Raw genomic sequence first — 72,089 nt, 5'->3', positions numbered from 1 at the left:
GAACTATGTGAAGTTCGTTCGTATGTTTCTTGAATTCGTCAGCAATGATCTCCATTTTCAGCTATAGTTTTACCATCGTTGTCTTTGAAGGGACTCTCAAGATCAGTAACCTTTTTCTTGCTCCTGTAATTTCTGCCAATTAGTTCTTCAAAGATAGACTTTCATTGTGCTTGATGTAGACCCGGTTCATTCTGAGTCCTTTATAATACAGCAGAGTGATATACTCTTTAATTGTGGACACCACATCTTCTGGATTGAATATGACACATAGTCACCTTGTAGACTGTCCTCTGTATTTTTATCTCTTGTATTACAACCCCTTTGTCCATTAATGCAGATTATTCATGTTTAACAAATACATTTTTGGTGGATCAACACCTCTTTTAAATGATGCAAGTGATGAAAATAAAAGAAAACAAAAATGAAAAGAGTTAGTGAGGTGAAAATAACAAAAAATAATCATAAAAAAAATAAAAGTCCTACCCCACATGATATTTTACCCCATATGCTTCGTATTCCTACCCAGACATGATCTCTATCCCGAATGCTAATTTCAAATAAATCCTAACCGCATATTTGTCTAGTTCGTATGCTTTGAACAGAAAGTAAAGCAGGAAATAAAATCAAAGCAGCCTAGGGTTTGCAATGAGATTTTGGGGTGGGTTCTAATTCCCTATACTCTCCCGGTTTAGGTTCTAAAAGGGTACCCTAGTTCTCCTTGCTGGTGCCCCCTTGGGTTTGCCAGACCCTTAGTCCTAAGCTTATTACAAGCTTATGTGGACTAAGTTAAACTCGAGAGGATACATTCCCTTATGCCTATGTGGTGAATAAATTCACACGAATACATAAGATATATGAATCACAAATGCTACTTGCTAGGTCTGTGCGGTGAATAAATTCACACGAAGGCGTCGCTTTCACCCCCACTTAAATAGGGTTCAGAGCTCAGGTATAGAGCTAGAGATGAAAATTTTGAAAATCTGAAATCATTGAAAAAACGTTAGTACAACTATTTATTTGAAAAAATAATCAAAGGTAAATAATTGGAATTGAATAAATAAATTTAAATTTAAATTGACTATTTTCGCATAAAAGACAACCAACTAATTAATTCTGGCCTGACTCACTTACCTGTCCCCAGTGGAGTCGCCAAGCTGTCGGAACCGTCTTTCGGTTGGGCCCCGAAATTGGGCTTCGACTTGGATTAATGTGGTTAGAGTCGCCACCGACTATTTTAAAATGATATTTAGGTAGACCGGACACCATCTTACCTGATCTACGTTGTACTAAAAACGTGTCAGGTTCGGGAGTCGGTTACGGTCAAGGAATGATTAGCACCCTTGAACTGCCCTTTTGGTACCAATTAATTTTTGGGTTATCTTTAATTACGAAAATTGAAAATTTAAATTGAAATTTAAAAATTCAGTTCGAATTCCTTACCTTTGATCGATTGAAATTACTACTGAGAATGAAGGAAAAAATGTTAGATTGAATAAATAATAATAAAAAATAAAATAAAATGGAAATGAATATAGAAAAGAAAAGAGAAAATGTTAGTGTAATAATAATAAAATTAAAGAAAAATGGATAAAGATGAATAATAATAATAAATATTAAAAAATAAAAAAAAATAAGAAATCAAAAGGAAAAAATGAAGAAAGGGTTAAATTTTAAAAGCAATAAAACAATATGGAGAAAAATGATGATAAAATAAAATAAAATAGAGAATTAAATTGAAACGAATGGGGAAAAATGGATTGTAAAAGAAAAAATAAAAGTTAGGGGGTTAATTCACAAAATATAAAAATATAAGTAGGGATCGAATTGATTAACTTGGAAATTCAGGGGCCAAATTACAACTGGTGACTATATTGAAAAGTGATTCAAACCATTAGGGACGGCAGAGAGAATTTTACAATCCCCTAATTGCACATTAGTCCTCGGTATATAAGTACCAAAAACTCTCTATTCCCCCTCATACTTACCATTTTCACTCAAAAACTCACCTTAAATGAGAGAGAGAACTCTCTCCCTTTCCCATTGGCCAACCACTAGCTGGTGGCTTCTCCGCCGTGCCGCCGTCGCGCGGCGGCATGTGAAACCTAACTCCTCTGAAAGCTTCTTCCCGCCACCCCGAAGCCGAATCTGTCCTCAAAACAATGAAAAAACCGCTAGATCGGAGTACATCTAGCCAACCAAGTCTCGGTCCTTACCCTTTTTTGGGCAAAAACTCTTCGCCTTCCCGGTGGCTCTTTGGTTCTGACGAGTCTCCTTCTTTGCTTTGATTTTTACTTGCTTGGATTTACTGTTGTGGGGCTTTCGGCCTTTGGTTTATATGCTTATTGGCTTACTGTTCTCTCTCTGTTTGTTAGTTTCACTGGTTCTCCTCTGCTGGTTGATTATGTTTTGTGGTTTTGCTCGAAGGTTGCTTTTTTATTCTGTTGGTACTGTGGTTTCTGTTTTGTGTTGGTCGTGGCTGTGTCTCACCGTTGATGGTTCTGTGTATGATATCCCCCCATGGCAATGCTCTCACTGGGAACTTTTATAGCACCGATGTGGTTGTTGTTGGCCCCGAAATGAGGGGGTTTTTCCGATGATAATGGGGTCGTTCACCTCAACGTTCATGTAGCCGAGATTCTCGGGATAGTGCAGTCCCGGTTTTCCCGACCGGTCGGTGCGCCGTTTGACCGCCTGGTTTTCTTGGCTTGTGCGGCGCTATTGATGAAACCATCTTAGGGTTCCAAAACCCTAAATTTTAACGGGCTAGATCAGACCCACTCTGAATTTTTTGGAGTGAACCCTGGGACAAAACGAAAAAAGAAGAAAGAAAAAAAAGTAATAAACAAAATAAATAAAATAAATAATAATAAAAAGGTAAATAATAATAATAAATATAATAAAAACATTTTTTAAACTATATAACATATATGTTTAAAAAATAATTTTCAAAACTATATAATATATATTTTCAAAAATTATTTTAAAAACTTATATATTATATACTTTTTCAAAAACGTTTTAAAAATTATATAATGTATATATGTTTTTAAAATGTTTTAAAAACTATATAATATATATATGTTTTCAAATTGTTTTAAAAACTATATAATAATTCAAAAATGTTTTTAAAAAACTATATATTATACATAATTTTTAAAATGTTTTAAAAACTATATATTAGGCATATTTTCAAAATGTTTTAAAAACTATATAATATATATGTTTTGAATAATGTTTTAAAAACTATATATTATATTTATTTTCAAAAACGTTTTAAAAACTATATAATATATAAATGTTTTCAAACATATTTTCAAAACTATATATTATATATATGTTTTAAAAATGTTTTTAAACCATATAAATATATATATATATATATATATATATATAAATGGAACGAAAATGAGTGTCTACAACCCTATTTTCCCAATTTACTCGTTTGTCCTATTGCGCCAAAAAACCAATTTTTTTCAAGTTCAATCATATTTGTAAATGGTTAATCCAATTCCATTTATAGTCCATCTAATTATTCTATTTTTAAAAATAATTAGCATTTTATATAATTTCTGTTTTATTAAATTTATTTATGTTTTACTCTTTTATACATGGATATTTTAACATCTTTTAAACTTATATTATAACATTATATATTACAAATTTAATTTTTGTATAAAAACGACATACTAAAATAAATTATAAACTTATAAAATTGACTAGGCTTTGACTTTGAATAATCCAACTTTTATTTTACGGTAAATTACGTGTTTTTAAACTATTAATTTTGGTATGTTTTAGTACCTAATTTTTTTTAAAAAAAAAATCAAAATCATATCTATCATTTAATTTTTGTTTCATTTTAATATCCCATCATTAAAAACTTAACGCGTTTAGTACCTAAACTATCAGTTTTAGTTCATTTTAGTACCAAAGCTTTTTTAATTTTTTTTAAAACTTAACGTTAAGTTTTTAACTAGGGTACTAAAATGAAATAAAAAATAAATGTTAGATATAATTTTTAAAAATTAAGTACTAAAACAAATCAAAACTGATAATTTAAGTATTAAATATGTAGTTTACCTTTGTTTTAAATTGATGTAAACTTTTTGTCGGAGCCCATTGTTCAAAAATAATATTTGTTTGTCCAAACCCTTCTAAATATATAATAGATAACTCGGTCCTTAGAGATATCTATTTGAAAAAAAGTAAAATTACTAAAATTATTAATCTTATTTGATTAATTATTTTCACTAAGTTAATTTAGAATAAACTTATAGAATAGAAATTGAAATAGTATTAGATAAAATGAATTTTTATTTAGGTGTATAAAATTTAGAAGTATGGGGCATCATTAAACTAAATATAAAAGTAAATATCTGAAAATAAAATATAATAATAAAGATAAAAAATATTTTTTATTTTATATTTTATACGTATCAATAATTATATTTAGAATAAACCGTTATTAACTTAAAAAGAAAATTAATTAACATAAGTAGCCCCAGCATGCATGAAATGCTTATAAAAGGATTGGTATTTTTCTGAACCAATTATTATCTTATTTAGTTAATACAAATACTTTTGAAGGACCTACATAAACAGATCATAAATTAAAATTCAACAATTTAATCAAATACAATCGTATAAAAAATTAAAATTATTCGAACAAAATCCATATTTTCTAAGAGTTTAAATTAGAATAAAAATATAAAAATACCGCATGGATTAAAGGATTAAAAGGTGACAAATAGAATTGAAGTAATATTTATACGAGGGGATTGTCTAAGAAAAGACATACTATTACAAGGTTAAAAACTAACGTAACTTAAAATTTGAAAATATCCTTAATAAAATCGGTTTAGTGCGACTAGAAATGTTGACTTTATATGTTAAATATTGGGTTGTAAATATTTTAAATTAACTTAAAATTGTGTAACCGATAAAATGATCTTAGAGGTTAAAGAGAAGTACAAAATTATATAACATGGAACCGAAAAATTATCAATGTAGTAATTACACTTAAAATGTTATAAACGGTAAAAAAAAAGTTATAAACAATAAATATTGTGAATATTATTAACATTTTAGGTTGTGCCTAAAATGTTATCAGGTTTTAAGCTAATGGGGTATAGACATTCACACGATAACAAAATAAGTTAAAGGCAAAAAATGTTGCAAATATCTATAAGAAATCCAATTACGCCAAAAAATGTCATGGTTCACTAAGAAAGTAGGTTGCGGTATGTAATGTTAATTTTCTTTGTAATAAAATAGGTTGTGATATGGAATGCTAATATTTTTATTATAAAAAATTCAAAAGTATTGGTACTTTTCTACAAGTATCGATACCTTTGAATTAAAAAAAAACATAAAAAATGAAAAATGAGAAGACTGCAAAGTATCGAACTTTTCCACTAATATCAAAGCGTAAGTATTGATATAAATGAAAAAGTGTTGAACATCATAATATATGTATTGATATTTTAACTATAGATCATCTTCATCAAATTTTTCAATATATAAAAGTATAGGTCATCATCTCATAAAATATCGATATTTTAAATTTCGATTTATTTATCAATTTTTTCAATATTTAAAAGTATCGATCATTACCGCATAAGAATCGATATTTAAAATTATCAATCATCATATATTAAGTATCGTCACTTAAATTTTAGAACTACTTTTTTAATTTTTTGTCTCGATTCACTTTGAATAGATATCGATACTTCTTCACCAATAACATTCTTGGTGCAACAGGATTTATTATAGATATTCATAACATTTTTAGTTTTTAAAATGTTTTGTTCAAAGCTAAAGTAAGGGGTTGTTTGTTTACTTCAGAATGATTAAGCGCTGAATGATTCAGAGGCTCTGTATGAATTAACTCTGAATGTGCCATGCTGTTTGATAATGGCTATGAATCATTCAGAATGTACTTCTGTGTTGAATCATTCAGCACTATTTTGTTGAATCAGTCAGCACTGAATCATTCAGAGGTGCGAAACAAATGCGCTGAATGCTGAACGGTTCAACATTCAGTTCTGAATGGTTCCATTAAGAGGCAAACAAATAGCCCCTAACATTTTAGGTTCAACACATTTTATTAATAAAAATATTAACATTCCAGATCGCGACCAAATTATTTAGTGTATCATAAAATTCTTGTGTTCAATCGTATTTTTTATAGATACTATTAACATTTTTAGCCTTTATCTTATTTATTATCGTGAGAAAATTAAGGGTCTATCAACTTAAACTCTGATAACATTTTAGACGCAACCCATTTTATTAATAAAAAATATTAACATTCCAGATCAGAACCTACTTTCTTAGTAAACCATAACATTTTTTGACGCAACCGTATTTATCATAGCTATATATAACATTTTCAGCTTTTAATTTTTTTTTATTATTACGGGAAAATCTAAGGCTCTATCAGTGTAAACTCTGGTAATATTTTAGGTGCAACCAATTTTATTAATAAAAATATTAATATTCCAGATGACACCTAATTTCTTAGTGAACTATGACATTATTGGGCACAACCGTATTTATTATAAATATTCATAACATTTTTAGCTTTTAACTTATTTTCTTATCGTGAAAATGTCTAAGGCCACATCAGTTTAAACTTTTGTAACTTTTTAGGTGCAACTTAAAATGTTAATAATATTCATAACATTTACCGCTTATAACTCATTTTCTTACCATATATAACGTTTTAGTGCAATCTATTATGTTACTCCAACTGATAATTTTTTATGTTCTAAATTATAACATTGCGTTACGCTTTTAACTTATTATTTTTTTACCTATCACACTATTTATTAATCTTATTTTAATCACCTCACAACAGAACTCTCCTCATGTGAGTTAAGTTATAATTCACCCATATATTGATGACATTTATTGTGGTCGTCGCTAATTATTACTACAATTAATCAAGGAACAATCGGACAAGCATATTTTTTTCATCAATAATTTTGAACTGGTTTGATGCAATTCATAAATTAGTTATCATTTAGTAATAAACAATTATTTAAATATAAATGATAAAATTTGTTAAACTTTTTAATGTATGATTCACATCATTCAAAATAATAAATTTATAGGTTAGTGTTTTTTCCACTCATTAGATATAATAAAGTAAAACATCTAAAAATTAATAATGCTAGAACCACACAATTTTATTAATGTAAAAAGGTATTAATTGAACAATAAATGAATAATTTATTAATTTAAAGAGATTCAACGAACCTATATTATTCCTCATGAATAAAACATATATATTATATTGACTTATTGAATTTTATGTCCATGTACAATGTGACTAATTAAATTGTAATACCCTAAAATTTTGACAAGTGACTAAAATGTAAATTTTGAAAGTTTCGTGGCTAACGTAGAAACTTGGGAAAAGTTCATGGACCAAAGTGGTAATTTTTCCAAAAATAAATTTTATTCCAAAAATAAATAATTCATCTTTAAGAATGGATTCTTTATAGAATTCAAATTTTGATCCGGAATTTGTGTAAAGAGCTATTATGTAATATAAAATTCGGTAAAGTATTCGAATAATCAGATCAAATCAAAAGTTTATAAAAGTTTGAAGGATTATAGGATGAGTTTATTAATATTATATTTATATTTATATTTTTAATCAATATAATTTAACACGGATCGGTACATTTAAGTGGATTTTCCATGTTAAAAGTTGAATTTAAGTGACTATATTGAAATTTTGAAAATTTAAAAAGAGAAAATATGAAAATCAATAAATATGATTTTTCATATTTATTTAATGTTATGAAAGTGGTGATGAAAGGATGGCTTGGAGATAAATATCAAAATTCATTAAGGGTAGATTTGACTTTTGGGACTAAACTTAATTTTAAATTCATTTTAATTATAATTTAAGCCATGTGTACATAGATATTTTTGTAGAAAACTCAAGAAAGTTTCTTCTTCTCCATATATATGTCGTGCACCATAGATGAAAAGAAGCAAGGTATGTTTTCTTCCTTTTCTTTATTTTTAGTCATTTTTCTTTGATTTTTGGATTAAGGTGTGAAATAGAAAATTTATCTACATAAAATTTCTTTCATTTGACATACATATTACATGCTTTTCGTACTTGAATAAATGGTTTTTTTATTAGATGATGAACAAGTTGGAAAGCTATTAAGATAAATTTAGATTATGATGTTAAGTATGTAGTTGAGTTATAAACAAGCATGAAAATCAATTGAAGATTCTTAGAAATACTCATTGAATCATTCGACCATTAGGGGTATTTATGATAAAAATGTTACATTTGATTAGTTTCGATGTGGAATTGATTAAGAATGGATGGAAATGATAGGTTGATGATGAATTCATTCTTGAATCAAGTTGAAAATCAAGCTTAAGACACTTTAATCAATTTTACCTAAGGGAAGAAAATAGAGAATTGCGGGAAATTTTACAAGGTTTTGAAATGATGTATGAGTTATTCTACATGCTTTGAATGTGATTTGGACCAATTTGGAAATTTGTGAAAGTATAGGGACCTATTCACATAATTTGAGAAAAATAAAGATTTATGTGAAATTTTTAATAGTTGATGTATTATGTTAAAATTTAATGTTGGAATGATGAATTTTATATTAGAATGTTGATTTGGATCAAATTGAAAATTTATGAAAGTAATAGGATTAATTCGTATACTTTGTGAAATATAAGGATTAAAATGTAATTATTTAATAGTTGAAGTACTATAACTATACTGGAATTTAGATGTTAGAATGTTTAATTCGATGTTAAAATGTGAAATTGGACTAATTTGGAAAGTTGATAAAGTTTGAGGTTGAATTTGAGATTAAATGGCAAAAAGAACTATATTGAATTAAATGAAAAAGTTGAGATGAAATTCTAAAAGAATTAATCCTATGACTAAAATCATGGATTTGAAATCGAATTTGGAAGGTTATAAGAGTATAAGGACTAAACTGTAAAAATGGAAAAGGTTGAGAACTTAAACGACAATTGTGTAGTTATTTAAAAAATTTAAGTACTATACTGGAATCGAATATTAAAATATTGAATTAATGTTGGAATGCTGATTTTGGGCTAGTTTGTAAGTTTGTTAAAGTTTGGGAACCAAAATGTAAAGTGCATAAATGGTGAGTTTAAAAGTTATTGAATAAATATGAATATTAAAATGCTTGAGCAGTAAATAATAGAATGCTGATTATGAAGTTAAAATATTAAATTGGGACTGATTTGAAAATATGTATAAGCTAAAAAGTTAAACTGTAAACTGTAAATGTAAAGAAATTATGGGTTAAAATAAAATTTGAGTATAAGATAATTAATATAAATTTAAAGTGAATATCAAGGGACTATTTAGAATATTTTCAAAATATTAAGTTATATTTGAAAGAAAAGTTTATTGATGGTTAAATGTGAAATGTTGAAAAGTTAAGTGAAATATTGTGAGAAATAATTATTTAAGGGATTAAGAAGGTTAATTTGATAAAGTTAGTTTTCGATTCAGTGAAAGAAATTAATATTGAATATACATTAATGACATTTTTCAAATATTTATACAAATATGAGTAAAGTTACATGAATTTTAAAATTTTCTTATAAATATTTTTATATGAAAAAGGATATAAGATTTAAATAAAAGACAAGTGTATAAGACTTGAGAGACAATGATACGCAAAGTGGAGTGATTATTGATACTGACACTATATGTGCATTATGGGCTCACGATGTTTCGATGTTGTGAGATATCATAACTGATTATTGGTACAGTGACGATGTGTTCTACTGTACATGTACTTTCACTAGTACTGGAACTAAAAAGTGCAATCTAATATAGAGATTTTTACTGGCAGTTTGTACTGCATACTAGGCACTAAATGTGCAATATTGATTTTGGCAATTTATACTGCATACAGGACACTAAATGTGTCATACTACTACTTACAATTTATTTTGTATAATGGGCACTAAATGTGTCATACCATTACTGACAGCTATGTTGCATACAGGGCATTAATGTGTCATACAATTACAGGCAATTATACTGTATAATGTACTGAACACCCGTGACTGTCTCGAGTACTATATATTCTCATGATTATACATTGGGTTGTAGAATGAAACTAAAAGAAATAGTATGATAAAAGTAAAAATACAATAAAAGATACAGCGCATCAAAGGATGCAATACAGTAAATAAAACAGTACTGTAAAAGAAATAATACAATGAAAAAAATAATACAGAAAGAAAAGACAATATTGGTTTGATTATTATATTTTATAGTAAAGTTTTATATAAAGTTCGATTTAACACTGAACGATTATAGATGAAAAGTTGAATTATAAATTATTCATATATGAAATGATTTAGATAAATCTTATTTAATTGATTAAATGGTTTTATATTATGTTTTCATACGATGCTTGGCACTAAAATATATGTGTTACATAATATTGGTATGTGATTTGAAAGATATGAGTTAAATAGGTTAAATATGAAAGTAGATTTATGATTATCAGCGGTTTCTTTAATATATGTTTGAGTGGAACAAAGAAGATCTAATAAATGTATTATGGGATGAGGATGGTGAGAATGTTAATCGTATGGTACCTTGTCAAGGGAACTGTCGTAGTAAGATAAATTTTAATTGATTATTCTCATAGCTATATAATGATTAGTTAATCTAAATTGTGGATTAAATTAAGGGCAAACCATATGTACTTAAAAAAAATCAATGTGCATAATGAGAAACTATAATAATAGTTATTGTTAGTGGGTGATTGTGTGGTGGTAGATAACGTGAAACGCATTGAATCCCAGGTTAGTAGTTCGAGTTAACCTGAGACCTATAATTTGAGCCCAAATGACCTATTAGAATAGATTGGATCAAGTTTAGTAGCAATTGGGCTTGAGTTGGGTCCATGAGAATTTTTTAAGGTTGTTGGGTCATTTATGAAATGAAAAATAGAGGGACTAAAGATGTAATTTTCCTATATTTGGTTTGAAAGTTGAAAACCCCTTTCTTTTTATATGTTTTACATGAACTACTCCCCCATTAGCTCACCAAACCTTCTTCTTCTTCTTCTTCTTCTTCCTTTCATCTTTGTCTTTTCCTCTTCCTTTCCAAAGAGAAGCTATAAAGCATTTCAAGTTTGGTGTGATTAAATCAAGGTGAGAAAAGTAATCTCATCCTTCTAGCTTCAATTTAAGCTCCATTTCTCAAGTTTTTAGTCATGGAAACTAAAATGAGTTTTTGAGAGGTTTATGAGAATTTATGGATTCTAGGTCATTTTGGGTAGTTTGAGTTATAGAGAGTGTATTTAAATTGTATACAACACCTAGTTGAGTTGGTAATCTTTTTTTCTACCTTGTTTAGTGAAAGTGGTAGGAGAGAGTTCCAATGCAAAAGGGGGAAAAATGACTCCTAGTTGATTTGGGAGAGGCTTTAGCATTAAGGGAAATCAGATAACACACTCACAACTCCTTCATACCTTTAGTGAGTCATTAAAAATGCAAGATAGCATATGAATTGAGTTTAAAGCTTGATTAGCATTTCCATGGTAGAATTCATGATTTATGTTTTTACTATGTGTCAAAGCCTTATTTATGACCCTTATCGATCACATAAGACACTAATAACAATTGGGAACCTCAAAGTAGTGACGTGGGTTAATTTGAGTGCCTAAATAGGGTCATCTCGAGCGAGGGTATTGGTACTGAAAGAACAATACTGATATTGTTCTTCAAACCAGCATGAAATTGTTCAAGTTTCAAAAGTTGTATCGATACTCAGGGTCCAGTATTGGTACTTCAAGGGTAAGTATTGATACTAGAGTATTTTTGAAAACATCGAAGCCAAATTTGGTATCAGTACTCATGGGAGTATCGATACCCATGGTATAAGTATCAATACATTGGGAGTATCGATATTGGGCATATTTTCAAAACATCGACCTAAAATTTGTATTGATACCCAAGGGGAGGTATCGATACTAAAGGACCAATACTGATATCGAATGACCAGTATCGGTACCAGCGTACATTTTCAGGCATTATTTTTTAAGAAATTTTAAGAGGACTATGAGGTTTCCCAAGAACTCTATAATTAATTTCAAATAAGATTTCAAGCGGAAACATTAAAAATGATTAATCACACTTAGAAACGAGATCAATTAGGGTGACATAAAACTAGCCTTGATTGATGCTCTGGTAACTATCATGACACCCGAGTTCTTTTAGCAAAAATAGCGGTATCGAAGTATAGAATCAGTCCGAATATCCTTAGGTAGTGCACAAGGCACTTTAAACCGACTAACTAGGGCTCAAGGTCCAACACTCGTAAGGGGTGGGTTAGTCGAGGGTATTGTGTCTGGTGTAGAGATTTCGGACCCCAACCTCGATAGACTAGAGGGGTGTGTGAACTCCAAGATGTAGAATCCCTCAGTCAAACCATGATGTCTACCATAGAGTAGAGAGTGGGTATACGAGCTTACTCACTATTGCATTTTTATCAGTTAGCTTGAGCATGAAATAAACACTGTTAGTATTGTTTAGTTATTAGTGTGGTAATAGGCTAGTTAGCTCAGCATTTGGAAATTGTTTCCTTACACGGATTCATAGGCGGAGTTGTTGAGGAGCTTTTGTTCAGATAGATCCAGATCGAGATTTCAAAGCAGAGTACGCCTCGATTTCTTCTTTAGAGGGCATGAATATTTGTATACCTCATTTGTATTTTCAAGTCGTAACTTGTTTTAAACGACAATATGTATGAATTGATTTTTTATGTTTTTGAAAGCTCCTGTTGTAAATTGTTTTATATAAATATTGTCATTTTATTTCCTTACGAGTATTTTCAAATGTTTGTTATAATTGAGCAAGTAAAGAAAAATTTTGGTTAGCCAATCCGGTGGTTCCGTGTGGCATTCTAAACGGCCGACCGTGTGTCGTACTAGTTTAGGGTGTTACACAACAACTACAACGAATGTGTTTTAAATAAATTTAAGTGTATATATATAACAATTTTTTCCATGATGTTATAAAAAGGATATTATAAGAGTTGTGATAAAATGTGCAATAACATAGTATGAGAAAATGTAATAAAGAGAGATGAAAATATGATAAGTTGTTAAATAGTTATGTATGAATGTATTATGCTATAAAGACTAATCAATTGATTTTTAATTTAGGCAGTTTTTATTGTGATGTGAAATAGTACTAAACTACCTAGTTTTTGCCTAAAAATGTATGTGAATTAGAAATTTAAATATTTCATTATTATTTTTTGTGATTAAGTAGTTTTATAGTAACACTAAATTAGAATTTAATAGGAAACATAAATATTTATCAATTTTTGAACAATAAATGTTATACAGAAATAATGTGACATCCTTAACTTATATTTGTGTATGAATGTGGGTTAAGGGTGTTACATAAATACAATACATGCCCCTAAAACATTCATTGTAGTATGTAGTATTAGTTAAAATTTAATGCAAGTTCATGTATGGTAAGGAAATCAACCACTACATAAACAACATCAAACATTTGTAATTTTAGAGATGAATTACAACTAAATGCAAATTTTAAGAAGAAGCAAACAATAATAGAATCATATTTTACTAAGTTGTACTAGTTATATTTGTAATTTTATAAAATTATTAATTTATAATATTGAAAGGGGCATAAATTTATATAAGGGTATTTTGAAAAATTATTATCTTAATATTTTGTATAAATTATTAATTTAGAGCTTGGGCCCAAGTAGGGATTGAGAAAACTTATTAATTTAAATATATTATTAATTTATAGAGGTTCTATTATACAAAATAACAATCTGAGACTAAATCAGACTTAAGAAAATAAAACAAAAAAAGTTATACTTCTTAAAAATAAAATAAAATATTTTTTATTGATCTAGCGATCGGAAATGAGGCTTATTTATATGTAGTTTCCTTAAGAAAGATTTTCGGCCACTCATTTGGTGCTAAAGATCTTTTGGTCGTCTGTCTCCCATGATACAATAACTAGATGAGCATCTAGTGTAGCACAATAGTAGAGATCACGAACTATCCTTGATTTCGTTTATCACCGAAAAAGTAATGGAGAAATTTTTCTTCTTCTGAACTTGTCAAAAAACTTGTGAAACTTACTTAAACTTATTCCAACTTGTTCTAAATTGTGAATAACCTAGAAGGTTAACACAATATTTATAGGGGATTCTCAAAGGAAAAATAATCCTTATGGAACTATAATATTGTATTCCAATCGAATATAAATTCGTAATAATATATTCACATTTGAATTGAATATAAATTCATAAATAATATATTTTTATTTAATAAAATATAAATTTATAAATAATATATTCATATTTCAATTGAATATAAATTTGTAATAATATATTTACATTTTAATTTAATATAAATTAGGGATGGGCACAAGGTGGGGCAAGCCAATTTTTTTGCCACCCCGATCCGACCTGAAAATATATACTTGAAACTCGACCCCACCACATCTCAATGAATTTTAGGTTTTTTCCCGCCCCAGACCCGCCCCAATTTTTAGACTAAAACCTCGATCCTGACCCGATCTGATTCGAACATATTATATTTTAAAATAATTATAATAATATATTTATAATTTTTATTATATTTTAAATATATTGTATAATTTTATATTTTTAATAATTAAATAATATATTTTAATAATATAAAAATAAAAATTCTTAAATTCTTAAATATGTATAAATAAAAATTAATCAGGTTGGGTCGAGTCAGTGATTTTTCACCTTAAACCTAACCCTGTCCCGCCCTAAAATTTTATACCTTATAAGCCACCCTGCTCCGCTCTGCCCCAAGCCCCAAGCCCTGAAATTAAAAAAAAAATCGTCCATATAGGGTCAGGTCAGGTCAAAACCTTCGAGTTCAGAAATTTTGACCATTCCTAATATAAATCCCTTAAATATTAATGTATTAATATTCAAATTTTAAAGAATCCACACAGTGCCGTTTTAATTCTAAATATCCAAATAGATATGTAATATTTAAGGAAAATTCAATTATCAAATTCATCAATAAATTCACCATATTTTCTAACAATCCCCCACGTGAATTAAATTGATGATTTTATCAAAAATATTTTGACATGTTGCGGTGATAGACTCTATGATTGATAGTTGTATAGAATATGTAGTTGTCCTCCTTTGAACCTTCCATTGTGATCATATATTTACTTTACTAGCTAAACAGTAGACAATGTCCTTGAACTATTTTGTTATTTGTGTAAATGATGATATACTTCACACAACTACCCTTATGACAAGAATTTTAGTTCTCATGGGTATATCCTTTAAGCCATGAACATTGCTTGGTTCTACAAGTGTTTGAAAGATCTATATCAAGTACTCTCCTTGAAGCAGCCCCACTTCACTGTCACATATGTGACTTATGTTGTTCGGCTCACTGAAGCACATAATGATCATTAAAAGATTTGCTTAGCTTATAACACTTTGATTATTGTTTATATCATAAGAACATACATGGGATAAGAAACACCCATAGTGGTCGTACACAGTTTATACAATTATCTTGTCCCTTTGAACCTAGATCTTGAGATCTCTAGTCAACAAGGTAGGATTTTCCTTCATATAATGCCTTCAAATTTCAGGGGCTTTAGTCCAATTCCTTTAAATGTTTTCTCAACTTAATCTCGATTTTAACCCTTTAGTTAGCGAATCTGCAATGTTATCATTTGATCTTATAAAATCAACAGAGATAACTCCATTTGAGATCAGGTGTCTATGATATTATATTGATGATGCATATGTTTCGACTTACCATTATATTTGAAATTGTAACACCCTAATCCAGTATGACTAGAAGATATATGGATTACAATGTTACACAGGACAACCGAAATAGTGACCCTAAAATTTTCTTTAAAAATGTATTATAAAACAACTGATAATAGTTCATCCATAGAAATTAAAATAAAACATGATAATAATCTGAGTTTATAAAATATGGTGAGCTCCCAAAATATATCCAAAATAATACAATACTGAGTACATATCAAAGTTATGACTGAATACACATAAGGGTCCATAAATAATACATGCCCTTTAAGAATGACTCAAGACGTACTCTAAAAGTCTCAGTTGATCTGATCTACTGCATTGGAATGTATGTGACAATAACTCTCAGTGAACGGCCTCCTAAGAACTTATGCACAAAAATATATTCTAAACGCTGAGCTTACGAGCTCAGTGCCTCACAAATAACTGCACTATACTGCATGCATTCACTAAATGAACTGGCTAGCGATACAGGTCTGAAATATGATAAATATTAATCTACTAAGTTGTGGCTGGCATCATGGTGCGGATGAGGGTTATGAATCTCAGAGCTCACACACCCCTCTAGCATGTTAGAATACCCTCGGGTACTCTGGGGTGAGATACATAACCCTCATAATGGTAATTTACTCCATCGAGTCTTGGGGCATATGCACCCAGTCGACTGCTGAAGTGCCTTGACACTAACTTGGATATCCACTAACTGTTGTATTCTGCTAAAGAAGAACTCGGGTGTCCTGGCTATTTCCCGAGCGTCAAACAAGGATAGTTTTATGTAAACTTATTATTTTCACTTGAAGTCTTATTTAATGTTATTCTGGTGTATTGGGGTACCTCGAGTCTGATCCTTTAATCATTGGATTAATTATCCAAAATTATTCATGGGTACCGATACTGACCCTTCAGTGTCGATACTAAACTTTTGGTATCGATACCCATCTGTTGGTATCAATAACCCTTGACTGATATAGGCTGATTGGGTAAGGTAGTACCGATACTCTATAATGAGTATCAATACTCTGGTGTTGGGGTATCGATATTTGCTTGAGTATCGATACCAAAATTAGGTTTGATGTTTTGAAAATTTCCTCAGTATCGATACCTATACCTTGGTATCACTACTCTATGTGATTATCGATACCAAACTTGTATTCTGGAATGTTTCTCTCGATACCAACATGGTCGGTATCGAAATTGGGGCCCTAGTATCGATACTCCTTGGATGAGTATCGATAATGTCATTTAGAAATTGCCTAATTTTTGCCTAATTGAAGAACATAATCGATATTGTTCCAACAATATCGATACCCCTGCTACAAGGTACCATGTTTTGGCATGAAAAATCCTATATTTATATCCCAAAAGCCTCATTGAGGTCCCCAACTATTATTTAAGTGTTTTATCTGATATTGGGGGTCATAAAGAATCCATAAATATGCTGAAAACACCTAAACAATGCAATATACCACGAACATGCATCAAGCTTAAGCAATATACAAAAACTCACCTAATGAGCTACATGTAGTAGAGTTGATTTAGAAGTGAGTTACCTGATGATTCTAGGCTGATGAAAGTGTCCAAGGCTCAACCAAGAACAAGCTTTTCCTCCCCTAGCTTTGGAGTTTTCTCTCACTTATCTCACTAGACAAGAATCAAATGCAATGGCTACTAACTAAATTTATAGGTTTAGAAGGATTTAGAGACACTTCCTAAGGCCTAAATTTTTTGAAAAAAGAATCAAAATGTCCAAGTACTTAAACACCCACAAAACACATTTTTGGCTACTTGGTGTAAATTAGGGATTGTGAGCTTAATTTGAAGAATAAATGATGAGGATTACGAATCTTACCTTAAAATTCTTGGACAAGGCTTAATAAACACAAAGTTTCCACCTTTCTTCTTGCAAAAAAAGAGAAGAGTTAGAATAGAAGAAAAGAAGACAAGTGATGTTATGAAAAAGAGGGATCTTGGATTCACACATGAGACCAACCAAATTAATGGGTATTCAACCTTTCAAATTAAAATTGGTCTAATTACTCCCTTAGTCCTCTTAATTTTGGCTATAAACTAAAAAATACCACTTTTATCCATTATTGGGCTCAATCTAAGCCCAAATTCACTAAATCTTGGGTCAAAGCTTCTTACTAGACAAGGAATCATCCAAATCCCATCTCGGGTTAGCCCAAACTCCTAACCCAAGATTCGCGGCATTATAAAAATTCTTTTCTATCCACAATATTTTGAGTCATTCAATAATATCCTCTAAGAAATTTCAAAGCCATTCAACTTATTCTCTACTCTTATCTAGAGCTACAAACTCAGTCTATTATGAATCTGGTTATAACCATTTTCTTGAGGATTTTCATGACACGACTTCTCCCAATGTGAAACATATTCACTTATGTCGTTGATATCTTGAATATTAAATTCTAACTAGCATCGATCTATCCTTCTAAGATAGTAGGGTAGTTAAAGAAAATGTAATTCATCGTTTAGGTCCTATTTTTATTTGTTTTGGTAATATGACCATTACTTTCTCAAGACACCTCATATTTTCAAGTGCCTGTATGACATATTTTCGACCTTTTTATAACTTATATGGTGTTTGATCCTTTTTTTCTTTCCCATGAACCTTATTTAAAAGGTAGTTAGTTTATATAACTTCTCCTCTCCGCCCATATGTTCCGTGACAACTCAAAACTTCATGTTGTGAATAATATCATGTTGTGAATAATATTCATCAAATTGTTCTATGTATTCAGTACCACTATTACTTCTTACCATTTCAACTTCATGTTTATAGAAAATAAATTTCTATAACTTCGCTTTTGATCTTTTAGCAAATACACATAGCAATACTTTTGCTATCATCAATGGAGGTAATAAAATATTTATTCTCATTCGTCTGTGTCATTATTACGATTTTTTTAAGAACTTAACCACTAAAATTTTCTCAGTGTCAACATCTTTCGTTTCATATTTATGGTCCAATGTCATCCATAATTCTTTTATCCATCTTATGGATACTATATACAATGTATCCAACAATCCATTCAGGATGTAGTTTCAGTAAAGGAAGTTAGAATACTCCAAAACCTTAACAACAATGAATATGATAACAACATTTACCTCATCCATTCTAATAATAGGAGGATTATCCGATATTTGGTCAAATTCAACATGACCAAATAGAGCAACATCTTATGTTGTCACATCTTGAATTTCTATCCATAAAATTTTACAAGTTTCTCATTATGACTCATGACCACCAACAATCATGATTTCGTTTAACACACGCAATTAAAATTAATAATAATTCTAACAATAAATCGAAAATAATTTCGGTTTATTCTACCAACAAAATTTAGTTAGAAACTAAATTAATAACAAAGTAGTTACTTTCAAACGATTCCTATTATAAATAATAATCAAATAATTTTTTTAAGCGACAAAATTAAAATTCCAATAAAAAAAAATTAAGTCTTGTTTATATTCGATTTTGTTATCGGACAAAATCAATATTCTAAAACAAAATCAGTAACCAATGTTACTTCAATGACAATTTCTGTTAAACATATTTGTCCACTTTGAGATTTTAGCAAACCCATTAAGACAATTGGATAAATCCTAAAACAAATTTATTTTCTATCTTGGTTTTCTCATAATTTTTTAATCATCCCAGATTAAAGAAAGCTGGAAGAATGATATAGTCTGTCTTAAGATGATTACACAAAATAACAATCTTAAACGAAATCGAACCTGATAAAATAAAACAAAAGAAGTTAAACTTCTTAAAAATATAAAAATAAATACTCTTTTTTATTGATATATCGGTTGGAAACAGTTGAGGTCTGTCACTACACAGTTTTCTTAGACGGATTTTCGACAACTCCTTTGGTGCTCGAGGTCTTTTAGTCATCTGCCTCCCATGATACAACAACTAGATAATCAACTACAGTAGCACAACAATAAAGATCATGAACTATCATTGCCTTCATTTATCACTGGAGAACTAATGGAGATTTTTTTTTTGAACTTGTCAAAAAACTTGTGGAACTTATTCAAACTTGTTAAAACTTATTCAAACTTTTCTGAATTGTGAATAACCTAGAAGGTTAACACAATATTTATAGGGGATTCTCAAAGGAAAAACAATCCTTCTGAACTACAATATTGTATTACAATTGTATATAAATTTGTAATAATATATTTCTATTTTAATTGAATATAAATTCATAAATAATATATTTGTATTTAAAAAATATAAATTTATAAATAATATATTCCTATTTCAATAGAATATAAATTCGTAATAATATATTCATATTTTAATTGAATATAAATCTTTAAATAACATAACATTATCCTATTAATATTCGAAATTTAAAGAATCCACATAATATCTTTTTAATTCAAAATATTCAAATAAATATGTCATATTTAAATAAAATTCAATTATCAAATTCATCAATGAATTCAACACATTTTTTCAACAGGTTCCATTGTACTTTGTATACTCATGCAATTTGTCTCGTCATAATCACATAAAATATATTTTATTTATATAAATTTTAATATATATTAATAATTTATATTATTATAAAAATATAAAATATATAGTCATCTTATTATAGAATATTTTCTTATTAAGTCTTTTTATTGTAAAAATTTATAAACTGGTTATCTGATTGAAAAATAAAAAAAATGATATTGTTTAAGTATTAACCTTAAATTTTATACATTATAATAAGTTGATCTGAATTCTAAGAATTTAACCCCCAACATTTCAAAGTTTTATTAATTTAATCCCTTAACCTATTTTCATAATCTGTCCTTCATTATCTTCCTTTATCACCATGTAGGTGTAAGCATTCGACCAAGTTGAGTTGATTTGAGTAAAAAAAAATAAGTTATTCGAATTGATGAGTCATATTTATGACTCAAATTTATTTGAAATTTCTCTTATTCGAGCCGAGTTGTTCAAGTTTCCATATAAATTTAATTATAATTATTTATAACATTATAGTATGGATTGAGTCCAATTATCGACTTTCTCTATCCATATAAGATATACAAATTTTTTCATATTATTTTTATATTATAATATTATTTAATACATCAAATATAATCTAAAATTATAAAATGTATTTATAATATTACTTTTCAAAGAAGGTATTTTGAGGATAAATGATTCAAGTAATTGATGAGAAGAAAGGATTTACAAAAAAATTGTAGCCAAAAGACCAAATTGAATAAAATAAAAAGTTACGAATTTAAATTGAAAAATTACTAAATTTAAATTTGAAAATAGGGATTGAGATTACATAGGTATTCTATGTACATGTAGTTCAAATTTGATAAATTGGACTTAAAATGAATGATGGATTGAAAAATAAATAAATCATGCAAAGTTAAGGAACTAAATTGAAAAACTAGAACATTTACTATCAGAAATAATAACTAAAGATACATATGTATTCTACAATGATTTAGTAGCATGTGACTAAAATATAGTGAAAATAGATTAAAAATGAAGAAAGAATTGAAAGTATAAAAACAATTAAGGACCTAATCATAACATTATCAAAATATTCAAGTTAATTTTTTTTATTTTTCTATTAACTCAAAAATTTTAAATTCTAACTTTGTTCGAACTCAAAAATCGACTCTATAATTCGTTAAAGTGGATTGATAGGAACACACACATATTTGTATAATCACTGGTATCTGATTTACTAATCGATTAATCCGGATTGAACACTACAGAGGCAATGATGACCCTCCCAACCCAATTTACTCCATTCACAATCGTCATAACTCAAACCCTTGACCTTGCTTAAGGAATCTAGTACATCATCTGAAACCGGACAGGGTAGTGATTATCCTGCAGGCTAGTTCCAACAGATGATTCATAAGAGAAAATTTGCCCAAAGCTAAAGAAAAAAAAGTCTCTAGGATTTAACGGAATATTATAAAATCAAACAATGCCAAAATCAGTCCACAAGCCGGACTGTTATAGCAAAAAATCGTCTTTATCCGAATTTTTCCAAAAATAGCAAAATCTCGGAAATCACTCTAAATTGAAATTCAAAATAAATTAAGCAATCTGCAAAAAATCCAGCCCAAATCGGATTTAAAATGACTTCTTAACTGACAAGCGAAATATTATCATAAATAGTAAAAAATAAATAAAACTAGTGAATCGGAGGAGAAAATTGTAGAATTTGAGGTCGAAAAAAAGGCTACATGGAGCCATGCTCATGTGGACAGCGTGCGCGTCGAAAAAGACTTTTCGAATTAGGGTCTTATGCGTGATTCCGACACCAGTAGCCAAAGTTATGGCCAAAAGATTGAAACGCACTCAAAACGACCCCAATGAGGAACATATCACAATCAACTCCCGCCTTTGCGGTGATCTACCAACTCATGGTATCTCAGCGCCATTAAGGTGCAATCTGACAGCTCAACATCATCTGTCTCGGATCCCCCTATATCATTCTAACTTTGTTCGAACTCAAAAATCGACTCTATAATTCGTTAAAGTGGATTGATAGGAACGCACACATATTGGTATAATCACTGGTATCTGATTTACTAATCGATTAATCCGGATCGAACACTGCAAAGGCAATGGTGACCCTCCCAACCTAATTTACTCCATTCACAATAGTCATAACTCAAACCCTGACTTTGCTTAAAGAATCTAATACATCATCCCACTATTTCAACTTGTTGTTGATATATATATAAGCATAGAGAAGATAGAGACAAGATCCAAGGTTTGGGGGGTCTCGAGCAGAGAGAAACAACAAAAATGGAGCCAATTTATTGTCTAAAAATTGCAGCAAAACAACAACATAGTACTAATGAATCCAGCTTTAACGAGGCAAATCCAGTCTGGCTTTCATCTTAAATTTTACTTACCACCACAACCACCCAACCCAAACCATCAACTAATCCTTGGATTATTCCATCAACAATCAAATGTCATTATAAACCCTAATCATCTGAAATAAAATAAAATAAAATAAAAATCTTAGGCAAATAATTCTCCAGCTAAAAGCACATGCAATGATGCATGTGATGTGAACATCCGGACCCACAATCTCCCTTCTGCTAAAAACATGGGTTCCATTTTTTTAACTTGTTATACAATTTGAGTTTCTTTTTTTTTTTAAATTAATGATTATGGTAAATATTAGTAGGGTTTAACATATTTAAGCAGTGTCTAGAAGTATTTTAATTCAAATCATTATATAATCTTATTCATATGATTATGATAAATATTAGTAGTATTTATAGAATTATTAAGCAAACATGTATTATAGTTCACTCGATCAAAGATACAATAATTATTCATAAAACTGAACTCAATCACGATGATTGATAAATAAGTTATAATATAGTTGTTTTATATGAGGTAACATTAAGTCTATACGTCACATATGAATATATATCATGCATAGAAACATCAATGTCAAAAATCATGTTTGATTTTAGTCGATCATTAAAATAATTATTAAAGACATCCAAAGAAACTATAAAAGGGGTCCATCCAGGTGATTTGAGCCATAATATCGACATAAGTACCTATGAAACTCAATATTAATTCGGGGTCTGTCGTATAAAGGTCGACAAACCCATAAATCAAACGGAACAACTCATGCAAGATGGACGAACTCGAAGGTCATAATATATCAAAGTTTTAAACTCACACTAAACTGAACCAATCACGTGAAATTGAAGGTCCAAATACACCGTAGTGTTAACATAAAACGGAACAACTCATGCAAGATGGACGAACCCGAAAGTCCAAATATGTAGTTGCTCGATTCTAGGCATGTCATTGTACTATATGACCTATATTTAGTTTACTTGGGTAATTAGAACATCATAAGCCTTTACCAATTTATTATGCCATGCATACCAGAACTTGCGATAATTTCATGATTTATGAACAATTCACCATTTATACATAAATATCTCTATATTTCCATATGAATATATATTTTTATCAAACTAAGGTGATTATAAAATAATATATATTCTAATAATATTTTTAATCATTTGACAATGAACGCTTAAATCATTCATACTATATTCATTTATACTCGAACCCGAATCTATAAGAATAATATCATTTTTAACCATTAAAATAATTTAATTCGTACATCACTAAATATTTTACATGTATATACGATATGATACATGCCTTGCTTTTTTAGAATATGAAGATTTTTTTCTTGACATGGTTATTCAACACATTAATTGGATGACTTGTTATAAACCTTTATAACATTATTTAATCAACGATGCAACATGTATCGTTTTAATAAAAATATCACATAAAATATACTTTAAGTATATATTTTAATTAAACGGAGAATTCTAATTACTAATTTTGATAAAATAAATATTTTAAATATTTAAATAAAAATAATATATTTTAAATATTTATTTATAATATAAGTCAAAAAAAAAAAGGAATTTTGAATATTCATCGAAAGAAATGGGAAAAATGGTAAAAGACAAGTGTACGACCTCCCTCTCTCTCCCCATCGCTCTATGTCTCCATTGTAGAAGTCCCTTTCTCTCGGGTAGTTCTGCGGTGCGGCGCATAAAAAACGGTTAATATACGACGTGACCGGTTAAATAAGTGATCGGTTAAAATTTAGACCGGTTATGTTATATTATTTAACCGGAAATATTATAAAGTACAATAACATACTAGGTAGCACTTATATAATGTAATAGGTAGCGCTTATATTTACCTATTTTATAAGTAAACCGGTATATTTATACCGATAGCATTGCAAATTTACCTATTACATTATATTATATTGAAAGTGTCCATACTTTTTATAAAAAAGGATCGATATTTCTTTTAAAGTTATGTAATTTATGTTTCAATTTTTTTTAATAGTGTTTCATGTTTTCCACCTATAATATTAATTTAATAATTTCATTTGCACAAAAAATTATTTGATTGTTTTGATATTTTATAAAATATTATTTAGAATTTTTAATTTAATAATAATATATATCGTAACGTAAAAAATAAATCATTAGACGCCTATAATTACTAAATTAATATCTTAAAACTCACTCAAAAGATAACCTTAAATTAATGTTTTCCACAGTGAGCATTGCAAATTTACCTATTACATTATATTATATTGAAAGTGTCCATACTTTTTATAAAAAGGATCGATACTTCTTTTAAAGTTATGTAATTTATGTTTCAATTTTTTTAATAGTGTTTCATGTTTTCCACCTACAATATTAATTTAATAATTTCATTTGCACAAAAAATTATTTGATTGTTTTGATATTTTATAAATAATATTTAGAATTTTTAATTTAATAATATATATATCGTAACGAAAAAAATAAATCATTAGACGCCTATAATTACTAAATTAATATCTTAAAACTCACTCAAAAGATAACCTTAAATTAATGTTTTCTACAGTGAAAAAAGTATGGACACTTTTATAAAAAGGATAGACACTTTACAATATAACCACTACCTATTACATTATATAAACGATACCTATTACATTATATAAGGGCTACCTATTACATCATATGTTTACCTATTATATTGAAAGTGTCTATACTTTTTATAAAAAGGATCGATACTTTTTTTAAAAGTTATGTAATTTATGTTTCAATTTTTTTAACAGTGTTTCATGTTTTCCACCTACAATATTAATTTAATAATTTCATTTACACACAAAATTATTTGATTGTTTTGATATTTTATAAAATATTATTTAGAATTTTGAATTTTATAATAATATATATCGTAACGTAAAAAATAAATCATTAGACGCCTATAATTACTAAATTAATATCTTAAAACTCACTCAAAGGATAACCTTAAGAACACTTGAAGAAGCAAGAGAACAACTATCCAAGCAATCAAAAACGAGAAAATCCCAACATGATAACAACTGAACATATCATATCAATGTTCAAACTCAAGTTGTAGATTTTGATTTCCTTTTGCTTGGCATCATATGAGATTTGGATTTTGATTTCCTTTTGCTTGGCACCATATGAGCTTTGGATTTTGATGAGCATCGGAAGTATTTCAGACTTATGATTTGGGTGGTACTCAACTTATGATTTTAGTTGCTATTTGTTACATTTCTTGTATACCACCTAGATCATACGCCCGAAACGTTTCTGACGCTTTAAAGTTGACCAAAAAATAAAATGGTCGGGATTTCCCTCGCGTTTATACGTTGGAAAAAAAACAATGGAAATTAGGAATAATCAATGATAACATGCATATTGGCTTGGGCTAATATTTATAGTGGAGCCGAAATATATATTGAAATTCAAACTCAAATTGAAATTTAAATTCAAACTCCAATTACATATGAAATGAATTTGAAATGCAGTGTTAAATTGAACATGAAAATTGCATAATTGATTCATTATATTTTTGTCAACATTATATTTTGTCAAAGTACGCAGAAAAAAATAGGAAATTTGAAATTAGTTTTGATTCTCGTACGAAAACTCTAATTTGCTCCTGCAAAAAATTCGAGACCGTTGGACTTCCGTGTCGCCATCAACTTCACATTTTGAAGCAATTGGACTACACATATTTGCCCGGGACTTTGATTCAAAGTAGGTGGACTAATGATGCGAAGGCTTCTGCACCCAGCTATGTTGATTTGAATGTGTCTCCAGAAGTGATGCAAATGGCAAGGTTCGCTGCTCTACGTTCAACGTCAAGTAGGTTATGCTACATTGCATCAAAGACAGACGAGTCTTTCAAAACCGCAAGAGATGAGATGAAAAAACTAATAGAAGAATTAGAAAACTCGTTTGGTTTGAATCATTCAGTCAACCAGAGCATTGTAGTAAACAATGTTCGTGACCCTCAACGAAAACAACGCAAGCGAAAAGAAGTGCCGAAGAACAAGGTCGAGAAGCAAATTAGGCGATGTGGGTACTGCAACGGTGAGGGGCATAACAAACTAACATGTCCTCAAGTCAAGCTCAGTTTGAGTACAAGCACACAGCCTACATCAACTGATTTTTTCGAAGACGGAATGAAATGACAACGATCTCCATATAATATATCGTAAGTATCAACATGACTCCTATTGTATGTACATATAAATATTTTGAATGAAGGAAGAAAAACCGCGTTACTTAAAATTACTGACACTCTTTTAAATGGTATCGACACATTTTTCTTCCAATCTGGACATAAAGTACCGACACAATATTATAAAGTGTCGATATAGGTTGTAGACCTATTCGCTCATAAAACCGGTATATTTATACCGGTTATATTACAAAATTATCTATTACATTATAATTATGGGTTCCGATGTGTAAATGTCGACACTTTTTTAAATCGTATCGACACATTTTTCTTCCAATATGGACATAAAGTACCGACACAATATTAAAAAGTGTCGATATAGGTTGTAGACCTATTCGCGCATAAAACCGGTATATTTATACCGGTTATATTACAAAATTATCTATTACATTATAATTATGGGTTCCGATGTGTAAATGTCGACACTTTTTTAAATCGTATCGACACATTTTTCTTCCAATATGGACATAAAGTACCGACACAATATTAAAAAGTGTCGATATATGTTGTAGACCTATTCGCGCATAAAACCGGTATATTTATACCGGTTATATTGCAAATTTACCTATTTTATTATAATATGTTGAAAGTGTCCATACTTTTTATAAAAAGGATCGATACTTTTTTTAAAGATATGTAATTTATGTTTCAATATTTTTTAAGTATGTTTCATGTTTTCCACCTACAATATTAATTTAATAATTTCATTTGCACAAAAAATTAGTTGATTGTTTTGATATTTTATAAAATAATATTAAGAATTTTTAATTTAATAATAATATATACCGTAACGTAAAAAGTAAATCATTAGACGCCTATAATTACTAAATTAATATCTTAAAACTCACTCAAAAGATAACCTTAAATTAATGTTTTCCACAGTGGAAAAAGTATAGACACTTTTATAAAAAGGATAGATACTTTACAATATATTAAAAAAGTATAGACACTCAAATGTATATGTACACATAGAAGCAAATATGGAATAATTAATGAAAATATACACACAATATAATCACACCAAAATATAAATACACAAGAATGTTCAAATAATGTACCGACAAACAAAATTAATCCGATGAAAAAGGGTTGTTTCTAACGAAGTCCGGAACATTAGAGGCCTTCAACAAATTTTCCAAATACTCTCGTATGTTTCCGCCTTTTTCTGAGGACATACATAAATAATTTCAATTATCAAACTAATGAGGTGCAATTTGACTAACAATAAATTAAATTCGCATAAGCATGAATAAATTTGTGTCATACCTAGAGCTTTGTCGTTCGAATGGGAAGCAGCGTCAAAGGTATGTGGACATATGTAATTGTATTTCTATATAAACACATAAGTTGTTAAAATAATCAATGTCTGAACACCTGTTCAACTGGAAAAACATATTGCATAAATGCAACTTACCGGATTATAAATCATTTTTTCCGCTGAATCATCGACCAAAAGTGTATTTAGCTCGTTAAAATCTGGACACGCGTTCCAAACATCATTGAGATCTTTACAGTAGGTAACAGAATCGTATGTTTTGCATTTTTTTTATCCTGTTCACAAACAGTCGAACATAAATATGTAGGAATCATAGACAACGAAAAGTCAGCAAACTGTAATGACATTCATCTTACCCACACGAATAGAAAATGCTCGGAAAATACAGGTAGTTTCTCAAGTACACGGTCGACGTTATGCCTGAGATTGTAATCAAGTTTGAATGTTAACATTCAAATGTATATTAACGATTTTGACTACAGTAATTCAATTGCCTCAAACTTGTTCTAACCTCATCTTTGAAGACCAAAGGGCAACAACAAAATTGTCGACACAAAATTGCATAAATTCAAATAATCCTCTTCTGAGGACAACATCTACAACATGAAGAAATGAGATTAAAGTTCTACGCTTATATGTTAAAATAATGGATACAAAAGAATAGAATTAAAACCTGCCGGCAGTCTTGGGATGTAGGCAAGGACACCATTGAGATCAAAAATTAAAAGTTTTCTTGAAGGCGGCGTTGCAGACACGATATACTTGTTTGGATCATCATCTTCATCATCATCATCATCGTCATCATCTTCATCGCCAGCTTCATCGTCATCATCATCGTCATCTTCATCGTCAGCTTCATCTTCTGCGACCGCTTGGTTGTCCACATCTGTTAAAAGAAAATAAAATAAAGTTCAGAACGTGTAAATGTTAAGAAACATAGATAATGAATTACCTAACTCGTTTGATGTCGTTGACGTAATTCATTACGCAACATGGAGACTTCACGTTGCAATGATGAAATATCGGATCGCATTCCACTCACAAGGGAATCAATATGCTCCCGAAAATTGACCATGTATTCCATCACGGTCTTAATTGTGACATCCTCTGCAACTGGAGCTTCTTCCATCATTGCGTCTCCACTTGGTTGCTCTTCTTCATGGCCAACGGGGTCCATTTCCTCCCTCTCTTGATCTAATCCGACCTCCTTGACACGCTTCCAACAGAGTTTTTCAACAAAATCATATCCCGCTTTTTTAATAAATACCATGTCAATCTTGCGGGTTAATCGAACAGGGGCGTCATGCGAAAAATCAACTTCCTTCTTCTTCAACAGATGGGTGATGACACATCCATATGGTAGTGTAGTTGAAATTGTTGCTCCCTTTGTGACCATATATACAATTGTATTAAATATGAGTTTTGCAATGTTTGGAGCCGTTTTGGATTTATACTTTGCTATCCACCAATAATCGCTGTCTCGAAGCGTTGAATGTTTTCCCCCACTAGGCCGGATATACCATGTGAGCATTTTGTGAAACACTCTCGACTCTACATCGAGGTGAATTGGGCTATTTCTAGTAACCCGTTTAATTGTAGACCAATCTACACCATTTTCATCTGAATCCCCTGTATTCGCTACACCTAAACCCTCCGCAATAGTTTCTGGAGAGATATATATATCCTTCCCCATGACATGTGTATTAATTCCTATTATATTAGTCTTATTAGGCTCGTGCTGTAAGGAAGCATTGTTGTAGAAGACTCTAACTAGGTTGGGATAATATCTTGGTTCTACACCAAGGAATTCAAGCCAACCCCAAGATGTAAATGTGGATTTAAAACTAAATGCATATTTATCATCAAACAAGAAACCCAGGTCAATGACACGTTCGGGACGAATCTTCCTTACTTTAAAACTCGTCTGCCATCTTTGTTTCTCCATGTCGGATCTAAAGTTCAGAGTTTCGAAGGACCTGATTTCCTCAGAAGAATCGTTTGTTACAGAAGGAGGTGGTTGAGAAGAACTGGGTTGAGAAGAGCTTTGAGAAAGACCTCGCTTCTGACGCTGACGTTTTGGAGCCATTTTGGTTGGATGCTACCCCTATTACAATGGAACACAAACACATTCAGGATAAAAACTCCAATATAGAAATCAATCAAACCCATAAAATATCGATAAATTTACCTGAATATCTGATCGTCACTTATGATAACGGTAGAAGAAAGAGGAAGATCTGCCTGCTTGCCTTTATGTTTAGGGTTTCTCGATTAAGAGTACTATATATCGTAAACGGTGGAAAACACTTGATATTTAAATTAGTACACAAACTATATTAGTGTCGACACATTATTTAGACATATTCTCTCATAAAACCGGTATAATTGTACCGGTTAGATTGAAAAATTACATATTACATTATACTTCTGGGTTCGATGATTTTGGGATCGACACTTTTTATATATGGATCGACACTTTATGGGTGCACCCTGTTTTCCATTCATTCTGGAAAAAAAATATCGACACAAACTATATTAGTGTCGACACATTATTTAGACATATTCTCTCATAAAACCGGTATAATTGTACCGGTTAGATTGAAAAATTACATATTACATTATACTTTTGGGTTCGATGATTTTGGGATCGACACTTTTTATATATGGATCGACACTTTATGGGTGCACCCTGTTTTCCATTCATTCTGGAAAAAAAATATCGACACAAACTATATTAGTGTCGACACATTATTTAGACATATTCTCTCATAAAACCGGTATAATTGTACCGGTTAGATTGAAAAATTACATATTACATTATACTTTTGGGTTCGATGATTTTGGGATCGACACTTTTATATATGGATCGACACTTTATGGGTGCACCCTGTTTTCCATTCATTCTGGAAAAAAAATATCGACACAAACTATATTAGTGTTGACACATTATTTAGACATATTCTCTCATAAAACCGGTATAATTGTACCGGTTAGATTGAAAAATTACATATTACATTATACTTTTGGGTTCGATGATTTTGGGATCGACACTTTTTATATATGGATCGACACTTTATGGTGCACCCTGTTTTCCATTCATTCTGGAAAAAAAATATCGACACAAACTATATTAGTGTCGACACATTATTTAGACATATTCTCTCATAAAACCGGTATAATTGTACCGGTTATATTGAAAAATTACATATTACATTATACTTTTGGGTTCGATGATTTTGGGATCGACACTTTTTATATATGGATCGACACTTTATGGGTGCACCCTGTTGGCCATATTGTAAATTTGCCTTTTACTTCCAAGTATCAACATGACCCTTAATGTGTATAAGAAACATGTACAACAACATACTGCTAACTTTTCTCATCTCATTCATAATTATATTCACATACAAAAATATAAATCGTATACAAAATTATAAATCTTATACAAAATTAACCCTACATTTACATCATTGCATCCTTTTGTTATTCTTATGTAATATTGCAGCTTTTGTTATCTCCTGTCTTCGTTCATTTTGATTGTGGCTTACGAGATCGTTTAATACTCGCGATCGATCCCAGTCTCCAACAACCTATATTCAAATTGTCAGAACGTTAAGTATTGTAACCTACAGCATTCAATCTACGACTTTTAACAATTTTAACACAAACGATTTTTTCTATCCACTTACAAAATCACCAGTTGCCCCTGTAGAACCGATCGATTCCATCCACATCATCACATACATGCCGCAATCATATCTGTTACAAAATTTGAAAACCACACATGTCAATTATGATGAATACTGCATAAATTAAGCTTTCTATTTGTGATAACATCTCATACCCATTCAATTGCTTATTCTTCTTATGCTCCACAAATTTGAAATTTTTCAAGGAATACTTTCCTAGAGATCCACAGGACTCAACCCAAATGCGTTTCTTATTATAAGAATCCAATATTTTAATCTGCATTAAAATAGAAGAAGTTATGCACCAAAAAAATTATGCATTATAATTTACATAATGTACTTTCATACATACATACATAACAATCTCTTAGCATCCTTCACTCTCTGTTTAGCTGCTTCAGTTGTAAACATACTATCATATATTGTTACAACATGATCTACCATATCCAACACCAACAGATACCAATGTGAATTATGGTAGTTTATTGTGATCATGATCTGCAACAAATTTCACACCCAATTTGACAAAATTCAACATTCTATATCCGAAAACATCATTTGTAATTGGTATGGTGTCTTACCTTCTCACAGTCGGTGAATTTCACATAGTTATCCAATATGACACCCCAGAAGGTAGAAATACTCTCAACACTTTCTTTGTTGTTGGCTTCCAACGCCTGTTGCTGTAATTACGCAACAAACATTATTAATTTACCGTCTATAACACTACTTTTCAATATTTATTAATTTAACTCACCACTAAGAGGTATGGAAGGTAGCCAATCCTCCGGAGTGACTTTTGAGAATCGTAGCATATGGTCCAGGCGAGCAAATCGATAACCTAACAAAATTAATTACACAATCAGAACATATTCAATAAGTTTTAACATTTTCTACTTTCTACTTACCACACCGCCAACCCATTCCGTAGGCTTCAACGTTGCAACGTCGTATACAGTAGCGAATTGATTTCCCATTGAGATTACAGAATATCTGTATGAATCATTAGGATTAATATGTTGTCATAAAATATTTAAATATCACTCACAAAACAATATATTTCACTTACCCCGATTCTAACTCGCTATTCCATAAATAATCACAAATTGCAGCTTCGATGTCATCAATTCCGCTTGGAATATCCGCTTTTTCAACCTACAATTTTGCATACAAATTTTTGTCACAACAACATAATAAAAATCAAATTAAGTATTCTTTTATTAAACTTACCTTCTGCTTCTTCTTCTGGGGTGCAGGACATTCCGAATCCAAAACTGCTGCTATAACACTCTCCGGTGTATAAATGACATCGACTTCCTTCCTCCTCATTTCTTCCATCTCTTCTTCTTCCTCCTCCCTCTTTTCTTCTTCATATTTTTTCAGTTCATCGTACTTTTTTTCTACATAGCTCTTCATCTCTTTTATTTCACCCTTCAATTGAGCTCCTTCATCCGAGTATTTATCAACCACCCCCTTCACCCCCGTAAGTTCACTCCTCAAATCCACAACCTCCTTCACCACTCCCTCAAATTTTTCTCCCGTCACCATCTTAATATCACCCCTTAACACCCCAACTTCTTTCACCACTTCACCCCTCAACACCTCTACTTCTTTCACCACTCCATCTATTTTTCCTTCCACTACCCCCTTATGCCTCTCGAGTGTATCTTCGACTCTCTCGAGTTTCTCTACGACTTGATCAAGTTTCTCTTCGACTCTTGATTATCTTTGCATGATTTCAAATTGGAATTTTTTGAAATCAGCCAATTCAGACATCAAAATGTCGAAGTTACTCTGTTTTGCTTCACCGTCGTCCCACTCACCGTCATCCCCAATACAACCATCCCTCCTTTCTTCTCCTCTGCCTCCACTGCCTCCTCTACATCCTTGCCAATAACCTTCAAAATTAAATTACAATATTAAGACATGATTATATTCTTAATATTATTTAATTACATTTATTACCATTTCTTGCTTCTTCCCTCTATCCAACTTCAACTTCACCATCACTCTAACCACCTCTTCCTTCCCCCATGCACGGATGCGTGCCACTCCGGTTCTTTCATAAGCCGGCACTGCCTCACAGCCCGACCAAAAATCGAACAGTGCAACCTGCATTTATAATAAAATTTATATTTTTATATAAAAACACAAAAAAGTCATTCAACTCATTTACCTCTAAGATTGCTATGCACCCTTTGAGGTATCTCTGGCTGCCCTTTTTAAAGGTGATTATTGATTCAATCAATCTCGAATGGATATATTCAGCCCAATTGAATTCACCCTTCAAGCCTTCATCGCAAATGAGCTTCATATATTCCTTGTTCGTTGACGTATCACCCGTTGGACAAAGAAATATCCCGACAAGGTACAATAGAACTCGGGCCTTCAGCTCATCCCCCCTGTAAGATCCACTTTTGATATCCTCTTCAACTTCAGCATATGTCACCTTATGATTCAAACCATATTTGGAGGCAAGTGCTTTCCAGTTCTTACTCCTACAGACTTCTATAACACTTTTGCCTTTGTTTTGTACCCCCAATACGGCTGCAACAGTCGATACCCCCAGAGGGAATGAATAATCACCATACTTAGCCATACATTGACTGACGTCAAATTGTGCCATCAAGGATCGACACAATTCCCTCCGAATAGGTCGATCCCTTACTCCGATCAACGATCCAAAACCTATTTCTCCCAGCACATTCAACTGACCCTTCTCCTTAAGGTGTTTAATTAATAAATTCACCCTTTTAATGCTGCATCTTGTCGACACTTCTTACATTTTTTAACAATATATAATGTTATAGTTCTTATATATTTGTATCAACGTATTTACAAGTTTAATGAATACCTTATTTTCATGTGCTTTCCTCCGTTCTTTGTATTCTTTACTATCATTCCTTGACTGTGTGATGTAAGGTTCCTTTTCAGCATCACTCATTGAATTCCATTTGGACCTCACATCTTTTTTCACCTAATATTAAACATAAGCGTTTCTTAATCAATACATTAACACTAAATACTAATACTACTCAATGTCAATTTCATTTTACATACCGAACCGCTCTGTGTGCCATCTCCCTTCATCCTTTTGCATTCGGCCATACTGTTAACATTTAAAATTTGTAATCAATTTAAAGTTTATCGATACTTTAATCCAATTACCATTTCAACAATAATAACAAAAAGACATTGATACTTACTAGAAGTACATATATCCACCCTTTGGTTGCTTTCGAGTCTCGGCCTCAATTTCAAAGTCATCTGCTCCACCAACAATTTTCCAACCCATTGACTCCATTTTTCCTTCATATATCAGTTTACGCAAATCAAATTATTTTGTTACATACACTTTTCAATATACAAATATAGATAACTACTCTTGTGGTAAAACAGTTTTCTTCAAAAGAATTTGAATGGCCACACCAAAATGTGTCGGCACATTTATACAACCTATAATATCATTTTCTACCTATAATATTTAATAAAAGTATCGACATTTATATTTTTCCTTGAATATCTATTTCTACCTGCAATCGGTCCCAAATGCTTCCTTACTCCAAAACCCCAAACAACACATAAAAAACCCTATCGCGATTACTGTAATAATAAAAAATTAGGGTTTCGACAACATACTTTTCGATTCGACTGCAGCAACAAACAAACAAACTTCGCTTTAGAAACGCCTTCTGAAATGCATCAACAATTACTCTTCGATTTCAAAAACTCGTCCGTTCTATCTTTTTTCAGAGGATATTTAGCTATGGCCTTTATATTTTCATCGGATATGTTATTTATATTTAATCGATACAAATACAAAAGTGTCGATACTTTTATGTCAGGTGTCGATACTTTCGAAAGGATAATTACCTGTTTCTTTGAAAGTGTCGATAATTTATTACACGTACTTACGAAAGTATCGACACTTTCAATATATCCGGTATCATTTTACCGGTTTTATCATTTTGATACCGGTTTTATCATATTTTTACCTGTTATATCGTTGTGGATCGATATATTTTTTTAAAGTATCGACACATTATAGGCGCTATAACAGCTTCTCTTTTAAATTCACAAAGTGTCGATCCTTATATAACGTATCGACACTTTTAAATTTACCGGTTTTATCATTTTGTTACCGGTTTTATCATATTTTTACCTGGTATATCGTTTTGGATCGATATATTTTTTAAAAGTATCGACACTTTTTAGGATTTAAAACTGCTTTTAAAGTTATGTAATTTATGTTTCAATTTATTTAATAGTGTTTCATGTTTTTCACCTATAATATTAATTTAATAATTTAATTTACACAAAATTTTATTTGATTGTTTTGATATTTTATAAAATATTATTTAGAATTTAAATTTAACAATATTAACCAAATATAATAATAAATATGTTTTCAACAGTGAAATAAGTATGAACACTTTTATAAAAATGATATATACTTTTTTGAAAGTTATGTAATTTATGTTTCAATTTTTTAAATAGTGTTTCATGTTTTCCACCTACAATATTAATTTAATAATTTCATTTACACAAAAAATTATTTGATTGTTTTGATATTTTATAAAATATTATTTAGATTTTAAATTTAACAATATTAACTAAAGATAATAATAAATATATTTTTACAGTGAAATAAGTATGGACACTTTTTATAAAAAGGATAGATAATTTACAATATAACAGATAAAAATATGACAAACCCAGATTCATTATGACAAAACCGGTAAAATTTACTTGATATGTTAAAAGTATGAACACTTTTATAAAAATGATAGATACTTACCGATAACCAAAGTTTACCGGTTACCAAATTTTTTAATAGTTTTTCATATTTTCTACCTAAAACATTATTAGTTGTCAACATAATAGGTACCGCTAAACCGAATTTATTAAATACATTTTAATATATCTGGTAATACTATATATTAACCGTATATTAACCCGGACATCCCCTTTCTCTTCTTACAGTGGTAAGAGTTACCATAGCACAGAGAGAGAAAAAGAACAAAACATGCTCGGTTTGGTGTCACTTCATCCCTTCCTACTTCTGTCCTTCAAACCACCTTAAAGCTTAAGATCCCCCTCCCCACTTTCTCTTCAAGTTTCTTCCTTTTCTGCAAAGTTCTTAGTGTCTTATTCCCTCACCCCATTTTTTTAATTACCATCTATCTAAATCTACCATTTCCTTTAGCCCCTTCAAGGATAGAACATAGTAAAACCAAGTTTCCTTTAACTAGACTTAGCTCTAGATTCTTCACTGACCCTTGATTTCTCTTTTTCTGAGTTTATCTTCTTTTTAGCTTGAAATTCACACTTCTTGGGTTCCATTTAAAGCAAGAATTAAACTTTGCCCACATGTTTGGTGTTGTTTTCCTCCATCAAGTCTTTTAACTTGTTCAGACATGTTTGCTTGATCAAAATCTTTATTTTTTTGTACTCTCTTGCACTTAATTTTAGTTAAAAGTTTCAATTTTTTTGGGGGAAAAGAGAAAAATGGATCCTATGGTTTCACATTTTTTAGTTCTTCTAACACTAATCTTTCTCGTTCTAAACCAAACCCTCCATGCTTTGAGTTATTCTTCTGCAACAATAATACCTATGAGTTGTACGGACACGTCGAGATTATGCACGTCTTTTTTGGCTTTTAAACCACAGGAGAACCAAACTCCGGCTGTGATCCAGAGCATGTTCGATGTTATACCACAAGACATAACAGTCGAAGGAGAGGGTAAACATGATTACATATTCATCAAAAAGAACTGTTCTTGCTTGACAAACCCCAAGAATTATGCAGCAAACACAACCTTTACAGTGAGATCAAATCAAGGGTATGTTTATGACATGGTTTTGGAGGCTTATGATGGGCTTGCAATTGTTCCAAATGTTAGCAGGCCGGCAAGGATTGGAGCTGTGGTGTCTTTGAGGCTCTTTTGTGGGTGTTCAAGTGGGCTGTGGAACTACTTGTTGAGTTATGTGATGAAAGATGGGGACAGTGTGCAATCTTTAGCTAGTAGATTTGGGGTTAGCATGGATAGTATTGAGCAAGTTAATGGGATTCAAAATCCTGATGATGTCACTGTCGGTGCTTTGTATTATGTTCCATTGAATTCAGGTTTGCCTCAAAAAGACCATTCTCTTTCTTTGTGAGGTTTTTAATTTATGGATTTGCATGAAGAATGCTATTTGTTTGAAAATATGCATATTCAATTGCTTTTCAAGAGATGGCTGTTAATGATTTTGATGATATTTTCATAGTTTATGAAAATTCTGCAAGTTTTTTTTAACATAGGGGTTAATTCAGTTAGTAAAATGATCTTTTACCCATAGTTTATCCATAGCTGGGTATGCTAAAGACTAAATCTTGCTATCAGTTCTGCTTTGGCTTGTTTGATTGAAAGTTTAGCATTGGGGATAAGGTTTTTTCATTCGGCTAATCGGAAATGAAGTAAGTTTGGGATGCTAGTCTATAGCTAGGTATGCTAAGACCTAAATCTTGCTATCATATCTGCTTTGGCTTGTGTGATTTAAAGTTTAGCATCGAGGATAAGGTTTTGTCGTTCGGCTAATCGGAAATGGAGTAAGTTTGGGATGCTGATAAGATAACTTGATGCTAATCGGTGAATTCATTTCACTTTTAGAGTCTGAACCTACTTGGTTTCTATCTGAATTCTTGATGTGAAGTTTGAGGCAAGGTGCTAATATCACATCAATGTATATATACCAACAAAATCGAACTAATGAAATCAGTAATGCGTTCATACATATTCTATTTGTATATCTGTGACTAGAATTTATTAGTAACGTTGTTTCATCATCCATTTCCTTGAATTGTAAGGCTATTAGTTGGTGTTTTTGCATTATGTCTTTTGTGTTGTTTGCAACTCCCATCGCATATAGGGAGTAGTCGTTTTTCTTGTAAATTTTGTTGGTTTCACATATTGTTTGGTTCCTGTATTACGGCAGAAAGATCATAGACTATAGCTTGTCATATATATTGCAGTTCCTGGTGAACCATATCATGTGGAGAATGACATTCCCTCGGCACCTGTTCCTACACCATCAGCTGACACACTTTCAGGTATGAATTGGTTAATCTAAGTGAAGTAATTAAAACTATATTAACTCAGACAGGTGTTAGCAGATATGTGATCAACATGGATCTGGTCGACCTTTTTCTGTCTTCATGTATTTGGATGGTCCTTGGAGGCCCTTATTCCCACACCTATATCCGAGTCTGTTTCTAAGTGACATAAAATAGTAGCTGGCAACCATAAATAAACGCCATGATTTGCTGTATACTGCATGTCAAAATAATAGTTGTTTTCTTGATTTTGTGTACGAAATATAATATACTTCTAATTTTATGCAGAAATTCAAGTAAATCCTAAGGGCCATGTGCCTTACGGATTGATCATTGGCGGTTTGAGTGTTGGCCTTGCCCTCATTATATTAAGCATTGTAGTTTGTGTTTCCTTGAGATCCTCAAGCTGCTTTGGTGAAGCTCCAGGAGTTCATGCCAAAGATTGTGATGCCAAGAGTTCACACAAGTTCCACATTCTTCGGAAGCCAAGTTTCTGTTGTGGTTCAGGAAGATACGTTGGCGGCAAGTCCGAGAATTGGAACCAAACCAAAGGCGAATCTAATAACCACCAGATTACTATCCCTAAAGGTTATTGCACTGTGATTTCTTAGTTACTTTCACTTCTATTTGTTGCTAGCTGAAATCCTGGCAAGGAACTATGCATATCATACTAAACAGAGTAGATTAATTAATAAAAAAATGATAGCTTGCCACCATGACTTATCCGAAACTCTGAAAGTCAACTTTGGTTTCTCTTGTTTTCTTTTTCTTTTTTCTTTGTCTTCTCTGTCAGCTCTAGTAACAGATGTACTTGATGTTAATAAGCCTGTGGTTTTCACTTACGAAGAGATTCTTTTTTCGACTAATGGATTCTCGGATTCTAATCTTCTTGGACATGGAACCTATGGCTCTGTGTATTTTGGTTTCCTTCATGACCAGGTTTGTTCGGTTCTATTTCGGGATTTAGATTAGATGACCTGAATAGATTAACATCCCATTAAGTTTTGTTTATTTGATTCTTTTAGGAGGTTGCTATCAAAAGAATGACTGCCACAAAGACGAAAGAATTCATGTCGGAGATGAAAATCTTGTGCAAGGTTCATCATGCAAATCTGGTAATGCTTTTAGTATGATAAGAAATAGTTTAAATCCCGAAATTACGAAGCTTTCTTCCAACTGTTCAAAGCCACTGACTCCTGTTTCGGTTTAATTTTGTCGAAGGTAGAGTTGATCGGCTATGCTGCAAGTGATAATGAGCTCTTCCTTATTTATGAATATGCTCTAAAGGGTTCCCTCAGAAACCATTTACATGATCCCTTGAACAAAGGTAGAATTATAGCAGTGCTCTTCAGTTATAATTTATTTAATTTTTTAAGAATGAACTATCATGACATTTACCAGCTAGTAGTTCTAAAATGAACCGAATGTTATAAATAAAGGTGTCGGATCATTCATAACCATAATGTATTTACGATGCCGATAGCAGACGCCCACAATGAATAAGCTTCTAAACCATTTCTCGAAAAGTTTTCATTGTGAGGGGAAGGTATTCTCATTATCCCGACGTCCCATGTCTTGTGCCGAACAGAATGACCCCGCATATATTTTGAGAATTTCGACTCCGGGCTCAGTTAGTTGGCGAATGTCTCCCGTGTTATGTCTTTGTTGAGTTTTGAAATTCGTTTTCTTATTACTCTGTGAATGTTTACTGGCTTGAAGGTTATACACCACTTTCGTGGATAATGAGGGTTCAGATTGCACTCGGTGCCGCTAGAGGCCTGGAGTACATCCATGAGTACACTAAAGCTCATTATGTTCACCGAGATATCAAGTCGAGCAACATTTTGCTCGATGGTTCTTTCAAGGCAAAGGTTCTAATTACGTTAAATGTTGCTGCTTCCTTTTTTAAGTGTGTTTGAGAACATTTTACTGACTTCTATTTTCGGATTAGATTTCAGATTTTGGATTGTCAAAGCTTGTTAGAAAAACACATGATGAAGAAGCAACAGCAACAAAAGTTGTTGGTACATTTGGTTATTTTGCACCAGAGTAAGTAATGTTTTATTGTTCTGTCACTCTGCTTCTTCAATTTTCTTGAAGTACCCACTTTAAGTATGTGTTTCCGGAACGTATTGCGATTAAGAGTAAGGGGATATGACCTTCCAGAGACTCGTATTGAGCACTCAGTATCCAGATCGAGTGATACAGATATATCAGTTTGCTACTCTTTCGCTAAATATTCTTTTAAACTCCTTTAACTGTCACATTTGGTTTTCTTATAGATATTTGAGCGATGGACTTGCATCGTCGAAAAGCGATGTGTATGCATTTGGTGTTGTGCTGTTTGAGATCATATCTGGAAAGGAGGCCATCATACGAACCGAAGGCACCACGACAAAAAATATCGAAAGACGTTCATTGGCATCCATTGTTAGTCCGTTGTAGCACGTTCTAAGATGTTAAATGCTCCTTCATCTTGTCTTGTATTAATGCTAGTACCTTATTATATTTGCAATTTTGCAGATGTTAGCAGCTCTTCGGAACACATCAGACTCAATGAGCGTGTCGAACATGGATTATATCGATCCGAACATGCTGGATCTTTTTCCTCATGATTGTGTCTTGAAGGTAAATATCATTTCCATATTAGACCTCCAAAAGCTATAAAATGAGTAGTTAGGACTCAAACTAGCGTTCTGGTTATGTATTGATTTGCTTATTAGGTGGCTATGCTGGCAAAGCAATGCGTGGATGAGGATCCGATTGTACGACCCGACGTGAAACAAGTGGTGATCAACTTGTCACAGATCCTTTTGTCATCGGTCGAGTGGGAAGCAACGCTGGCCGGGAACAGCCAAGTATTTAGTGGTTTGGTCCAAGGAAGATAGTTATAGAGTTGTGTTAAATGATACTCCAAGGGAGACAAAACAGTAATATATCAATATGTTGGTATTTGGACAGCATCCTTACATTTTGATGTAAAATGCCATTAACAAGAATTTTGAGTTAGCTCTTGTTTGCATTTGATTAATTAGTAAAAAATTGTATTCATTTTGTGGACAAAATTAGTAGATAACTCATTTGAAGGAAAAAATATTATAAAAAAGTAGATATATATGTCAGGAATACAAGGGGGATGTGACTTCACAAATAACTCAAAATGTTCTTTAGGCTTGCCATTCATTTTAAGCATCACTCAGAGAAATCATCCTCACCTCCACTGTACTGATCGACATCTTGATGTCGCGAAAGCTTCCGTGGTCTCCCAAGCCCATCTTCGGCATCCAACCTTCCTATCTTCCAGCACAAAATACCATCCCTCATGTTGGAATAAGCCTGTGTACCGGGAAAAGTGAAAGATGTAACATTTGGACATACAACGCTTCAAAGACCTTCCAAATATATGGGAAAACTTCAAAAATTTTGAACAAATACCCATATCCAACATTACAACCAAATCGTGTAACATTAACTTGTGATCATACCTCTGGCTCTTTAAGTTCTATTGCAGCAACTGTTTTTTTTTGATAGGAATATTGCAGCAACTGTTGATCTCCTCCTTGCAGTAATTCTGGAAGGCATAGGAAAATGTTCGATCTCATCCCCTGTTCTTCCTTCTCTGGCCCTCTTTTTTCTTAAATTAAGCTTCGTCGGAAGAGGCTGCAGCATGAGACTGTGTTACCATAATGGACTAATTCAATAATTTCTGCCAAAAATGGATCGAAAAGGATGTAAATTTTGATCAAATGTATACCACATAGTGAGCTTCTCCTTCATCGAATGAAACAAGGTATGTTGTTGGGTCATTTGCATCATCACCCCGTACCTGTAAAAGAGTTGGAAATATTTTTTAGAGCATTTAAGTGAGTTAGCTCCAGCTTGTGCAAAGTAACACTGAAAATCAGGTTACATACATCCCAATGGTATTCGCGAACCCAAGAATATGAGATATCTTCAAGCTCATCATACATATCCTTCGAAAGCTGCATCATTAAAAGTGAAAATTAAATAGTAATTCATTTAGGAAGTTAGAATCAACAGATTGGAAGTTAGGGTGTATAACAGAAACTGCAGTGCTAATGGATATATGATATCTTCAAGCTCATCATACATATCCTTCGAAAGCTGCATCATTAAAAGTGAAAATTAAATAGTAATTCATTTAGGAAGTTAGAATCAACAGATTGGAAGTTAGGGTGTATAACAGAAACTGCAGTGCTAATGGATATATGATATGTTGAATCCAAGGAATATCTACCTCACCAACAGAAGGCACCATGTATGCCAAAAATTTCTCAGGATTGGCCAGATCCGAGCTTGGTGCCACATAACTCTTCATAATGGCCTACAATTATAAAATGCACACAACAGAGAAAAATCAAGACCCATACCAGATGAAATAAATATATGCACCAGAAGCCATTATGTCCCACTGCCTATGGGGTAATAAAATAATACAAGTCTTTCCTTTAATTTGCAAACAATACCATAAAATTAAAGCAATTGCCTAAAATAACTATATGCATAACACATCACAATGACAACGATTGAAATCTCAAGTTCTATATAATCAATGTTTTCTGCATGTATGAGAGACCAAAAAGGGGAGTAAAAACAAAGCAGACAGCCCTGAATAATTCCATACCTATCAAAATCAGGTAAGAGAGGTATAACTTCGATTGGTTCCAAGTTTTTATTGGTTGCATGGACAGGACGTAACTTGGATGCCTCAAAAGATGACTCAATTTCTTTTATTTGTCTTTCCCTGATAAAATTGCCAACATTTTTAGTGTTATTTTTTCAGATCTGCTTCAAATAAGAATTTATCTTCAGAGAGGGAGATTGGAATAAGACAAACCTATTATTAAGGTTCTCCAAAAGATTGCGGCCTCCCTTAAGTTCTCGCAGTTCTTTAGCTTGATTTTCAGTCAAAGACTGCAAGTGCCAATGTATTAGTTTTGACTCAGCTTCCAAAAATCATCATGGAGAACACCAAATATGAACACACTAATCAGCAATTACCAGTTTTGTTGATTCCATACTAAGTGGAGAAATGTACTGTGTTTTAACAAGCCAAGAAACACCTTTTTCAGTGGGTCTTTCTTTTCGTCTTATGCCATCTTTCTTAACAGGGGTTAAAGTTACATCATCACCCAAGAGTTCCTCATCTTCTGGGGCAAGAGGTTGTCTAACACTAGGACGACTAATCAAACAACGAGAAAATGGGTAATAAAAAACACAGCACCAAAAAGCAAAGGTAAAAGTAAAACTTTTACGCGGCTACGGTATGATACTTGTATACACTGAGGTCAAGCAAATCAAGTGGTATCCCGAGATCTGGCTCAACAAAAAGTTTAGGCTTGTACATTTTCTCCAAAGAAATGATAGTGTACTTTGTAAACCTGTGAGAAAGAAGTACAGATTAACAAGAAATATCACAAAGGGAATGAATCCTGACATCATGGCCAAAGAGTACAACGAACTTTTAAGTTTAAACTTTTACAAGTGCAACAATTTTTTCTCCACAGAGAACACTAACAAGAGATATAACTTCACCAAGAAGAAAGTCAAAAGAGAAAGGGTAAATACATTCAATCAGACATCCAAAACAATATATTGGATCCTGGAGTTATAAGAATAAGAAAATACAGCACCTTTCTTTGAAGGAGGCATAATTGGCTTGTGCTCTCAACTTCCAATCCCCTGATTAGAATGACCATGTTCAAGCCGTCCAGAACCCGAAAAATCCCTATTTCCACCTTTACCACGCTCAGTTAACCTCGTGTCCCCAGCACTCTCCTTTGGAGGAGGCGGTGGAGGAGAACTAGGAGAAGGTGGTGGAGGGATTGAAGAGCCAGGAGAACTTGGGGGTGGTGGCGGAGGAGGTGGCTGCATTGCTGTATTGCTATACTGTGAAGAGTACTGTGAAGGTGGATAGTACATTGGTGGCTGTGAGTTGAAGGTATTCTGTGACATTGTGGGCAAAGGAGGGCATGCGGGAGGGGGATAGGAAGAATCCGGAGGCGGAGGAGGTGATGGATATGAATATTTCTGCTGTGGAGGCGGTGGTTGTTGCTGTTGTTGTGGCGGTGGTCTTGAAGGAGGGTAATGGTAATTCGGTTTCAGATTCATCTGATTGTAATTTTGATCATAATGTTGTTGGGGCGGAAGAGGATTTTGATTTGGTGGTGGTGGTGGTGCTGGAGGAAAGCATTGTGGAGGGAATGGCCTATAGGAGGCCATTGTTCTTTGTTTCTTTTATTCCCTTGACCAAAGTATCAAAAACCAGAGATAAATGAAAAAAAAAAGAAGCCCGAAAAAGGGATAGTACAAGAAAAACGAGATTTTGAATTGAATTCTGGTTTTCTTTCTCTCTGCAGAAATTAATCCAAAAATCGGAAAACCTTGAACTGGGTAGCCACTCGAATTTGAAACCTCCTATTTTTCTTACAATGAAAAAAACCCTAGAAGAATAAATTCCGAAACCTTGAAATCCTAATTTCCGAAATTCAGCCGAAGTAGCTAAAACCCTAGCAAAATCATCCGCCAAAATCTACAATTTAACCAGGTTGAGAGAAAAACAAAAGTGAGAAGAAAGCGTGACAGGAGAAGGCAAAGATTTGAACTCAGGAATCGATAAACCCTAAGAAAGAGATGAAGGCTGAATTGGAATCTAACCTGAAAATACGTGGAAGAACACAGCTCCAACCAAATATGTGAAGAAGGAAAACTATCAATCTCAAAATCCCAACTAATTGAATATATATATATTTACAGCTATAAGCGAAAACAGAAAAGAAGCTTGCCGGAATGGTAAAGGGGAGAGTACGTATGCTCTTTTATTCGGCTGACTAATTTCCCCTTGTTTTAATTTTTTTTTAAATCCGATCAATTTCATCCAACTTTACTTGTAGATTCAAACCGATACACAAATTTGGGTTTTGACCCAAATTAATAACTGCATAACTATTTTATTTACATTCGCCGTATTTGAATTCGTGATTTTTTTTAAAATAATAATAATTTTTTTAATTATTGAAGTAAGTTGGTTCGTATAATTAATAAGTTAAATTTAAATCCTTAATTAGATAAATATAATTAAATCTTAGAGTTAAATTCATATAATAAAATATATATATATATATATATATATCTATTGACAAATTACGTAAATTCGACTTTGAATAAGTTTTTGATTTTCTCATTAGTATTTGACAATCATATTTTGATAATTAACGTTATTGATTTTTATATTTTAATCACCCATTTATTACTTACATTTAATAAAGAAATATATAATACATTAATAAAAAGACTAATGTTTAATTGACATTCAATTATAGATAAAATATTAATTTTATATTTTTATACATTGTAATTATAATTTTAAAATTTTCTAAAAACGCTAGGGTATAAGAATTAAGAAGCTCTCACCTTAAAATAAACAATTATACTTTTTTTTTTTTACATTTAAGTAAATTCTTAAACTAATATGACCAAAACCTTTTCTTTGGAAAGTTTAAGTATTTATTTAATTTTGAAGAAAATATTATTAATTTTTTAAATAAATTAAAATATTTAAATATTTAAAAATAATAAATAAATATTTTAAAAACTAAAAAAATTATTAAAAGAATATTTCAAAAATATTCAAGAGAGTATTAAAATATTAAAAATTATTTATCAGACAAGTCTTAGCTCTTATCATTCATCGAACATTTTTTTTAATAAAATCAATATTATATTTGAACAATTATTTTTAATAAGATTTCTTACTTCGTTTCGAAATTAATAGTGTAGAGATTATACTTAAATGGTGCAATGTGCTCGTAACTCAAACTCATAATATTGTCACCCAAACTTAGCAAGCATGATTTAAAAGAAAATTGAATACATTAATTAAAATATTTTTGTCATTTAATCAATGACTATCCCTTGTTCCCATATTTAATTTAATCAATGTAAACTATATATCAAAATATCATACTAATAATTCTTTTTATAAATCTTTAAAATTCATTCGTTTACATAAAGTTTTAAATAAATAAAATACATCAATAATAATGTTATCTAAATTTTTATCTTTAGAGATGAATCAGGATGGAACAGTATGGCAAAAAAGAATCAGGATTTATTTTGTGGGCATCATAACAATTATTTGAAATATCAATTTAGCTAGAAAGGAAATGTTAGCATGTGCATTCTGACCATGGAAGCCTTCAAATAAATGCTGAAATGTAGAGTTTTAAATCAAATATCTCTGTTCACTAGGTATGGGCATGGGTTGGGTTTTTGGTCCACCCGACCCGACCCGAGATAAAAGAATCCTCCACCCGAGATCTGACCTGACCCGACCCGACCAAAATAAGATTTCACATGATCCGAACCCGACCCGATATATAACTTAAAAACCCAACTCGACCCGAAATAATAAAAAATATTATTTTTATTCAATAAAAACAGTGAATTGAAAAAATAATATATAGATGAGTATTATTGTAATTATTCCTAAATATATAAGGTAAAATTATAATTTTTTTTCTGGTTGGGTCGGGTCTGGGTATTTTTCACCCTAAACCCGAACCCAACCCGACCCAAACATCATATTTAAAAACCCGACCCGACCCCGAGATTTTTTTAAAATAACCTGACCCGATCGGGTTGGGTCGAAACCTATCGGGTTCGGGTTCCATGCCCATCCCTACTGCTCATCGATAGTATATGGCTAAAAATCTAAAATACGCATAATCTATGGAACTATTAAACTATTCCAATGCCTCTACAAACTGACAATGACAAAAGTGATCTGTCCAATAAGAAACTTGATATCATAAAAGGTAAATAATTCCTCTTTTCCAAAAATAGTTTAACCAGGTATTGATACAACAAATGCACAATCAAAACAAACTTCTAAAATATCAAAAACCAAAAATGAGAAGGAAACAGGACATCATGGCCAAGAATTCCAATCCACACTCATCCACAACTAACAAACCACACACTGAACTGTGACAAACATAAGATTCTTACCGGGGGGTATCTGGTTTACTACGCATATATGGAAATGTCCTTGGCCTATCCTGGTAAGGCCCCAGATTACCATTCTCGACGTCATCTCCCATCATCATGGCACTAGCAGAGTTCACCCTCCGGGCAACTGGAAAAGGGTACTCCCTAGTCTGGGGCAAATCACCCCCTGAATTTGGTCGCTGAATTTTGAATGCTTTAGTCTGTATGGTGAAGGATTATACTTTTACCAGACATACAAAATAATCAACTTCTTCATTAACAACTGATGTGATTTAGGTTCAATAGCTTCTATTCTTGCCTCACTTGCCTAGTTGCCTTACCTCTAAAATTCAAGATCCGATACAATATTCTGGTTCAAGGATTTTTTGACACAAGTTAGTTTCCTGCATAAAGGGCAAATAAAAGATTTATTGGTTAATAAACAGACAAAAATTGCAAAGATTTAAGGTTTAAGTAAATTAAACCCGAGCCACCACTTTGGTGATGAAAAAGTGAATAAGATGCTTTGGAGCAGATAATTGGAAAAATGTTCTTAATTCACAGCACTGCCAACTATATAAATCGAATATCTTGAGTACATAGGCCTAGAAATGTGATCATGGAAATACTTTACATTGATCAGAAGAAATTCTAACATTGTAATTATGCAATTTAAGCTCACATTGCCTATAGTAAATATTTAGCAGCAAAAGCCCTGCATGACTGTCTCTGAGTAGGGGGGAAAATCCAAACGCATAAAAATGTGGCAAAGCAATTGCAAAGACTAAAAAATCTAAGAAACAAGAAAACTCTCACCAGTTTTACTGAAAATGAACATCTAAATAATAAATCTTTAAAAATATCAGATTACTGTGTCCAGAAGTTGAATACAATACTATTCAAGTTATGCTAGGTGGAAGGATGGGATGGAAAAGAGGAGAGATGGATTTTTTTTAATACAATGGTTAGGCTTAGGCTATGAAGGTGATAATAAAACCCAGGCACTTAATCACTAGATTGGTATTTCTTTCTTCACTCTACCTGAATATAAAACATCTTACAAGATTAGATCCACCGAATATTATTTTGATCTCCAATTAACTGTCTCATTTCCCCGATTGCATTAACATGAGATATTCGATAAAAAGTGCATGATGCTGCAAAAGGCCATTAGAAACTAATAAATCATAAAAAAAAATGAATTAGATGGTTTTCAACCCACCCATTTGCAAGAATCAAACATTATTTTGTTCCATTTTGGCCTACCATAAGACTAAAACACATTCTGCTCAAATTAAAATAATTTTTGTTCAGCATTCCAAATCATGAATTTTTCTCCTTTATGTTTCCTTCCCTTTTTGGGACCTTTCGGACTATAGTATTGGAAATAATAATAATAATAAAAAAAAACGAAAGTTAATCCGAGTAAACCAACCAGCAAGTTTTCAATTATCTAAGGCTCCAAAGAGTTATCATTCCCGATATTTCATCAACAGAACGACGGGAATGGAGAGGCCTCCTATGAAACATAAGAACATAAGATCCAAATTTGAAACTCCAGTGTATTCTACGATTTGATCTCGAAAATAATCAATCAGATCTATAAGAAAAACTAAAAGATTACACATACCGTGTTCAATGGCCGCGGCCAAACCAAGTAATTGCCATTAACGAGGTAACAAAACTTTAACGCTCTTCCTCCCTATATCTGCGAAAACCGAAAATTTGCAGAGTTATTAATTTTTCACCGTGAAAGAAGAAATTTATGTTTTTCTTTTCCGCTGTAATTTTTTTCGGATTAATAGGTAAATGACCCTGAACTATAATCAATTTCCGTTTTGACACTTAAGATATTTTTCTTCAAAGGCTAAAATACATTTCAAGTTATTCAATTATGTATGTTATAACAAATGGGTCAATTGTTTTCTAAACATTATAATTTAGTCACTCAACTAAGAATTTATTACAGATCATTTGGTATTAAATATTAGACAAAATAGTGGTTTGGCCTAGTAAATAATAACTTTAGTCCTTAAAACCTATACATTCTATCGTTTTGATCTTAATGAAATGATTTGATAAATCTAACCTTTCACGTTTAAAATTTTTATATATTCTTCTAAAAGCATTATATTACTTTAATTTTATTATACATTCTATCATTTTGATTTTAATGATTTTATCAATTTAATTATTTTAAGTTAAAACCAAACTGGTAGAATATACAAGTTTTGGTGACTAAAACTATTATTATACCAAGACACATTAAACCTTTTTTTTCCAATTGTAATGATCAACGACTGATTTGTAATAATATTTTATTTGTGTGATTAAATTTCAATTTTAAAGAAAAAGTGGTTCGTTTGTTACCAAAACTAACCTATAATTGAGTGACGTGTGCTTTATTTTATTTCCTTTCAAAAGTGAAATTTACTTTGTCCGACTATTTTTTACCTATGTTAAAAATGGGCTTAAAGCATAATTTATCCGCTAAATTATACATATTTTAGCTTCTTACCCCTAAAAATTCATTTTAATTTCTCATGTTCCAACATTTTTTTTAAATTAATTTAGTGTCTAAATAAATATTTGTAATGTTTTTAAAGGTTAATTTCCACCCCTTAAAATCATGCAAAACCAATGTTAACATAAAAATGATTTTTGCCTTGGATTTTCAAACTAAAATGACAAATTAATCGAAATAAAATATAACAATAAATTTCAATATCCACATACTATGGTGACATTTATTCATTAACCCATAAATCTAGATAGAATGATTTAATGTGAGTCGGATCTTGATAAATATTCTTGAAAGATCAACTAAATTTGGTCAACCCCATAGTTCAAAACAGAACCCAAATTATGTGCTAATGCTAATAATATAAAAGCCCTAGAAACTATTACGACATGGTTTTTCTGACCTGACAAACACCCAGAAAGAAAATTTGCAGAGGTAAAACATCCAACATGATTCAATCGTCTTTTATCTTGTTGGGGGGGTAACCCAAAAAAGCAGCCACTAATTTCCTCTTAAATGGCTTCGGTTAAGTATACAACATTCGTAATTATCTTCAATTCATGCATTGGAAGAACCTTAGAAGAGATCAATCTCAGCTTCATCCCCTTTATAACGAAAAGGGTGCATATAGCAGCAACCTTACCGATCATCTTCTACGTGCAGCAGAACTCGGCCCACGCTGGACTGCACCAGCTGATGGCTGTCCTTGAGCAGGTGCCTGGCCGCTAGCTTGTTCCTCGGGCATATTCATTGCTTGAGTTACGGCATTCATGACGATGAGTCCCAAAGGGATCAAATACATCCACTGATATGCATAAAATTCAATCATATCACAAGGAGAAATTTTGAAGTGAAGGCCAACTAAACAATTAGATTATGTCAATTTGACTACTCACATATTTAGCCCAAAAAGGCCTTTCAGGTGGCTGCACAACTTCACCTTCTGCATTCTCATCACCGAGAATTTCTTCTGTAAATACAGGAGCCCTACATGATAGATTAAAACATTGTTAATGCCATGGCAAGTTAAATTGCTACACCATAAATAACACAAAACATGTAACTTTCCAAAATAACTACTTGAACATTCAAATATATTCTGATAAAATTTTACACCATGCATTCCAAAAGTGCAGATAGAATATAACTTTGTAAAGTATTATTTTCTCCATCAAAATACACTTGAAGTAGCAAGTAATTTTGATAGTATCAAACAATGACTTGATGTTAAGGAAACATAAATGGACTAATTATTTCACTTGGACTCCAAGTCTTAACACTGCAGAAAACCGACAAGATGGAGAGATGCAAATAAAATATCCTGTTTTCAAGGAATAATAATTCTGTTTTAAAAGAAAAGTTAGTCCAGCATACCTTGGTGCCTGCTCACTGTTCTTTAAAACTGTATGTGAATTGAAGGACCACTTTGCAGGCTGAAATATAAAGATTATAAAATGCAAAATAGAGGATTATTATTACCCAATCAAAATTTGCCAAGACAAAGAATCTCCTTTTATCTTCTACGAGGTTACGATTTTATCAATATGTTCATATTGACCTTTCATTTTATGGAACAACTTGATGCAAGTCTATGGAACTCAAACATACATGCTGAAGTTACAGTTCAAATCAATTTGTGAGTCTAGATGGTTGATCAGCATACATACAGGTGTCAAATGTAAAACCCTCCTTGATAAATTGGAATATATTGATGACAGAAACAAGTCATCTCAAATAGCAACTAATACAGAGTCATCTATATCCAAGTTAGACTTCATAAAATCAACTCCATAAGTTAGCTAGATGTTGTTGTCTTGGTACATCCTTTAAGCATTCACTTTTCCTCCTTAATACCATCAATTTTTCTTTCAGTAATATCATCACTAATATCACTCTCTCCCCCCTCCCCCTCTCTTCTTTCTTTTGCTTAGCAGTGTAAATTTTTTTTCCAAGTAAAATAAAGATTCCTACTTTGTTGGAAGAAAATGAACCAAAAAAAAAAACAATGTTTCTATGTAAACTAACATAAAATCATAGAGAAACAATCACACAAAAAGGTATATATATATATATAGTTATAGTTATAGTTATAGTTATTAATTACGTTGCTTTGACACTTTACTTTTATCAAGGAACCGTTTTTTCATGCTTCTCCTTTTTAAGCTTTATAAGTCTTGAAAAGCATTCATTGATGCAAGTGCCACTAGCATTCCCCAAACAATTATAGGGAAGAGGCTATAGTTTCTACATTATGCTCTGCCACGGGATGATATGCAAAACTAAGAACTTAACCCTGACTTACAAATTTCAAATTCCGAGGATAAGGGCAAGACCCAGGAGAGCCATAATTGACAGCCAAAACATTTACACCCTCCTGCATGCAAAATAATTAAAAAGAAAGGAAAAATATTAACAATTGGCTGCACAGTTAAATCCACATTAATCAAGAAATTCATTCCAGAACTAGTAATTTACATATCGTCCAAACATTCCAAGTAGAAAATATGATCAACAATTGTGCACGAGTATAACCATAAAATTAAAGAACAAATAAAAGGAGACACCAGGTTGTCATGGTTTAATGTTCTCATAAAATTTACTTTATGCTGCCTGTAAATTTTGTTTAGTTCTTGTATAGGTAATATGCACGTAGAAGCAGTAAAAGCCATAAAAATAAAGCACAGTTAACGAAGGGTCCAAAGGGAAATTTCTCATGTCAGAAGTTCACTTCTAAAGCTGACTGCACGTTTACCATAAATTATGTTTCAATAATAAGTTATCAAATACTATTTAAATAGAAAGTAAATATGGCACACAAACTAGTATGTCCCGTAGGCATATATATGCAACAAACTCAAGTTGAGACAAAAACCAAACTATATGTCAATAAATAGTTACTTTTTGAAAGAACTACAAACGGTTGTTACTTTTTGTTACTCATTGAATACATCGCACACGAGCACAGGATAGATGCAGACATTCAAAGGGGAGAGCGATGAGAATAGTGTATTACCATGTGTATTACAAAATGCTCATCCAAACCTTCTCTCAGAAGGCATCGCTGCAGTTAAACAAATCGTGAGAACTATATAAACTACAAAGAAAAGAAATAAACAGTAGACATAAAAAAACTGGCATCTAACTGAATATGATAAAAGTGATCCCCTTCTCTCGGGGGAATTCTCCAAACTACAGCATCAACTGTTGATTCTACGTTGTCCTCCTCAATATGACCATATGACAATTAAGCTCAAATTCACCTTTTATCAGCATACTTCACAAATTGTTGCGCACTTTTCAGGCAAAATAAAGTGCATCAAAAAGGGATTGAAAGAAGACAATAGGAAGAACAATGGAGAAAAAAGAAACGCGTTTTATAACTATCCTATGTCAGTTAATTCTGATATCATAGTTTACAGAAGTATTTATAAAAAAGGTGTTAAGATTTAACAGCTATTGATTCAAAAAGCTTCATTCACAATCACATCCTATTAGAGATTTCAGCATAAGAGAAGAAGTCAAACCCTGAATAACTGCATATCTATGCAGAGCAGTTAAGCCTTGGAAGTTTCTTCTAGATGATTTTAATCCCCCACCCCACAACACAAAAAAAGCACCAATATTCCCAATACAAAGCACATTAAACAGCAATATTAGATATCCAAATAAGCAAGCTAAATCAAAGAGGCATAACTTACTGCTTTCACTGATGAAATAACAAAATCCCTCCCAGGTGGACTCAAAGCCTTAGACGGGAGTCTTATCCTATAGAAGTCATCACTTTTGAGCAGGTTCTGTAAGAACAGATAATTAAAACCAAAAGCACCATAAAATGGTCACTCACTTAAAAACAGAGAACGTAAATTAGAAGTTAGATAAGGTATGATTACTTTGAACTTCTCCTTATTCTCATCAGTGAAACTGTTCCTTGAAAATCGTAGCTTCGTAAGAGTCTGCCAATAAGAACTAGTCTAATTAAAATCTACTAGAGCGCTTCCAAACGAAAATAGAAAAATGTGTCACTTCAAGGTTATAGGTATTTGAGTCATTTCAAACTTTCAGTAAACTATCATTTGCTTCACTTGTTACTGAAAATGGAGGAACAAAGGAGCAATGGATGTATTATTTTATTATTCTCCACAACAGATTATAAATTTTTTTGGTATAGCCAACAGAAGATGACACCACTTACCTAGGCCTCTTATTAGCAATACTAATCTCACGATTTACATAATGAATTTTCTCAAATTTGATGGCCTTCGGGAGTAGCAGTTTTACATAGCCAAGCTGCTAAAAAAATCAAAAAGTAAAGACCTTAAGATTCAGTATATGATCCTCTCTAATTTTCATCATATTTCCAACAACAGTCTGATATCAACTTTTAAGATTTAGAACAAAAACGAAGTACTAATTGAATCACTTAGCCACTTATTTTCACTGATCTCAGGGGTCTTTTTTTTTTATCGAGGATACATACCAAATGTGCCAAATGCTAAGGCTAAATGTTGAGATTTCCCAACTACATCAATTACATTACCTTAACCATTATGCTTTTATTTGGTTGAATTTTGGGAAAATATAATGAAGGAATAACCCATTGAATATGTTGTGTCCGTATTAAAATAAGTTATGGAGAAGCATAAATTTCACATCTTAAATATGACATGAAATTTCACAGTGAACAAAAACAAAGACAAGACAGTTGTTGACACATTGTTCTCTTAATTTTGTTCATTTATATTGCCATTTCGTAAAGAAAATAACACTTGAGATATGTTCAACATGCATCATTCTGTTAAGTTTGTCCACATTTGAGTCAAGATTAAATTACAACGTCAAAATTCAAGGAAATAGAGTAAAGTGACAAAATTAGGCCAACACAAAAATTCCTAAGGTAGCATAGCAGCGTTCATCTCACAGATTCCATTTTCCTATCCCGTTAATAAAAATGGCCATATTAGCTTGTTGTCTTATAATTCCCTAAAGCAAAATGTGAAGAACTGGTCTTGGCCGTAAAATTAAAAAGCATTATTGACTAACTAAAAATTAACATTGTAATATTATTTCATGAACATTATGAATCATTCTACTTGAATTAAAGAAACTTTATGTTTGGATTCCTATCACAGCCATTTGTCCATATTTACTCCGTTATGATTTAACTTTCAGTAAACCAAAAAAAAAAAAAAATAAATAAGCCCAATTCTAATATGCATACGAAGATTAAAAAACAGTGAACAAAAAGAGAAAATTGCTATAAGAAAATAAAAGGGTTGAAAAACCTGGCCGCCATGGCTCCAAGTTTTGAGGCGGGCGGAGAAAGTGCCGGCGGGAGAGAAATCGGAATCGCCGAAAGCGTGGTCAAGAGAGAACTGGATCTTAGAATCGGAGTCTAGATCCGAATGCCTCTTTCGGGTTACGGGCTGAGATCGAGTGAGGACGGGTTCAGAGGAGCGATGCTGGGGAGAACCCTCGAGACCGAACTCTTCGTCGTCGACGAGGAGCTCATCGGATTGGAACCCGAAGGAAGAGAAGGAGAGGAGTGAGAGTGCGAGGAGGAAAGGTACTATGACTTTGACAGATTTCATTGTTGTTGCCCTCTGCTCTGTTTCCTCACCGCTCTGCCTCCACTAATTAATAGGTGAGGAAAATAAGAAAAAGCAAGACTCGTTTGGTTTCAGGTAGCTTGAGGTCGGATTGGTCTGGCTTTCTTTATCATGCTTAAATATAAACTATGTTTCTAAATTATATAGTTTTTCTTAATTTAGTATATGAATTACTTTTATAATTATTTAAGTATTTAATATTACAAATGTTATTATTTTAGACATTTGTGTTTTAACTACCGATAAAATTTTTTTCAAGTAACACATGTAATAATATGATAATCTTGTAAATCTATTTAAAAAATAAAATATTTTATTTTTAAAAAATCTTAATTTTTTCTAAAATATAAAAAAAATCCCAAACTCCCTCCATGTTTTAATTGAGCTTATGTAGTTATCTTGGTCATGTGAATGTGTAGATTGGATCGAAAGCATGTACCGAATGAATCGACATAGTAAAGAGGATGAATGAAAGTGAAAATGAATTTGCTTTGGACATAAGTAAGGCAAATGTGAGTGCTACTTACTTATTTTATACACGATTGGAGGACGACTTGCGATAAGCTAACCTAAAATGTTCTTGAACAAAATGATTTGTATTATATTATGGTTTTAGCTAAATTATATTTTAAAAGTACTGTTTTGAATTCATTGCTATGAGTGTATATATTTTATGTGAAATACTATAAGTATATGATTTATGTGAATATGTTTTATGGGAATAAATGATAATTTGAATAATGTTATATGAAACACTATGAGTATATGTTCTATGTGAATAAATGATAAGTTGAGTAATGCTATATGAAATGCTATGAATAATTGTTCTATGTGAATAAATAATAAATTTGGTAATGCTATGTGAAATACTATGATTATATGTTTTATGTGAACAAATGATAATTTGAATAATACTATGTGAAATAATTATATGGTTAAAGCCTAAAATATATGTTATGAGAATTAGAGGTATAGTTGGCATGCCAAGAGTCGAGGGTTCTATGCGGTCCTTCGGGGATAATTCTATGTGGTCCTTCGGGACAATTATATGCGGTTCTTCGGGACAAATATATGTGGCACTTCGGTGCATATTCTACGTGGCACTTCGGTGCAAATTTTATACGGCAGTTTCGACTGCAATTATAGTGAACAACCTCAAATTACTCACATACCTTGGGTTCTCAGTGATATATGTTGGGCTAATTAAACAAATGGATATGAATTGAACAATTCTTAGTAGTATATGTTATATGTAGGGGTGTGCAAATCCGGGTACCCGAAACTTCTGGGTCGACGATTTCTCGGCCCGTGTCCCGACCCGGATGTTACGGGTACCCGGTAATCGGGTACCCGGATTTTGCGGGTACCCGGGAATCGGGTACCCGATACCCGGTTTTTAATTTTTTATTTTCAAATTATTAATTTAAAAAAATATATACACAAATTTAAATATTCGAAACTTCGAATTACATACTCTAATATCTGAACATAAAATTTAAAAGTTCGAAATACAAAATATAATAATCCATAATATAAATAATTCATTATATTTTTATATAATTATATATAAAAAATATAAAAAAAAAATAAAAACTAACCGGGTACTCGGGTAACCGGGTACCCGGAAAAACTAGATTTTGTGATCCGGGCCCGACCCGGGAAATGTCGGGCCGGGTACCCGACCTGGCCGGGTAATTTTTTTTAGAGAATTACCCGGTTTTTTTAGATCCGGGTCGGCGGGTTGGATCAACCGGGTCGGGTAATTTTGCACACCCCTAGTTATATGCTATGAAATGTATTGGGTTTTTGTATTTAATGTTTCTTCTGAAATATTTACATAAATGTTTTAATGTTTTATTTTACTCATTTATGCCTCACTAAGTTAAAGACATAGCGTGTGAGTGTTTTCACACGTAGGTTCAAAGGAGTCAGCAGAGTAAGCAAGGGCAAGACATCATATCTTTGAAGAATTAGATCATAAAGATTTGAATAGTATGTGATGTTGTTATTAGAAATTTTGTTTGCATGTACTAAAAATGTGTAAATAGCAAATACTATGATATGTTTTGTAATTATGTTTTGTTCAAGTTATGTACAAATACTCAATATTTGTTTTATTTGCCAAATTTTAATCAGATTTTCAAAGAGTCAAAGCGTTAAAGAGTCAATGTGACACCTCAGATTCGTATTCGGGTCGGGTATAGGTCGGGTGTTACATTTTTCCTACGACAATATGTACGATTTCACAAAGAGTAGAGCATGGAGTTTTGGTCAGAGTAAGAAGACGATTTTGATGTCGATGGTGATAATCACAGGCCAACAATGGTTGAGATCGGTGATGGGAAACGATTTGGAGTTGAATGATTTTATTTTGGAGACTTTGGTTGGTTTCTTATAGAGAATTGCTTTTGGAGGAAATATTAATTTTTATATCATTGCTGCTACATTTCATCTGAAAAGTAACTTAGCATAGTTGGTAGAGGCTTTGCTTAATTTCTCATAAGTTATAGGTTTAAATCTTTTCAGATGTAGGTTTTATCCTTTTTGGTTGAAATATAAAACTCCCTAAGTTACCTCGGTCAGGGTTTTGATTACTCATTAAACCATAACTTTCATAATATGTTTACTCATTAGAACTTAAGACAAATTCAGAATCTGAACATATTTCTCCTTGTATAACCAATCAAACCTTAACTAAATACTCTTAATTGGGATAACATGAATAGGGTCTAGTCAATATCATCTCGATGTAGGCACATAGAAGACATCCTGAATAACTTAAGTATCCGATATAGCTCAAATAATCCATGATTTAGTTTGCCCTTTACGTCCAATTTCGATACTTTATTCCACGAAGATAGATAAAATCAAATCTTCAACACTGGACAACGATACCATAATTTGTCAAATTAATATAAGACTTTTTTTCGTTACAAGCCCCACTTAGACATTCATAGATAAATCTTAACCCATTAGATAGTAAGGAATGACTTTCCTATCCATATATAATTACCTTTAGATATCGTGTCTTATATGTATCATTATGCAAAGCAGAGCTACCATTCATGAGTATCAAAATAGCTTTTACATGATATGCATATTGAAACCTTCATTATACTCAGAAGTTATGCATCTAACATAACCAAAGTTTTGGATAGATACCTCTAGTGCATTTTTTTCAGACATAATCGAAACACCTCAAAATTTACACTTTTGTCATGTATACAAACCCTTTTGTTTTTTTATCTCATAATCTTTCAAGCGAATTTCTAAGTTGAATTCCGATAACCTTAATATGATCAACACATTACTCTGCATCCAACTTCCACCAAAGCATTTTCGAGCATAATCATTATTAATGAATAAACTATTTCTACATGATGTTATATATATGCAACCTAATATTGTGGATTCGTTTTTCGCTGATAATCGTATATCGATTAAATAACAAATGTATGAGGCTCGACACTTTCTAGATTCCAAATTTATAAAATTAGAATTAGAATGATTCTAGAAATTCTCTAATTAAGTTTATCAAAGCAAAACTTATAGGGAAATCACCTTGTCATAGTTTGGATAATGTACTTGCTATACAATCCACTTGGGGTAGTAGTTCTTAATTGTGTAATTGTTTTTTTAAGACCTTCTAGACTAAATCATGTTCAACTTAAAATCTTTCTAGAATGTATCTGTAACATCCCAAAAACTAAGTGACTAAATTGTAAGATTTTAAAACTTTGGGTCTAATTTCAAAAAAAATAAAAAAGTTTAGGGATTTATATTAGAATCTATTGGTATTGGATTAAATAGTAAAGAATGAAAGAATGAAGGGTATTATGGTCTTTTCATTTTAAAGGATATTTTATCTCCTTTATTAAGAGATAGCACGTGGGTTTTGTGGAGATATCTAGAAACATTTCTTCTTTTTGTCTTATTCTTCTTCCCGTTGCTCCACTTCAAAGGTAAGGTTATGAATTTTTGGTTGATTTCTTTAACTTTTGGGGTTATGTTGAAGGCTAGTGTATTATACAAACTTAAGGAAAGCTTATATAAGATTAAAACAACAAGAGGAGATAATTAGAAAGGAATTTGTAAAAAGGGTGTAGAAGTGAATTGTTGATATGAACAAGTTTTTGGAGTTTTGTTGATAAATTTGACTTGTAATGAGAAGGATTAAGAAGTCTAAAGTATTAGAAATGAGTTTAGAACATGTTGAAAGTTTAGTAAAATTCTTAATTTCAAGAGTTATGGTGAAATATTGAAGATGATGATGTATTATAGTGATAAAAGAGGGTTTAAGTAAATATATTTGAGTTTAGTGGCATTAAGGGAGTTCTATAAGTGGAGTTTGGTTGAAGTGTGGTTAATTTTTGTGTTAAGGATGTATAATATGGGTTAGTAGTATCGATACTGGATGATTAAGTACCGATACTACAAGGCAAAATAAGTGATAGTTATGCGTGGGGTATCGATACTGCATGAACAATATTAATACTATAAGGAAAAAGTTGGTAAAATATTAATGGGGTATTGATATTGAAGTGATAGTATATGTACCATGGGTATCGATACCAAGATGGGAGTATCGGTACTATTCTTGCAATGAAATTACAGAATCAAGAATAGGTATCGATACCGTGGAAGGGTATCGGTATTACAAGCATAGAGGTATCAGTATTGTACTTGTAGTACCGATACTACTTAAGTGGAATTTAGAAATTAGTGCTTTGTTTAGTTTGCTTTGGTAAGAATGTTTTTGAGTAATTCGAATTTTGATATTTATTGAATTGTATATTCGTGTAGGTATCGATCGAAAGCAAAGTTTGAATAAGTCAACAAAGTAAGATTTATCGAGAAAGAGATAAAAGATTGGTATTGACTAGTGAAACCAATGTGAGTACATGATAGTATGTATAAGTTATGTTATGGAATTAAGACTTGCGATGAGTCTAATTCCTATACTAGATTACATGGGTACATGAATACTAGTATGTTATTGCTATGATGCTTATGTGTACATAAGTATATGCATATGTCTAGATGTTAAATGCAGCTCTATACGTGATCTTTGTGAATGCATGTATGTGTAGCATGTATGTGTGATAAACTATGTGAAATAATATAATTTAATTATGTAATTAAATGGAGAAATGAGATAAGCTATGTGACTATGAGCTATATGATAATAAGTAATATGATTACATGGTCACAAGATATAAAACATGTGACAAGAGATATGTGATTACATGAAAGTATGATATAAGCTATGTGAAAGTGATCTATGTGACTATATGTCTATGTGATACAATTTATGTGACAAATATAAATGATAATGCCCATGTTATGTGATATGATAGCTAGGGGTATAGTTGGCATGCCAAGAGTCAAGGGTTCTACATGGTCCTTCGGACATATATGTAATCATTTGGAACATATATACGGTACTTCGGGACACATAGTTGGTCTATTAGAATATATATGTGGTCCTTAAGGAGAATTCTATGTGGTCCTTCGGGACATTTCTACGTGGTCCTTCGAGGAAATTTTATATGCCACTCAGTGGAAATTTATACGAGCTGTGGTTACAGCATTTGTGCACAACCTCAATGTACTCACATATATTTAGTTCTCACAAGTGTACCATGGGCAAATAAAAGAGATAACATAAATAACCTTGTGTCAAGTATATGCTTTGTGATGAGAAATGTATTACATGATTTATGTAATGTTGTGTGTATTGTTTGGTTAAATGAGTTATATGATGGTTAAGAATGTTAGGTATAAGAGTATATGATTGTAAGAACTATTGATAAGAATGTTAATAATAATAATGACGGTATGTGAGCATATAAGCATTATGTTATAGGGAGTACATGCATTGTTAATAGTTACATGATCTATTATTTGTTTACATGTCTCACTAAGTCTGTGACTTAGCGTGTGAGTGTTTCACACATAGGATCCAAGAAGTTTGAAAGATAAGCAAAGGAGACAACATAACATCAACAAAGATCATATCAGAAGAAATTAACAGTATGTTTTTTATTGTAATATATATAACGATGACATGTATCTAAAGGATTGAATTGTAAAAGCTCTTATCAGTGTTTGTAAACTTTTTGATTTAATGTATGTAAATTATTCAGTATATTTAAATTAAGTCTGAATCTTTCTTATATTTTATATAAATAAATGATTTGAAAGGTCGATGTGACATCTCAGACTCGTATTCGGGTAGGATATGGGTTAGGGGTGTTATATTTAATGGTATCAAAGCTAAGGTTTATCCGATTCTAGGCTTAAACCAAAGTAAAAAATGTTTTAAAAAGTATACATAGCAACAAAAGGTGAAAATGTCTGATCTGATAGAGTAATGAGTATGTTATTTTCTAATAAAGTTATATGATTATGTCTTAGATGTCTGATCATGAAAGTTCTCGAAGTGAAAGGAGAAATGATAGTCATGAAGGTAGTAGCAATTCATCTGACCTGGCCAGGCAAGGTGAAGAGCGAACACCTCTGATAGTACCTGTACAAGATCAAGGGTTGTTTTTCAGAACGTTAAACACTATTCTGACGCATTTTCAACCTCCTGCTCCCTTAACTCCTAGAGTGAATATAACTAAGGAATTGAAAGGGTTAGGAGCACTCGAGTTTAAGGGTGAAGCTGAGGAAGGTCCTGTTGCTGTGGACCTTTGGTTAAACGATGTTAAGATAATGTCAGATGGACTCCACTGCTCTGAACTGGAGAAATTATATGGAATAGTTTCACTGTTACGTGGTCAAGCTATAGTATGTAAGACAAATGTCACCATGAGATTGAGAAATGATCAAGTGACATGGTCATTGTTCTTAGAAGAATTCAAGCACAAGTATATTGGTGACCAGTTTATTAGGAAAATGAAGCAAAAATTTTTGAACTTGAAGCAAGGGAATTATACGATGTATGAATATGAATTTGAGTTTAATAAGTTAAGTCGTTTCGCTGTTGAGCTTATTCTGACTGAAAAGGATGTATGTGATTGGTTCGTAGAGGGATTGCGCCCTAGATTAAAAGAGTTATTGTTAGCTTTGAATTTGTCATCGTTTCAAGAGGTGGCCAATCATGCTAAAGCTCTAGAGAGAGCTCAGAATGAGAGGTTCGGAGAGCCGAAAGTTCAGATGTCTAAAATAGTTGGTGCTTCATCAAGTTTATCACCATCAAAGATAAGTAGTGATTTTGATTCTCAAACTCAAATTATATCTGAATTAGTTGCATCTCCGCTAAAAGATCAAATTTAAGTCAATTATGATAATGTTCACATTGTGGAAAGAATCATACATGAGTATGTCATGGTTTCAGGAGCTTGCTTTATATGTGGTGATATTGGACATTTTATTTGAGATTGTCCATTCATGAATAATGAGATTTCACAGAGAGAGCGATTTGTTACGGTAGCTCATAGAAGTAGGGTAGAAGTTGTGGAAAAAATCAGTCTGAATCATCCATTCAACATGATATGCATACAACTGCACGTGTTTATAATTTAAGGACAGATAAAGATTTCAAGGATCCAGAAATCAGTATAGGTACTTTTCAATAATGTGGTGAAGTATTTATGGTTTTGATATATCAGGGGTTAACATAGTTATACACTAGCGGCAATTAGTGAGAGAATTGTAAAATTTGATTTGAAGCAATAAGTAAAGAGATGATAAGGACTCAACCATTAAGGCATCGTTCTTAGATGAATAAGTAGTGTTGAATTAGTATGTGGTATGAGAGACTATTCTAAAAAAAAATATAAGGAACCTAGATGATTATTAATAAGTGGAAGTATAAAAAAAGATTTTTTGTACAAGTAATGGCGACTATCAAGGTTATATGTATTGAGCTTCGAATAAGGACTGTATAAGAACAAAAAGTTAGTAGTGAGAGTAACTTAAGATTGGTAGAGTGTTATACATAGATGATTGTTTCATCTCTTTGTGAAGTGAAAATTCGAGGATGAGTTTTCTTAAGGGGAGATTTGTAACATCCCAAAAACTAAGTTAGTGACTAAATTGTCAGATTTAGAAACTTTGGGTCTAATTTCGAAAAATTAGAAAGGTTCAAGGATTTATATTATAATCTATTAGTATTGGATTAAATAGTAAATAATAAAGGAATGAAGGGTATTATGGTCTTTTTATTTTAAATGATATTTTATCTCCTTTATTAAGAGATAAGCATGTCAGTTTTGTGGAGATATCTAGAAACATTTCTTCTTCTAGTCTTATTCTTCTTCCCGTTGCTCCACTTCAAAGGTAAGGTTCTGAATTTTTGGTTGATTTCTTTAACTTTTGGGGTTATGTTGAAGGCATGAGTATTATACAAACTTAAGGAAAGCTTGTATAGGATTAAAACAACAAGAGGAGAGAATTAGAAAAGAATTTGTAAAAAGGTTGTAGAAGTGAATTGTTGATATGAACAAGTTTTTGGAGTTTTGTTGATAAATTTGTTTGTCATAAGAAGAATTAAGAAGTCTAAAGTATTAGAAATGAGTTTAGAACATGTTGAAAGTATAGTAAAATTCTTAATTTCAAGAGTTATGGTGAAATATTGAAGATGATGATGTATTATAGTGATAAAAGATGGATTAAGTATATAGATTTGAGTTTAGTGGAATGAAGGGAGTTCTATAAGTGGAGTTTAGTTGAAGTGTAGGTAATTTTCGTGTTAAGGATGTATAATATGGGTTTGTAGTATCGATACTGGATGAGTAAGTACAAATAATACAAGGCAAAATAAGTGATAGTTATGCGTGGGTATTGATACTACATGAACAATATCGATACCATAAGGCAAAAGTTGGTAAAATATTCATGAGGTATCGATACTGAAGTGATAGTATATGTACCATGGGTATCAATACCAAGATGGAAGTATCGGTACTATTCTTGCAATGAAATTACAAAATCAAGAATAGGTATCGATACTGTGGAAGGGTATCGATACTACAAGCATAGAGGTATCGATACTGTACTTGTAGTACCAATACTATTTAAGCTGGAATTTTGAAATTAGTTCTTTGTTTAGTTTGCATTGGTAAGAATCTTTAAAGTAATTCGAATTTCGATATTTATTGGGTTGTATATACGTGTAGATATTGATCGAAAGCAAAGTTCGAATAAGTCAACAGAGTAAGATTTATTGAGAAAGAGATAAGAGATTGGTATTGACTAGTGAGACCAATGTGAGTACATGATAGTATGTATAAGTTATTTTATGGAATTAAGACTTGCGATGAGTCTAATTCCTATTCTAGATTACATGGGTACATGAATACTAGTATGTTATTGGTATGATGCTTATGTGTATATAAGTATATGGATATGTCTAGATGTTAAGTGTATCTCTATACGTGATCTATGTGAATGCATGTATGTGTGATAAACTATGTGAACTGATATAATTTAATTATGTAATTAAATGGAGAAAAGAGATAAGCTATGTGACTATGAGCTATATGATAATAAGTTATATGATTACATGGTCACAAGATATAAGACATATGACAAGAGATATGTGATTACATGAAAGTATGATATAAGCTATGTGGAAGTGATCTATGTGACTATATGTCTATGTGATACAATTTATGTGACAAATATAAATGATAATGCCCATGTTATGTGATATGAGAGCTAGGGGTATAGTTGGCATACCAAGAGTCGAGGGTTCTACATGGGCCTTCGGGACATATATGTAATCATTTGGAACATATATGCGGTACTTCGGGACACATAATTGGTCTATTGGAATATATATGTGGTCCTTAAGGAGAATTCTATGTGGTCATTCGGGACATTTCTACGTGGTCCTTCGAGAAAATTTTATATGTCACTCTGTGGAAATTTATACGAGCTGTGGTGACATTATTTGTGCACAACCTCAATGTACTCACATATATTTAGTTCTCACAAGTGTACCATGGGCAAATAAAAGAAATAACATAAATAACCTTTGTGCGAGGTATATGCTTTGTGATGAGAAATGTATTGCATGATTTATGTAATGTTGTGTGTATTGTTTGGTTAAATGAGTTATACGATGGTTAAGAATGTTAGGTATAAGAGTATATGATTATAAAAACTATTGATAAGAATGTTCATAATGATAATGATGGTATGTGAGCATATAAGCATTATGTTATAGGAAATGTACATGCATTGTTAATAGTTACATGGTCTATTATTTTTTTACATGTCTCACTAAGTTTGTGACTTAGCGTGTGAGTGTTTCACACGTAGGATCCGAGAAGTTTAAAAGAGAAGATAGGCGGAGGAGACAACATAACATCAACAGAGATCAAATAAGAAGAAATTAACAGTATGTTTCTTTGTTGTAATATATATATATAACGATGGGATGTATCTAAAGGATTAAATTGTAAAAGCTCTGATTAGTGTTTGTAAACTTTTTGATTTAATGCATGTAAATGATTCATTATGTTTAAATTAAGTCTGAATCTTTCTTCTATTGTATATAAATAAATGATTTTAAAGATCGTTGTAACATCTCAGACTCATATTTAGGTCGGATACGGGTTAGTTACAATATCATACTTCATCATCTCACACAATTGAATATTTATTTTTAATCTGAAACAAATCTTCAAATCCATAAGAATCAATCATCTCAAGCACTTTATGGAAATTTACATATGACAAGTCAATCCAAAAATCTCCAACGGCTTGTAACATTTATGCTTCTCATCGGTTGATCGACTTTCATATGATGTTTGGTGTATATATGCCCCAAGATTATAATTGTACTCTTTTGAGCCATAACATTGATGTTGAGTCATTTCTCTGTAATAAATGTACCTTAGTATTCTATCCATTATGGCTCATTCTATTCAGGAGAGGAATATAGTTAATATTTATCCCGATTCTAGAAATTGGTTATCGAGTAACGTACGAATTACTTTTTCGAGAATTCTGACTGACTCCCGATATGAATTTAAGTTGAGATGCCCTAAATGTGTACTCTGCAAACAATGCCAAAGGAACACCCATTAATGATATCGATAATTGCATCATGATTAATTTGTTTTAACATGAAATAATAATTAACAAAATGAGCTTTGGGAAAAGATCAATCATACATAACTATTAGATGATGTTATATGTCATAAATAGGTATATAGTAAACAAAAATATTTCGTGGTAATCTAGGCATCTACAAGTTCCATTTATGATTTGAAGTTTCATTAATTGATCCTAAAGGAAAAAATTAGGAAGTCTACAGTTCGAAAGTATCGTACAAAGATATAGATTAAGGAATTTCAGCTAAAGAGTCTAATGTGTTTCATCTACACACAAAAAAAAGTGTACATATAGTTTAAAATAGTAATAGTTTATTCAGTAAAACATATTTTATAAAGAAATTAAAGTTTAGTTTAAAAATCATATAATTACCCTCCAATTGAACACTAATATGTAATTCTCCAAAACTACATCCATACGGTCTTACCTTAGGCACATTAGACGTAGGAGTCAACCCAAGGGGTTACCTTAGATCCATAAGGATTTACCTTAGACCCATTGATTGTAAGAGCCATCTTAAGGGGTACCTTAAATCCATAATGATTTATCAGCTTGATTAGAGTTATACCAGCAAAATCTTCATATCACATCTTGGATAATACTCCAGTAAAAATCAATTTTCAAATAGTAAACAATAATATCAGAAATCATGAATCAAATATACTTTTATATCAGAAAATAGAAATCAAAGATCTTACTTTCATTTAAGATAATAAAGTTATACTTTTAAAATCATAAAAAAATATTCATGTACATAAGGAACACGACCCATTTATTTTCCGAAGACACTTAGAAATTATCAAGAAGAGAAACACTAAACTCCTATAAATTTTGAACTAATTTAAGAAATGAGATCCTTATTATAGAGTGTTCGATAAATAACATATCTAATCAGGCATTTAGAAGTTGATCATCAGGATCTTTTTAGGATTGTGATATATCAAGAAGGTATTCCATCAATTAGGCCTACATGGTTATTTTATTTATTATGATTCCTGGAGAAATTTTGGTAAATTCGTCTAATGAAGGTAAACAATGATTTACAATATTTAAGATTTCAAATGACTCATCAAGTTTTTATGACAAATCAAACTGAACAGATTTTTGCAATGTGATATTTGCCAAGTATTCAAACAAAGATACTTCACAAATATTTTTTTAAAGTGACTACATTATAGAGATGAACAAATTACCTGCACAGATCATAATTGAACGTATCTCGATGAGACAAACATGTATTCAAGTCGTATTTCTGTCTCATGTTGTAATAGTATTAGGGATAGTCGACATGCATAGGTACTAAACTCTTAGTGTTTTACAACATTTAAGTTTTGTCAGTATTTTCAATATTTATCTAAGGCATTCTCTTATTCTAGTGATGAAAGTATTCATGTCATTTCAGAATTCGACAATATGTCAGACATTTCTAATAATTCAGACATATAAGGTAATTATGATAAATTGATCTTCAGATGTTTATTCAGAAATCAATAAATTTTACGTCTTTCTTCATCTCAGAGTTTATAAATTGATTACTAGGATTTTTCAAACAGATCATGAATTTAAAAGGTTAAACAATATTCTATCAGGTTATGTACGAACTTTCGGGTTATTTCCATTATCAGGACCAATCCATGTCCTTTTTACACATTGACGGTATTTTTATCATTTCACAATCTGATTATTTTATATATTAAAACTTTTAGCATGAATAATCAAAATTTAAAAATTCAGAGGTTAATAGTTTTATTAATTAATCAATATGCTTGGAATTTCTTAAATGAGTCGTTCGAGACTTAACTAGTTTATTAACCTTTTATTGCATTCAATTCAAGTTTAAGAAAAAGAAAAATCGACGATAATGCATGACCAAACATATTCATTATTGTATATGTCAATTATCAACGACTTCTTAAAAGCGTACATAAATATTACCTCAAATCGGAGCTAAGTCAGTCGACCTCAGAACTCTTTTTGATCACTCTTAAACTTGAATTTGACGTCACATAATATCTCATATACATGAAAAAAGAAATTATATTATAAACAAATCGTAAATGCGAAAATCAGATTAAATCAAGAGGTCAGATGTTGAAAACTAGCTTACCAAATTTAAATTTGGTGAAACAAACCTTAAACAAGGACTCAGGATGTCGAAAAATGTTAGGCTAAGTGTTCTCAGAAAAAGTTAACATCAGGTCAACTTTGATCAATGACGATTAATGAACATCGACTAGTTAATGTTGGCTTTGCTCGATGCAACGCGACTTGGCTTAACTCAGCTCGACTTGACTCAACTTAGTTCGACTCAAGGTGTGTAATACCCAAAAATCAGGACAGTGACTTTATTGAAAAGATTTAAATTATGATGATTTAATTAATAAATGATAAAGTATAAGAAAATAAATTAGAAATTTTGGTTAAGACTAATTTCTAAGAATGAAAGAATGAAAGAGGTATTTTGGTCGTTTAAAGAGAAAATGAATTATGGTATTAAAGTAAAGAAAAGGGGAAAAGGGGGGAGTGTTAATACTTTGGCTATCTTTTCTTCTTCTTTCCCATGTTCACATGGCCTTCTCCATACATAAGGTAAGCTTCATCAATCTAGTTTTTCCTTTCGATTCTGGTTTGTTCTTGCAACCTTAAGTGATATGTAAGCTTAAGGAAGTTAAAACTAGGAGATGGATGAAATATTTTAGATTTAAAAAATGGGTTTTTGAATGATATGTTAGAATATGAGTTTTTATTGATGTTTATTAGTATATTTGACTTGTCAAAGAAGTAAATAAGAGATTAGAAACATTGGATGAGATTAAAAACATGTTAGAAAAAGTGCTATGATTCTTAGATGGAAATGTTTTTAGGAGATTTTAGATGTTTTAAGAAGCTAAATAAAGAAAAGTTAGCAGAGATAAGTAAAGAAGAGTTTAATAGTATTGTTGAGTGTAAACATAGGGAAATTTGACCAAATTTGGGTAAGAATCGGGCTAAAAAATGGAAAATTTGGGTAAGGGTATTGATACTGATAGAACAATAACAATACCAATACTATAGGTTTAAATGGGTAGAAATATGATAAACAATACTGATACTAATGCAATTAGTATCGATACTGATGGGGTATCGATACCAAAAGGAAAGTATCGATACCATGGATTCCAGAATGTCGAATTGATATTGATACTGAAAGGGGTATCGGTACCATAGTTTAGAAGTATCGGTACTAGGAGAAAAGTATCGATATCATGGATCCAGAATGTAGAAATGGTATCGATACTGAAAGGGAGTATCGGTACCACAATATAGAAGTATCAATACCATGGTAGGGGTACCAATACTATTGAGCCAGGAATTTTAAGATAGGTTGAGATTGTTATAGAGAATTTAATAATAGTACTTTTGAGTATTTGTAAAGTATAAATGTTAGGGAATATACTAACAATTGGTATGGTATTTGTCTTTAATGGATGTTTGAGTAGATCAAAATCAAGCTCCCGAGTCAAGCAAGAAAAAGGGCAAGGACAAAGTTACCGAATAGTTGGACATCACTACAACATATTAGGGATGCATATCAGGTGAGTGCATACAAGGTAATTATATTGGTTGAGGGAGAATCACAATAAATTCACCTCAAATGTTTAAATTAATGTATGTTTTACCTTATATGATATATGTTTATAATTTGTGTGGAATTAATACTATGAATAATCTAGGGTATAAACAGTTTAAAATAAAAGATTAAATGCCTAGTTGTGCATTTGATAGAAAGATGTCTGATGTAGGTTGAATCTACACACTTTGATGAAAGTGAGTAGATAGCCTTATTGTGTCATGATCTAGGATTGACAAGTACTAATGTCCTTGAATTATAAGTTTGGTCTGCAACAAAGATAAGAAAGAAATATGATTAATGATGAAATAATAAGATAAGTAATGAAATGAAAGAAAAGGAACATAGATGGTTGCGGAATTAAGAAGATGTTTATGGTCTTGATGGATGATGTTGTTGGCATTGATAATGAAATGGAGATGGTGGTGATGTTGTATCTCAAGCACGCCAAAGAGGAAATATGCTAGGAAGCACAATCCCGATCTTCACAAACTTGGTTGAGGGGTGGTGATAGTGTCTTCAACCCACTAGATATAAATCTATGAATTTAGGAATCAGGATGGAAGGTATGATGCCACAAGTATATGAATTATACTTGCTTAATTGATAAAGTTCACAAAGAACTTTGAAGAGAAATTAACTCACAAGAGTTTGTTTAATATATGAGATGAAATGCTTACAAATGATGGCAAGCCTCTCAATTTATAAGAAATGAGAGGGCTTGGCCGAATGGTTACATAGTGTTTCGGCTAATTACATGTCTCTATGGAAGTACATAATGATTCAAAATGAAAGGAGAAGTCCCCTGGCTTGGTGATAGTTCGGATAACCCTTCATAAAGGGGCTTGATGTTTAGACAAAGGATGGGGAGACATCTTGATGTGATTCCAATCAGCGCTAACTTTCTTTTTGATCTGATTAAATCATTGAAGTTCACCAAGGCTGATTCAAAGGGAGTTCTACCTTACTTCATCCTATGCCTACTCATTTATGTACTATATTTTATCATATGTTTGTATTTACCTCTTATGATATGCTTATCATATGATATCATCCATTGCATGAATTTGCATGACATTCATTGCATTTAATACGTATGTTGTTCATTAAAGCATGCATTGCATTTAAGCATGTATTTCATTTAGGGAAGTAGTTCATTTATGCATCTAGTTATTTAATAAACTAATTCATTCATGCA

The 72,089-nt window shown here is 31.5% G+C and overlaps 3 protein-coding genes and 1 long non-coding RNA gene across 4 annotated transcripts; 1 reads left to right on the top strand and 3 right to left on the bottom strand.

The window, feature by feature from the left end:
• The first annotated feature begins 36,982 nt into the window (after positions 1 to 36,982).
• On the top strand, positions 36,983 to 52,864 carry LOC120193251 (lysM domain receptor-like kinase 3). The gene is made up of 12 exons (XM_039195794.1): positions 36,983 to 38,106; positions 38,995 to 39,072; positions 39,364 to 39,663; positions 39,869 to 40,014; positions 40,101 to 40,190; positions 40,297 to 40,402; positions 40,795 to 40,946; positions 41,027 to 41,124; positions 41,358 to 41,505; positions 41,599 to 41,703; positions 41,799 to 41,970; positions 52,833 to 52,864. The coding sequence occupies exons 1-11, from the start codon at positions 37,488 to 37,490 to the stop codon at positions 41,961 to 41,963; spliced, it is 2,007 nt and encodes a 668-aa protein (XP_039051725.1). The 5' UTR covers positions 36,983 to 37,487; the 3' UTR covers positions 41,964 to 41,970; positions 52,833 to 52,864.
• On the bottom strand, positions 42,211 to 45,870 carry LOC120193256 (protein PAF1 homolog). Its single transcript, XM_039195797.1, has 11 exons — positions 44,765 to 45,870; positions 44,370 to 44,477; positions 44,098 to 44,278; positions 43,934 to 44,010; positions 43,612 to 43,840; positions 43,334 to 43,420; positions 42,990 to 43,058; positions 42,830 to 42,901; positions 42,621 to 42,735; positions 42,561 to 42,589; positions 42,211 to 42,411 (listed from the first exon to the last, which is right to left on the bottom strand). Exons 1-11 carry the CDS (start codon positions 45,316 to 45,318, stop codon positions 42,268 to 42,270), a joined length of 1,665 nt encoding a protein of 554 aa, XP_039051728.1. The 5' UTR covers positions 45,319 to 45,870; the 3' UTR covers positions 42,211 to 42,267.
• On the bottom strand, positions 47,904 to 49,828 carry LOC120193253. The gene is made up of 3 exons (XR_005522851.1): positions 49,715 to 49,828; positions 48,426 to 48,488; positions 47,904 to 48,305 (listed from the first exon to the last, which is right to left on the bottom strand). It is a non-coding gene; the product is annotated as an uncharacterized LOC120193253 (long non-coding RNA).
• Positions 51,088 to 56,274, bottom strand: LOC120193252 (ER membrane protein complex subunit 10-like). Its single transcript, XM_039195795.1, has 8 exons — positions 55,888 to 56,274; positions 54,496 to 54,558; positions 54,304 to 54,399; positions 53,619 to 53,666; positions 52,908 to 52,979; positions 51,980 to 52,038; positions 51,502 to 51,592; positions 51,088 to 51,410 (listed from the first exon to the last, which is right to left on the bottom strand). Exons 1-8 carry the CDS (start codon positions 56,191 to 56,193, stop codon positions 51,252 to 51,254), a joined length of 894 nt encoding a protein of 297 aa, XP_039051726.1. The 5' UTR covers positions 56,194 to 56,274; the 3' UTR covers positions 51,088 to 51,251.
• Positions 56,275 to 72,089: the final 15,815 nt, after the last annotated feature.

This window comes from Hibiscus syriacus, unplaced genomic scaffold (genome assembly GCF_006381635.1).
Source record: "Hibiscus syriacus cultivar Baekdansim isolate YM2019G1 unplaced genomic scaffold, ASM638163v2 tig00116991_pilon, whole genome shotgun sequence".
Lineage (NCBI taxonomy): Eukaryota > Viridiplantae > Streptophyta > Magnoliopsida > Malvales > Malvaceae > Hibiscus > Hibiscus syriacus.
Note: the sequence above shows the minus strand (reverse complement) of the source record. Positions and strands in the feature narration are given on the sequence as shown.

What these genes read in the sequence shown, in the direction of transcription:
- LOC120193251 (XM_039195794.1), top strand. Translation starts at nt 37,488, where the DNA reads ATGGATCCTATGGTTTCACATTTTTTAGTTCTTCTAACACTAATCTTT. An exon ending in TTTGGTTATTTTGCACCAGA is followed by an intron (nt 41,125 to 41,357) that starts GTAAGTAATGTT and finishes GTTTTCTTATAG; the next exon opens with ATATTTGAGCGATGGACTTG. An exon ending in GACGTTCATTGGCATCCATT is followed by an intron (nt 41,506 to 41,598) that starts GTTAGTCCGTTG and finishes GCAATTTTGCAG; the next exon opens with ATGTTAGCAGCTCTTCGGAA.
- LOC120193256 (XM_039195797.1), bottom strand. Translation starts at nt 45,318, where the DNA reads ATGGCCTCCTATAGGCCATTCCCTCCACAATGCTTTCCTCCAGCACCA. An exon ending in AATCAGGGGATTGGAAGTTG is followed by an intron (nt 44,478 to 44,764) that starts AGAGCACAAGCC and finishes TCTTTCTCACAG; the next exon opens with GTTTACAAAGTACACTATCA. An exon ending in GTATGGAATCAACAAAACTG is followed by an intron (nt 44,011 to 44,097) that starts GTAATTGCTGAT and finishes TGGCACTTGCAG; the next exon opens with TCTTTGACTGAAAATCAAGC.
- LOC120193252 (XM_039195795.1), bottom strand. Translation starts at nt 56,193, where the DNA reads ATGAAATCTGTCAAAGTCATAGTACCTTTCCTCCTCGCACTCTCACTC. An exon ending in TTATTTCATCAGTGAAAGCA is followed by an intron (nt 53,667 to 54,303) that starts GTAAGTTATGCC and finishes GTTTAACTGCAG; the next exon opens with CGATGCCTTCTGAGAGAAGG. An exon ending in GGCCTTTTTGGGCTAAATAT is followed by an intron (nt 51,411 to 51,501) that starts GTGAGTAGTCAA and finishes TATGCATATCAG; the next exon opens with TGGATGTATTTGATCCCTTT.